The 60948-nt window shown below is 47.3% G+C and overlaps 1 protein-coding gene and 1 pseudogene across 1 annotated transcript; both read left to right on the top strand.

Annotated features, from left to right (window-relative positions):
• Positions 1 to 33470: 33470 nt before the first annotated feature.
• Gm23219 lies at positions 33471 to 33557 on the top strand (annotated as a pseudogene).
• Positions 33558 to 35678: 2121 nt separating this feature from the next.
• Lyrm9 (LYR motif containing 9) lies at positions 35679 to 52983 on the top strand. The gene is made up of 4 exons (NM_001076681.2): positions 35679 to 35720; positions 45102 to 45242; positions 47174 to 47266; positions 48207 to 52983. Exons 2-4 carry the CDS (start codon positions 45117 to 45119, stop codon positions 48222 to 48224), a joined length of 237 nt encoding a protein of 78 aa, NP_001070149.1. The 5' UTR covers positions 35679 to 35720; positions 45102 to 45116; the 3' UTR covers positions 48225 to 52983.
• The last annotated feature ends 7965 nt before the right edge of the window (positions 52984 to 60948 follow it).

Genomic DNA, 60948 nt, shown 5'->3' on the forward strand with positions numbered 1-60948 from the left:
ATACCTTTCTCCTGCATACTCTTTGCCACATCAGCCTGGGACTAAATCTGTGTGTAACTTGCTTTCACCCCCTGAAAAGATATAAAAGTCAGATATATTCCTTTGTGAGATTTCTCAGAGATCTCCTCTGGGCCTCCCCTGACTATCCGAATCATGGTGGTCCATCCAGATCATGGCGGCTCTGTATCTTTCTTGTTGTTACTTTTAGTTATCCCTCTTAAAGATGCTTCTCTTCAGGTTTGAAAGGTTGGTCCCTCACTCCCTTCAAGACTCCAGGCATGCTGTCTCGGGTACAAGGCCCTGTCTGTTTCTAAGGCTATCCCAGCTCAAAGCTTGATCATGGCCTCAGGGCTCTGTCTCCTAAATAAAGTTCATTCCTGAAGGTAATTATACATCAGCTCCTTCGAAACCAACCTGCCACGACTCTCCTTATCTATATAACAGGCCGTAACCGCCCCCCCCCCCCCCCCCCCCCAGTTTATGCTATGTTGAAGATGGACCCTAGAGCCTGGTTCACACTTGACAGACATTCCACCAACTGAACTACTTCCCTATCCCCAAAGTTATGCAAAAACAAAAAAAAAACCCAAAACAAACAAACAAACAAAACCCAACAGCAACAACAACAAACAAAAAACCCTAGATATCACAAAGAACAGGAAGCTGATGGGGGAGGGAAGAAGGAGAAAATAACAAAAACTCCAGGCCTTGCTCTGGACTGCCTCAGAACAATTCAGAAAGTACATCACCAGTCTGGTTTAGACTGGTTGTGAGTCTGTTGCAATGACCTCCCATGCTTGGCAAGCCTCCAGTGGCTGAGAAAGTAATATGCCACGGGCCAAGTTCCATAATTTATCGAGGGGAAGGCTGGCTCTGCAGTTGGCACCCCTTCAGCTAGCCAGCTTTCATGGATACAACACATCCGATGGATCTGGCTCAATAAATTCAGGTCCATAAAGTCTGAAGTCTGTGCCTTTTCCAGTAACACAGAGTCTCTGTCCCCACAAATGCAGACGCTGTTCCCTCTCACAGATCCTTTCCCTGGATTCCCTGTTCCCAAGATTTCCAATCACTGCCCAGAAAGGTTCCTGGGAACCTTCACCTGCCTCACAACCCTCTGGGGCCCCCAGAGTAGTTCAAAAAGACTCTGGGGGAGGTCCCTGAGGAGACCCAACCAGATCTTTCCTGAATCTTCCTTTTCTCTGGCGGTTGGAGATGCCCTGCCAGTTGGAGATGCTGAGCGGCAGGGGCTGGAGGGGAAGGTGGAGGTTCCCTTTTAGACACCTGGTCCTTTCACCTATTGTTCGGCTTGGGCTGGCAGCTCCCTGCCGCCTAATCACCCTCTGCTCATTAACAAGCTGTACTCATTTGCATGTCTAAATATCCCTGTACTTAGAGCACAGCCCATTAGTCGCCTCCTTATATCTAACAATACAGGGAAAGGGCATTGAGGGGGCAGATAGGAAAGGTGGCTCCCACATGCCAGTCTCTGGTCCTGGAAGCCCACCTGAAGGCCAGGTATCCTGTCCTGTTTCATCTCTCTTAAAACCTGCCCATTCTTACAGACTGAGCGTTGCTATTTTGGAGTGACTGCCTCCTCCTCCTCCTCCATTTGGAAAATCTGTGGCTCTTTCCCAGTTTATCTCACTTATTCTTATTTTCTTGTCTTTCCTAGCTCTACTGGGAGGACACAGTAGCCCCTCAAACCACAAGCAAACAAGCTCCCCCCCCCCTCCAGAGCCCACAGCCTTCCGCATCCACCAGCTTTATGCAAATGTCCCAGCACGCCCACCCTCTTTGCACAAGCACGGAAACGGGAACTTTCTATGTATAGATCGCCAGTGACGGTTCATTTTTATACAGTTGGAGAAGCGTGAAAAGTCACCGGCTTGGATAGTGCCGTCCTAAATCAGCACAGACCACGGTGGCACCTGCAGTTAATGAATCCACTCACTGACCCCACGACCCTCGGCTGAGCATTTACAGGAAAGAATACTGCTCTTACGATCCCTCCGGCTTTGGAGGAATTGGGCACCAGCTTCCTGGAAAAATACCCAGGAAAAATACCCATAAAACAACAGACTCAAGAGAGGACCAACCCTGAAAGATGGAACACCTGGACTGAAAGCTTGTGCCTGGCTTGATGGCAACACTTGCCGTACCAACAAACAAGAGCACCATAGCACAGAGAGGTTAAACGAGTTTATAAAGTCACACAGCTTATCAAATCTTGGTATGTGCAGAATTCAGACGTGGCCAGGCTGGTTCCACCTATGGTCACTTTGGAGGTTCCCGCGTGGCAGAGGCTCCCGAACAGTGGAGGCTCCCGCATGGTAGCTGAAATAACAGGATGCTAACTTTGTTCCTTGCTTGTTCACAGTTGCTCACACACACACACACCCCTCCCGCGCCTGCCCGGCATCCTGTTCTTCTTTAAAGAATTCACTTCTGTAGGTGGCTGGGGTGGTTCGCCTTCCACGCTTAGCTTCTGCAACTGGTCTTTATTGGTTTAGACCAATTGGAATACCTGCTCACTGTCAGCCACCATGATTGGCTGCAGACAGGCAAGTGGCCACAAAATGTGACTTTAGTCTTCCCGAAGGAGTTCCTGAGAGAGAAACTCCCTCTTCAATGGACCAGTGAGGCTGTAAAAAGATGCCTGCTGGGCAGACCAAGTGAGAGCACTGTACAGAGTTTCAAAAGGAATCACTGGGACGCAAAACAGGCAGACAGAAATACAGCAAGTCCTTAGTGAAACTATGAGTTGCTGGATCAAGCTTTGCCTGAAACTAACAGTAATTCTAAACTTGCCAGTAGCCTGACACACAGTAGGGTCTCAATAAATATTTGTTGAATATACAAGTTTATGAAAATCCCTTTTTGATTTGTCCGCTTTGAGTTTCTATCACTGACTTATGAAATGAAAGATTCCTACTGGATATACGTCTACACACACATCAGAAACAAACTTGAGCCATGGTAGACACAGTGCATGCTGACAGAGGTTGGTCTTGTTAAAGCAACTCTCTGAAGGTGGGCTTCTGTCTTTACACGTGAGTGTATGCATGCCCACACCCACTCACACACAAGCATATATGATGTAGGTGTGTGCATATTTCTGTATGTATACCTGTGTGGGGGTGAGTGAGTGCACATGTGTATGAATGTGGAGGCCAGAGGTTGATGCCGGCTGCCTTCCTTTATCTCTCTCCACTGAAACTGGAGCTCACCCCTTTAGCAAACCCAGTGCCATCAAGCTCCAAGGAGTCTCCTGTCCCCACAGTAGAATTACAGGCTTTCACTGCTCACCTGGGTTTCACATGGGTCTGGGAATTCAAACTCAGGCCTCCATGCTTATTCAGCAGGCACTTCCACACCCAGCCATCTCCTGATCACCCTGTATCTTGTCTCTGACAAGCATGAGGCCCTGGTCCAGCATCTGTGTGAAACAGCAGAAGGCTTCTTTACGCTGCAGACTTGTTGAAAGTAATGTAAGATCTGTGAAGGGTGAGGGAGCCCACACTCTTATCCAGTGAGGGGTGCCGAGTGTGACGCGTATTCTTAGGCCCCATGGTGCTCAGCAGGAGGTCTTCACACCTCAGACACGTGTGGGGTCCTCCCAGCATGGCTGGTGAGAGGGTGTTCATGGCCTGCCAGAACTTGTTTTCTGGTTCCCTGCCTAAAGGTTTCCCAGGTCTCAAGACAATGCCACCATCTTGGCTTCAAGTGTTCAAACACATGACCCTACGGAGTACATTGCACATGCAAACAGTAGCACCCCTGATTCATCTGAGCTCTCAGAGCTGGGGCTCAGCTGCTGGCCTTCCTTTGGGACATTATTAAAGCCAGGCACTGGGCTCTGTGCTAGCTTGGAACTCAGCCTTTGGGAACTAAGCAACACCAGGTCTGTGCCTATAACCCTAACACTTAAGAGGTGGAGGCAGGAGGATCAAGTGTTCATCCTCCACTACACAGGGAAATAGAGGCCAGCCAGGGCTACCTGAGACCCTGCCTCAAACAAAACAAACCAAAGAAGCCAAGGGGTTTTGCATGTAAAGGGCTCTTTCTCTTTCCTCAGCACAGCCCCTCACTGACGGCTGCAGTCAGCAGTCATTAGCAGGTCCGCAGTGGTGGGAGACTCAATTCACACCTGCTTCAGGCAGAAATCACTCAGCCAATGAGGAACAGACAACCTTCCCCTTCCCTTTAGGGATAAAAGATGAAGGCCATTGTAGCCACTTCTGCCTGCTCTCCAGCTTTTTGAGCTACGCGTTGTTCCTCAAAGAAGTACATTTTTGTCTTGCTGAGACACCTGTTTTTAAGGCAGTTGGTTTGCAGCCTCAATCTTGTCTAACGCTCTACCACTTCCTCCATGTTTGTTTGTTTGTTTTCAAGACAGGATCTCTCTGTGTAGTCCTGGCTGGCCTAAAACTCACGATGTAGACCACGCTGGCCTCCAACTCACAGAGCTGTACCTGCCTCTGCCTCCTGAGTGCTGGGGTTAAAGGTGTGCACTACTAGACCCAGCTCTCACCTTATTTTTTGAAACAGGATCTCTCACTGAACCTGAGGTTTGTTAATCTGGCTAGATTATCCAGCCAGCAAGTCCACAGGCTCTGCCTGTCTCCTCCCCTCAGTACGCACCATGCACCAGGCTTTCATGGATTCTGGGGATTTGAACTCAGTTTCTCGTACTTGCACTGCAAGCACATTTTGCGTTGAGCCATCGCCTCAACTGTCAAGGCCGTCTTCAGTACTGTCGTACAAACATCCTTGGGGATAGCCTTCACTCTCGTGGTTCAAGGAAACTTCTAATGTCCAGAATGTAAGATAGAGGAAAGATGACTTTAGAAGGTAAATAGAAGGTTTGAGGTATCTTAGACAGGAATTGTCCAGAATCTAACATCTGTCATTCTTTTTAGCCTAAACATGGTTACACTGAAGTGCAAGGAAGCCTGGGAAATGTAGTCTTTATTCTTAAAGGCTTTATTCCTAAGATAAAAGCTCTATTACTATGGAGGAACAGAAAGAAAGGCTATAAGAGCACACTGGAATATTGAAATCCTCGCGGAACCTTCTCTCCAACTTCAATAATAAGTAAATTTAAATTATAAATAAAAACCCTGAGACTTCTGGCTTTTACTTGTACATGCACATACATTTGCACATAAACACGGACATGGACATACAAGAATAACCTAGAATGTTTCTTCTAGCTAGACTACACACTTGTAGACACAGCCTGGAGCAAGGCAGTGTTACTCACTTGTAAGCCTGTCTTCTGAGAACTCGGAGTCTCTGCAGATGGATGATGGAAAGAGAGATACGAGTTGTCCTGCCTACCCTGGCCACATGCTGCAAATAAGGAACTGAGCATTTGGACTTACTTATGGGGTTATAAAGCATCATTCCTCACCGCTCCCCTGCTTCTTGAGCCGTCGTGACCGATACAATCATTTTTTTTTTCCAAATCTTGAAGGAAACTTCTAATGTCCAGAGTGTAAGATAGAGGAAAGATGACTTTAGAAGGTAAATAGAAGGTTTGAGGTATCTTGGACAGGAATTGTCCAGAATCTAACATCTGTCATTCTTTTTAGCCTAAACGTGGTTACACTGAAGTGCAAGGAAGCCTGGGAAATGTAGTCTTTATTCTTAAAGAACAGGGACTTGCAGAGATCTCCTGGTAGGAGTTTTTAACAGAAGACCGGGATGGCAGAAAGTCAGGAAGCTGTGTGAAGTTAAATAGATTCTTAGGCTTCTGGAATGGCTGACGTAGATGCATAGATCTCAAATTTCAGACCCAGGTTGGGCCTCCTCACAGACTCTGGTTCTTTTCTTTACTTTTCTTTTAGATTTATTTGTGTGTGTGTGTGTGTGTATCTGTGTGTGTGTGTCTGTGTGTCTGTGTGTGTGTGTTGTTTATGTATGGATTCTCACAGAAGCCAGAAAAGTGCATTGAATTACTTAGAGCTGAAGTTACAAGCAGTTGTAAGCTGCTCAATATGGATTCTGGGATTCTACCCCCAGAATCATCATGGGAAGGGAATTGCTCTTAATGTCTGAACCATTATCTCTTTCCCTAGACCCCTTTATTTTTGTGGATAAGTAAATAAAAGCCCATAAGAATAAATATACCAAGGTTTTGGGGGATGCTTAGATCTGTACCTCATTCCTGGCTAATAATACTCCTTATTCATATTACTGTTTCACAACAACCCAACCTGTAAATTTCACTTTTATTCCTTCAAATGGAGGGTTGAAATAAGAGCTGTACCCAAGGTGTACAAATACACAGCTTGGGCTGAGCCCAGAACATTTCTTCTCTGATCTAACTATCCCTAGGCCTCAGCCTGGAAGCTTCTAACCGCTGCACAATCTAATCTTCCAAGCTGACTGACTCAATCCTGGCTTCTTTTGGCTTCTCACTGAATTGCTCTGCTTGGGCTCATACTAGCGTTGGCAATATGTTCTAATCTCTCTCCTCATCTTCACCCATGAATAGCTTGTTCTCTCTGGCACTCACCTGTCTTTGTAAAACTGTTCTGCTAAACTGCTACACACACACACACACACACACACACACACACACACACACACACACACGCGCGCGCGCGCGCACACACACACACGCACGCACACGCACACGCACGCACGCACGCACGCACACACGCACACGCACACGCACATGCACACACACACGCACATGCACACACACACACACACGCACACACACACACACACGCACACGCACGCACGCACACACACATACACACACACACACACACCTCTCTGTGATGCTCTAAAGCAGCCTCTCCTTCCTGTGTTGTTCTTGTGAGAGCTGAGCAGATCATGTCCTATCTCTGACTCATCTTGTCAAATCTTTTTCTTTGTGTCCCTCAATTAGAAGTCACTTTCAAACATGGCTGCGTCCTTCTTACCTTCATCGTTAGGGATTAAAGGTGTGTATTAAGGATGTGTCGGTATTCCAGCCTGGTCATACTGTAATCTAGAACATATCTGTATTCAGCTGGATCACATAAACCTAAAAGGTCTTTGGCTGTCATCCCTTGCCAGGCCAGCCATGTTGCTGGATTAAAATTCCTCTACACAACCAATAAAACTTACCAGCGCTAGGGATGTGGCTCAGTTGATAGAGTGCCTCCCTAGCATGTGTAAAACCTTGGCTTCAACCTAAAGCACTGTTGGACATTGGGCATGGGGGAATAAAGGGAGTGGGAGAAAACCCACATCCTGCCAGACTTTTGGTACTCTGGGTGGGCAGACTCGGGAGGACTGCCCATATGCTTTCCAAGCAGCTTTCCACATGGCCCAGGGTGGGTGTCTGGCTGTGGGAAGCCATGGAGAGTGAACAAGGGGCAGTCTGAGGTCTCTGGGCCTCACTGAGGCCAGAGATAACAGGTTTTCACTCCCAGGCATCTCAGACGCCGCTAGACACCACAGAAGAGCTGAGAACAAAGTGGGGGCCCCCAGGGCCAAAGAGAAGAGAGGGCAGGGAGAGAGAGGGCACTGGGTGGTTCCCACGTGGGCAAGAGTCCTTGGCCTGGTCTGTGGCTGGAGCACAGGGAGGCCTTCTGGCGGGAGGTTAGATGTGGCTCTTTAGGGGAAAGCTTATCCCATTGTTCAAGCACGGCCAGCCTTGATGAGCAGAGACAGTTTATAGTTTTAGAGCTTTATTGTAGAAAGGCAGGGAGAAAGAGAGAAGGTAGAAAGAGGGAGACCGGCCATGGCCAGAAAAGAGAAGGGGGATAGGAGGGATACAGGGAGAGCAAGTGATGAGAGTAAGAAAGGTGAGAGCTTAAAAGAGAGCAAGGAGGTGCCAGCTCCTTTTATAGAGGGCTGGGCTACCTTGTTGTTGCCAGGTAACTGTGGGGAGGAGCATACCCGGCTATTGACAGGTAACTGTGAGGGTAGAGTCTAGCCAGACTGATAGTCACAGAATTTATGGAGTTGGGGGCTCTGTGGTGTCAGGCACCTGTCTCTGGGAACGTGGCTTACTGTTCTGTCTCTTGCAGAGTTTTCTACTGGGTCTCCGGAGCAAGCCTTGCTCAACCAAACCAGGCTGCCTTTCACGGCCCCACAAAGCACCATGTGAGCCCAGAAGTGCTTGATTTACAATCCTAGCGCTTGACTGAGGCAGGAAGAGAAGAAGTTCATGGTTGTCATCTACATGGCAAGTTCTAGACTGGACAGTGCTCCATAGCCTACCCAGTCCCAAACAAACAAAGAAACAGAAAACAGAACATACCTACCAGCAGAGGCTTTTGTTTGTTTGTTTGTTTAATCTGAGGGCGTGGCAGAGGCAAGTGCAACTGAAGGTCACTGCTTGAGTCTTACTGTGACACCTGATCTGTTTCTTAATGCATAGGGACATTCCTCACAAAAGGCCATCTGCAAAGACCTAACTGAAGACTGCTCTGAAATAAACACAACCACGACCTCTCTTAGCATAAGAGCTATAGGAGAAGGTGCCTGGGTCTGGTCTACTGTCCAGCTCATGTCTCATATGCATCATATCTTTGAGTATCCTTCCAGTCTCTTTAGCTATTGAGTCAAATGCAAGGACCCTATCAAACACTAGTTTCCTTTGTACCCTGGGAGGTCCAGCCTCTGGCTCTTCCCTCTAATGTCATAATGGCAAATTCTGGTAATGATTTGTTGTTGTTGTTGTTGTTTTGTTTGTTTGTTTGTTTGAGATATGGGTTTCTTTGTGTAGCCCTGGCTGTCCTGGAACTCACTTTGTAGATCAGGCTGGCCTCAAACTCAGAAATCCACCTGCCTCTGCTTCCCAAGTGCTGGGATTAAAGGCATGCGCCACCACCGCCTGGCTTCTGGTGATAATTCTTAAATCTGATTCTCGTGTCTGGATCTCACCCCCCCCCCTCACTTCTGTACTCCTGCTCTAGACTCCACGTGTCACTATTGTTTCCTACTTACAGGAATGGAAAACAAATGACCACTAGTACCCATCCCATTAACATGATGGCTTCCAGGGCTCGCGGTTAAGAGATGTTGCTTCTGGGTCAGGGACATTTCTTCCTGAAACCTCCAGGCCCATCTGGGAGTCAGTGCTAATTGTGATCTCAGCTTGTGCCCCAGGCTGGAGTACGTTAGCCAATACCTTTGTTGTCAACCATTCAGAGTAACTGCAGTCTCTTTGACCTTGGGATTCACTTGGTTCTGCCAAATAGACTCTCATTGCAAAGGAGGTGAGAAATAGTTGATTCTGGAGCCAAGTATGAGTGCTCACAGGCCAGTACCACAGATTTATGTTGTCCCAAGTGCCATGTTCCAAAGTAGCAACAGTTTGATGGAGTTTTTATAGTAACGGAACAAGAAAAGCCACCATTCAAAGCCCTTTACCAATACAACTGATGGAAACATTAGGTAGTCAGTCACAGCAAATGGTGAGATCTCTGCTTAGGCCTCAGATGTTATTTGCTGCCAATCTTTTGGTGGTAGGGAGCTAGGTGTCTGCACATTCCAAAGGGTTTACATAATGACAACAAAGATGTTAGCTCATATGCAGAGGAGGACAATGCATGGCTGTTAAGAGGACTAAAGAAGGCCCAAGATAATTTGGCTCTGGATTTGTACCATTCCAAACTCTCCACCATCCTTGAAGCTCTAACCAGTTAGGCTGTAGAAGGCTTGGTAGAAGGTAGAACTTTGGGCAACTTTTGGTCACAGTCCCCATCTGGATCCAGTAAGGGACAACAACAGAGAAGGACACTTGGCTATACCCTCAGGACTGCTCAGACTCTTTCTGTCTATAAGCCAAACTCAGTGGTCTTAACTGCAGAACAGAGTCAAGCCCTGTTAGCTGGGCGGCAGTCACCAGCATCTGGGCCGTTTTGACCTTTCTTGCTTGGGTTTTGGCAGTGCTGGTAGAGAAGTAGCCTCATGCATGCTAAGCAAGCACACTTGCAGTGGGTTACATCCCCAGCCTCTCCATGTTAGAACTTAACTGTAGTTTATATACCTTCATACAGAGCTTACACACACAACTCTGTGTGTGTGTGTGTGTGTGTGTGTGTGTGTGTGTGTGTGTGTGTGTGATGTGGTGCTGGGAATTAAGCCCAGGGCCTTGAACACGATATGTATGTAAGCTATTACCAAGTTACAAACCCGCCTACCTTTAAATTTTTCGAATATGTCTAAGTCCACAGAGCCACCACCCAACGCCAAAGTTGTAACTACAGAGGAATCTTGCCTTTCTTGAACTTCGTGAAGCCAAAGAATCTAATGTACAGTCTTTCCTGTCTGGCTTCTTTTCTCATCACCTCTTGTCTGTATGAGCACAGGTTTGCTCTTCTTATATCTGTGTGTGACTGATATGCAGCTGGCTTATCTAGCCCACTGCTATTGACTACCCATGGTAGCTTTTGGTTCTCAGCTACTGTGGATAATTTCTGATAAAAACCAGTTTTCTGTACTTGTCATGCACAGCACAAAAACATTCATCGACACTCATTTCTTTTGGGTGCCCAGGTGGAAAATTGCTCAGTATCTCCTGTCCTTCATGCCTGAGCTTCCTGGGCGGAAAGTCACCTCATACTGTTGCCACATCCTCCCCACTCTTTCCTCGTTCATCTTCCCTTGCTTTCATTCATCTCCCACCTTACTTCCTGTTGAAATGGCTCTACTCAGGCCGTCAGTGATGAGCCCCGCACTGGGCCCTTTGGAGTCCCAGCACTTAACCTCCAGCGACAGTGACCTTTGATGGTGGCTGCTTTTCCGTGCTCTTCCTCATCCTGATTTCTTTTGGTTTTCTTCTCCCCTGACCCCCCAAGCTCCTGTGCAGAGCCTGCTGTTGTCCCTTTGATGGTAATGTTCCTAGGGGTGGGCGCACAGGAAATTCTTTGTTCTTTATTAGCTGCCTCCAATTAGCAACCCATCCAAGACTAGCTTAGCTCAGTGCCATAAAGAGTTTAGATAGTGTTTGATATAAATATCTTTAGATAGGTGATACCTTTCTAATTACTGTTACTTCTTTATACAGATGTGTGTGTGTGTGTTTGTGTGAGATATTTGTTGTGATCAGAGGACAACTTGTTGAAGTCACTTCTCTCTACCATGTGGGTTCAGAGGATTAAACTCAGACCATCAGTTTTATGGCAAGTGCCTTTGCTTGCGGAGCCATATTGCTGGCCCAAGATAGGGGACATCTTGTCTCCATTTCTCAATGTGATCACAGTGAGGCTTTGACTTTGTTGTTTTTCCCCCTCCCCCTCCCCCCCTTTTTTTGGCTTTGACTTTCACTTGAGCTACTTCACACACCTGAATTCATTCCCTCTCTTCCCTTTTCTTTTTCCTTTCCTTTCCCTTCCTTTTCCCTCTCTTCACTCCACACATAACTATCAAGCGCCTACAATGCACTGAGCTCAGTGCACCTCAGGTGACTGCAGGGCTCCTGGAGAGTGGATGATCAAGGGAAACATCTTTCAGAAGGTGATTTTGGAGGTGAAGCCTGAATAACAGTGACAATGAATAAGTCACTCCAGGGTGGGGTGGGGGTGACACACAGGAAGCAGGTGTAGAACACTAAGGTGGGCAAGAATTCTGGGCATTTGGAGACAGCCAGGTGGCCTCTGTGGCTGGAGCAGAGCGATTGGAGAGGAAGCACCAGGGGCAGGGCACTTTGTGCCCATCATGTGGGCATTGTCTATAACAAGATGTTATGGGAAGCCACTGACCTATCCTGAACAATGTTAGCAAGTTTCTAAGAAGGGTATCAGGGAGATAGGTTGTGTGGTGGCTTAAATAAGAATGCCCACCCTCCACCATCCCTCCATACAAACAAGGACTCCTATGTTTTAATGCTTGGTCCATTTGGTGGAACTCTTTGGGAAAGATTAGGAAGTGTGGTCTCATTGGAGGTGTGTCAATTCCAGGCTTAGTCTCTCTCTCTCTCTCTCTCTCTCTCTCTCTCTCTCTGTGTGTGTGTGTGTGTGTGTATGTGTGTGTATGTGTGTGTCTATATTTTTCTGTCTTTTTTTCTCTGTCTCTCTTGCTTTCTGTATCTCTGTCTCTGTTTCTGTAGTGTGTCTGTCTCTGTCTCTCTCTATCTCTCTCTGTCTCTCTGGTCTCTGTCTCTCTCTGCCTGTCTCTCTGTCTATATAGCTCTTTAGGTCTCTGTTTCTGTCTCTGTTTTTCTCTGAATCTCTTTCTGTGTCTCTGTGTTTCTCTGTTTCTCTGTCTCTCTCTCTGTCTCTCTCTGTCTCTCTCTCTCTCTCTCTCTCTCTCTCTCTTGCTCTCGCTCTCGCTCTCACGCTCTCTCTCTGCCTCCAGATTAGACTGTAAGCTCGCTGCTGCTGCTGCTGCAGTTCCATTCGGGACGTCCAGTTGTAATGCTCCCCATCATGTTGGTCACAGACTCTAACCCTCCAAAACCGTAAGCTCCAAGAAAACACTTTCTAAGTCGCTTTGGCCATAGTACCTTATCACAGCAATAGAAAAGTAACTAAGGCAGGACAGGACAGGACGTATGTATCCTCACTTGTCACTCAAAGCACAGCCACAGGGAAGCATGAGGAGGCAGGGGTCCCTGAAGGAGCTACCAGGGATGAAGAACAGAGAAGTTTGGTAACTATTCCCACCCTCTCTCCCAGGAGCAGGAGGCCAGCAGAGCTGCAGGCTGGTTCTGCTTCTCTCTGTGACCAGCCTGCCTCTGCTGCTCCCACACCTCTCTCCTGACTCTGACTTATCTCAACTCTGACCTCCACCTTTAACCGACCTCTGTCCTTGGACTCAAAGCGTCATCTCTGCACTGCCCACCCTCTCTATCGCTTGTCCCGATCATGACCTCCTGCCAGCATGTGGCACTGGCTGCTGCATCTCTCCAGCCTGGCACTGCTCCCGGAAAGCCGCCCTTGGCTTGTCCTCTTTTGTTTCTCTTCCTAATTTGATGCTGACATTGACAGATAATGACGGGAGAGGCAGCCAAGCCCTGGGGCGGGGCCAGAAGGTGCCATTCAAATCCCAGCAAGCAAGTCCTCTAAACCTGGGCTCCTGCCTGCCTTGAATAAGAACCCCCACCCCCTGATCTGGAAGTGGACACTGGCTTTAGCCATCCCCATGTAGAGGAACAGTTTGTCCATCTAGAAGATCCTAAACACCAGGTCTGAGGCTTCCAGAGTCCAGTGTCAGAGGAAAAGAGGATATAAACTAGTATCATGGAGGAAGTAAGAGAAGTGACGAAGCTAGAGAGATGGCTCGGTAGTTAAGAGAACTTGTTACTCTTGCAGACGACCTGGGTTCAGTTCTCAGCACACACAGAGAATCTGACGTCCTCTTCTGACATGCGAGGGCAGCAGTCACACAAATGTTACACATATATGCGTGTTGGCAAAACCACTCATACACATAACATTAAGATAAATCTTTAGAAACCGAATTTTTAACAAGTTAGGAAAATGTGATGAAGTTTCATGGAGTTCTGCATAGTTTCCCCTCGAATGGCCTCTGGCTTCAGGCCTGGGGGGGGGGGGTGCTTCTTAGTCCCAGGGAGACGTGCCTAGCAGCCCTTGCTGCCTCCAGCCTTGTCTTTGACCTAAATGAGAGCAATCACAATTAAAACTCTTTAGCCTTTGATTTTTCATCGGTTTTCCCACTGTGGTCTCCCTTCCTCCTTTTTCAGTTAGGGCTCAACCTAGGGCCTGAGGCATGCGTGTTAAGCAAGTGTTCTACTGTGGACGAGCTACACCTCCCGCTCCTGATTTCCAACACATTCCTGAAAAAGAATAAAAATACCCACTATGAAAGAGAACTCCAGCACACTGCAAATAGGTCTGGAGGCTGCCTGGATGTCCTGAGTTCACAGTGGAAGCAGAATTTCTCACCTGCCCACCCATCACGTCTCCATACTCCCTACCAACTCACCCTCACCCCCAACACACACACACCTAGAGAACTGACTTTAGGAGTCTTCTCTAGAGCCTAAACGGACCCAAAAATGGCCACTGTGACATGCTGGATGCTAGTTCTTGTCTGAGTAAACGGGCCTGGGGAGACACACCCAGAAGGAAGGAACCTTGAGACATTAGCACCCAGGGCCTCAGAGCCTCCTTTGAAGGATCTCATGTAACTGAGGGTAACCTCAGCCATTCAGCCTACCTCTCAAATGCTGGAGATTACAGCTTTATGCCACATGACAGGCTATGCTTTGCTGGAGATCAAACTCAGAGCTTCGTGCCCACAGGTCAAACACTCGGCCAGCCGAGCCACATCCCGGGACCTCTATCCTCTTCTCTAATACATTTTTATTTAAATAGAAATTGGGTTCTACCTTTTTTGATTAAGATATCATCACATAATCATCCAACGCAGGAAAGCCACAACTGATGACCAGTGACTTCATTCCCTTGTTTGGAAAGTTCCCCGTGGCAGTGGGCAGAAGGAGCTGTAGGGAGGGAACCTCTGCCAAGTTTTCTTAGATGGAAAGGTGTTAGCTTTTTGTTATCCTAGGGAGACAGTGGTAGAGGAGGGTGGAGTGTGGAGGGGGTGTGATATTCTACCCTAAAATATTTTTTTTTCTGAAATATGCCGGCAGCTATATCTGGCGGTGTTTGTGCAATTGGGTGGAATTTTCCTTAAAGTGACAAAACGGGTAACATTGTATCTAAGGCTTTAGCTGCCGAGGGCACTGGGCAGGTGTCCTGTGGAGATCTTTAGGGGGCCATCTGATTAAGAAGGGGAGGCCTGGCATGTCCTAGCTCACTGTGTGCTTGCTGTGTGACCCTGGTTGTATTGCTCTTCCCTAAGACAAAACAACCTAAAAGGAGGAAGGGCTATCCTCCTCATGTTTCCAGTCCGCACCAGTGTGAGTGGGTGAAGAGGCTGTTTGCTGCAAAAGCAGCCTAGAGGCAGAAAGCAAGAGACCCAGGAATCCAGGTAGCGTTCAAAGGCCCACCCACTAGGACCTACTTCCTCCAGCTTGGCCTCACCTCACAGCCCTCAAAATAGCTCCACCAGCTGGAGACCGGGAGTTCAGCACGGGAGTCTGAGGGGGTTGGGGGCGGGTGAGGTGTGGGCATTTTATATTCAAACCATAATAATGTGCAATTATGTAATCTCTCTGGCTCTCTAGTTCCTCATGTAAATCGTATTACCTCACTCTTAGGCCGGCTGGAGGATTAAATGACACCGTTTAGCATTTACAAAGTGTCTAGAAGAGAGTCCAGGGCTCAGCGTTGCACCACTGAGTTCCCTCCTCTGCCTTCCCAACAGAGCTTACCATCTACCCAGCTCCTACTCAGCGCCAGACGTGTACCCAGGTTGGACACACTGACATCATTTAACCCCGGGGATGTACAGTTGTGCTGTGTTTCCTCCAATGGCAGAATTCACTTGTTACTCAGGTTGTGGTATCCAGTAATGTGATCACACACTAATCCAGGGGTGACCGTTCAAATAGTTCGTGGTTGTGTTAAGTTTTCAGACTTACTAGTCCTATAAACTGATTTCTTAAATATCTTTAAGTATGTACACACACACACTCACACACACACACACACACAAAAGAGTATATTGATGCACATCTATAGTCCTACTACTTAGAAGCCTGAAGCAGGAGGACTGTGAGTCTTTTAGGTTGTCCTGGTCTACAAAGGGAGGCTCTGACTTAAAAAATTATATATGTATGCGCATATATGCATGTATGCATTTGTGTACACACACACACACACACACACACACGTATATTAAGGAACAAAAGACCGGGGAAATTGGGAAATTGTGCAGGTCATTGGACCCAGGCCTCTTGCCCTGTAGGACACGCTCTCCGATCCTAGCACCAGCTGCAGCTGAAGAGACCACAATTGAACCGTTCATGAACCATGATTTGCTTTTTAAATTTATTCATCTTTCTTGAGACAGGGTCTCATTATATAGAGTGCTTGGTCTCACAGAGATCCTCCTGCCTCTGCCTCCAAGTGCCGGAATTAAAGGCCACCACGCCCGCCCAGTTTGCTTTCTTATTTTCAAGGACTGAGGGATCTCAGTTGTGAGGTGTGCTCTGTCCACTAACAGTGTTTGGAAGAAAGATGGGAGCCGGGCACAGTGGAGAAGGAGAGAGAGGGGCGAGGATTCTATTCATGGGGCTTTTGATTTCACCAGCCACAGAGGTTATACACCAAGGTAAGGACTAGGGAAAGGTTACCAAGGCTAGGCAGCCTACTGGGAACAGTGCTCCCAGGACTGCCACGGTGGATAGGTTTTAAATCAGAGAGGGGTAGGAACTACTTCCCATGGAAGGTGAGGGTGGCTTTATTTCCCAAAAGGAGATGGGGTATTAAGGAGAGAAGCAGATGCTTGATAGCCACCATAACAAATGACCATCGTAGGTAGCAGGAAAGGATTCTTAGATTGGCTCTCATTTAGAAAGTGTTTTAGAATGTTCCCATAGCTAATACCCACAAATGGCCCTTAGGATTTGTGGGACGTTATGAAGTGCATCTCTCGGCTTAAGATTTCTTGGCTGTGGGAAAAGGCTCTTTTTATACAAATGTTCCTGCATGAAATATAAATAGCAATTGGTGATAACCACAAATCTCCATCCAACACTGAGTGCTGGGCACTGTCTAAGCTGATTTCCCCTTTGCAGCAGCCTGGTGCGGGTAGGAACAGTTATTACCTTCCCCTTACATATGAGGAAGCTGAGGAACACGGAGCTTAACTGATCTGCCCTTGTGGCCAATCAATGGTAAGCTGCCCACAATAATGTCCATTTACCATCTTTCCTGGAGCAGGGAAGGTGATGGGAGTCTATCACAGCCCCACAGCCAGTGCAGGTCCACCAGGCAAGACTTTCTCTAGCAGGAAAGCTCCTGGGGCCTGATGCTCAACTGATAGAGATTCAGCCTGGATTGTCTGATCTGTGGCACTCAGTTCCATTTTCTTAATGGCTGTCAATCAGTTCCCCACTGTTTCCCCTGAGGCTGGACCAGCAGGGGAGTCATCTGCACTTAGGAATAGCATTAAGAACAAAGCCAGATCTGGGCTGTTTGTTTTTCCCCAGCGAGATTGCCCAACCCTCAACACAGCTAGGAATGAGCCCAGATGTCACTCATTTCCCAGATCACTGGGCTTCCCAGAGCAAACAGAAATGAGTTCAAGGAATGCTAGCTAGCTCCTCCTTCAGCTTCTGGGCAGTTTCCGATAGAAGCAGAACTTGGGGGCTGAGACTACGGCTCGGGGGGATAGAGTGTCTAGCATGTGCAAAGCCCTGGGTTCAATCCCAGCACTGCATAAACTAGGTGTAATGGTGAATGCCTACATCCCAGCACTTGGGAGGTGGAGGTGGCAAGATCAGAAGTTCAAAGTCACCCTCAGCTGAGTCCCAGACCAGCCTGGGATACGTGGGACCCTGTTTCAAAACAGAAAAGCAAAACCAAACGTGAGCCACTGGGGATGTTTAAAAACTCCCTGGCAGTCATATTTATGGAAAGGTAAAGTTAAATTTTAAGTGTGGTCTTGACGTGATAGTATAAGGTGCTACCATTTCAATATGTAAATGGCTAAATAAGCATTTGTTAATGAGACACTGTAATGCTTAAATTTAGAATCATCATAAACACAAGTCTCTGGGCTTGTCTGTGAGGGACTATCTAGTTTGGGTTAATTGAGGTAGAAAGACAGACACATTCTAAATGTGGGCAGTACCACTTTGTGGTATACAAAGGAGAAGCCAGACAAGCAATACCACCAGCTCTCTGCTTCCTGACTGGAGATGAAGTGAGACCTTCTGACTTTGCCATGATGGACACTTGGACCCTCAAACTTTGAGCCAGAATAAACACCGCCTTTCATAAGTGGCGTCTATTAGATATTTTAATGCAGAAATATGACAGTAAATAATATGGACATTTTATATTTTTTCATTTTTCATACTTAAGTCCTTGAAATCCAGTGTGCATTTTCCACTGAGCTGGAAGCTGAGTTTGAACAAGTCACACTTTGCGAGCTCATGAAGCCTAGCTGGCCAGTGGCTGCCTCCCCTGGACAATGTGGTGATAGGTGTCACTCACTCAGTGACGCCATTACTCAAACAAAAGGACTCATGAAGTTCCAGGGTCTGTGCTATAATAAATACATTTGAGGGAAGTCTGGCATGATGGTGTGTACCTTTAGTCCCAGCACTGGGGAGGCAGAGGCAGGCAGATCGCTGAATTCAAGACCAGCCTGGTTTTTTTTAGAGAGAGTTACAGGACAACCAGGGCTACACAGACAAAAACCAAATAAATAAGTATGTTTGGGGTCACAAAGAGAGCACCGCCGGGTGTGGTGGCGCACGCCTTTAATCCCAGCACTTGGGAGGCAGAGGCAGGAGGATTTCTGAATTTGAGGCCAGCCTGGTCTACAAAGTGAGTTCCAGGACAGCCAGGGCTATACAGAGAAACCCTGTCTCGAAAACCCAAAAAAAACCAAAAAACAAAACAAAACAAAACAAAACAAAAAACAAAAAAAAAAAAACAAAACAAAAAGAAAGAGAGAGAGAGAGAGAGAGAGAGAGAGAGAAAGAAAAAAAGAAAGAGACCACCATTTCAAGTGAAGTGCCTGGACAAGGCAAACTTCACTATTGACCAATAATGTCTGCTCTGAAGAGTGTACCCACTGAAACAGGAAGTGCATTTGGTTTTATTGTAACCTACAGGATGGCTCTGTCTTTTTCCCCATTGGCTAGGCTCCAACCCCATAGTCTTATTTGATTGGCTAGTCTGGAAAGAATTGGAGCCTAGGAAATGAGGCAGGCAGGGAAAAGGAACCCAGCTCAGGCTACTAAATGCCTAGACTACTAGAGCTATGAGCCTTTGTATAAACAAAGGGTTTACTGGGTGTGGAGGATTAAAACTTAAAAGATTTTAATCCCTTGTCCTAAACACAAGATTTATAGTAAGTGATTTAAAAAAAGATTCATTTGATATTTATTACACTATCAAGGAGTACATGTGTTCAAGGAGGGGAACACAATATGAGCAGTAAACGTGACCATTCTAGGTGGAATAAATCATAAAAATAAGCCAGGTGGCAGGGTGGCTTGAGGGAACTTGGGAAGGAGGTGGGTGTGAGGAGGAGACACTTGAGCCAGACCGTGAAGGATCAAAGGACTAAGCCTGTGGAGAAAGGGGCCTAGCCTTCCAGACGGAGGCCATAGATGATGTCAGATGGAGCTATAGGGCTGGGAGCTAAGTAGTCAGGGGCCATAGAGAGTCTCTGGGCTTGGGAGTTTGTCCCAAATGTGAGGAGGGAGGGAATAAGATCTAATTTTAGGGCCTTTGTTCAGTTTTGCTGTGCTGGGGATCCAACCTAAGGCCCTGAGCTTGTTAGACACGCCCTCTCTCGCTGAACTACGCTTCAGCCCTACTTTTAGTTTTCAAAGATGCCTAGAAACAAGGTAAGTTGGTCCAGTGGGACGCCTTTGCTTTCTTATACCCTTGCCCCACCATAAATATAAAGAAATGACTTTCACATTAAAATTAAAAAGTTCAACAAAACAAAATTGAACTGAACTATATGTCTGAGTTTGATAGGAAAGTAATTAAGGCTGAGCACCAAGTCTTCCTGGTTTCTGTTGCTGTTCCAACTCAAGAGGGAAACTGGGAGATGTTTCCAGAATACAGTCATGGCCTAGGCAGGCGTTTTTATGTCTGTGGGGTCACAGGGCTTGGGCCCACTTGAAAAGAAGGCTTGGAATGGAGGTCCTTTTCCAAATGCAGGACGCTGGAAGGGTCCCTCATGCCCGGTGAAGTCGCCCAGAATATTCATTCTCCTTTACCTACGTGGGGAGGGAACAAGTGGTCACTTTGACTTGTGGGAAAAATTAATATCTAAGTAAGTGGACTGTACTGTGGGGGGAGAATAGAGTTTAAGGGGGAAAAATCACACTTTTCAAGAATATGGATTTCTCAAGCCAGACCAAACTAACAGGAGCAGAGGGAGTTGGTTAGTTTGGGGGTTTTGCTGTATTCTAGAATTCTCATGTATCTCAGACTGGCCTCAGGCTCACTATGTAGCCTTGAGCCTCTGATCTCTAAACCCACCTCTGCAGTGCTGGGTTACAGGTAGCTACAGCACCTATAGTTTTCCATGCTACCGCAAATCTTCCCCTTACTCCCACCCTGAGCTGAACCGGTGGGCTCACCCTCCAGCTCCTGTGCCGGTGCATCAGCATGCACAAAGGGCCCTTGTTGATCTTGCTTAAAGGTATCTTCTCACTGCCCATTTCAGGTCTGGAGCACAGCCTAACAGTTTGCATCTTCAGCCAGTTCCTAGTGGTGCTGATGGGGCTGGAGGCCCCAGACAGCTCTGAGCAGCAAGCAAGGGGAAGGCAAGGGTGGCTTGGAATAGTTCGGTGGTGGGATGGAGAGAAGACACTGGATTTAAAGATAGGCTGGGGGGAAAGTGGATAGGAATGCCTGAAACGCACACATAGTGTAAAGGGAATGAGAGGATGGAGGCTATTCCATGAGTCTTTGGTTTTGGTAACTTAATGATGCTGTTTTCCAGCACAGGGAGACCAAGGATAAGAACATGCTTTGATCAAAAGGAACTCACTTGTGAGCATGTGTGTATGACAAGAAAGCAGAAGGCAGACTGTTTAGAGGGGGGGCAGTAAGGGACACAGAAGGGACTGGAGAGGGGAGTAGAGGACAGATCTGAGCAAACTACAGTAACATATGTATAAAAATATCCTGATGATACACATTGCTCTGTACACTTAACTAAAACAATAAGTGGAAGCGAGAGAAGCAGGGGCAGGCTATGCAAACAGGACACTCCGCTCCTTGCAAACGTGGGACTGGGAGGTACTCAGGAATCTGTAAATGTCCCAGGAGCAATCAATAGGCAGTTGTGTAAATGAGGTCCAGAAATGAGCAGCCCATTCTCTCCTCCGGCTCCTCACACACCCGGCTCACATCTCCTGCTCAACATCAGCAGCCTTCTTAACACTGGAAGTAGTTGAGTTTCAGCTCGATCTGTGAGGCTCTCAACTCCTCAGCAGGGCTGAGGGAGCCGAGCGCCTGAGGGTCATTCTTTATAATAAACGACAGAGTGGGTCATGGAAGTTCTGTGTGGTTTTGGTTTGGTATGGTTTGGGGGTAGGTGAGAGTTGTTGGTCTTTGTTTTACAACTATTTGTTTCAAAGAGAATAAGAAGTTGTATCTGAACTGTACACCTTTAATCCCAACACTCAGGAGGCAGAGGCAGGCTCTGACCTAGAGACCAACCTGGTCTATAGAGTGAGTTCCAGGACAGCCAGGGCTACACAGAGAAATCCTGTCTTAAGAAGAAGAAGAAGGAGGAGGAGGAGGAGGAGAAGGAGGAGGAGGAGGAGAAGGAAGAAGAAGAAGAAGAAGAAGAAGAAGAAGAAGAAGAAGAAGAAGAAGAAAGAAAGAAAGTAAGTAGATAAATAAATGACTGTATAGGTGCATGCACCTGCAAGCGTAGATAGATGATAGATAGATAGATAGATAGATAGATAGATAGATAGATAGATAGACAAGAATGGCTAAGACTTGAGCTCCAGTCAAGTAAAAGCTCAGCCTCTGCTCACCTCCACCCACACCATTAAAATATGAACTGGATTTCCAGCCCACATTCACAGCCTGAGCCCTCTCCCACCCCTCATCTTCTAGGCTACCTTCTGTTACTTGCTTTTGCCCTCCATATTGGTTGACACTAAAGTTTGACACACCAAAGGTCACCGTTTGAGCGATTTAACCAAATAAGTGTTTTGCTGCTACCAAACTGAGTAGAAACAGCAGGACATAATACCACTCTCCTGTAACCCCAGCACCAGGGGAGGGGAGGAGGAGGGTCTGCCGTTCAGAGTTATCCTTGGCTATGTAGTGTAACAAAGTCGGAGGACAGACTGGGCTACATGAAGCCCTGTCTCGAAATGGGGGGAGAGGGGAAGCACACTGGTAGGATGGCTCAGTAGGTAAAGGTGCTTGCTGCCACCCTGATGAACTGTGCTGTGACACACATACACATAACAAATAAATAATAAATAACACACAAATATGTGTAATTAAAGTTTTTTTTTTTTCAGTAGTGATTCCAACTGAGTCCCTGCTGTGACCTGTCCAGGCAGGGTCTTGTGGGCTGGTGGCTCATCACTCCTCCTGTCTTTTATGTAGCTGAAGTGGGATCAAGGCGGAAGAAAAGGAAGACGAGTTGTTGCCTTTAGTTAAAATGTAAGTTGGGAGTTGCCCCCACAACGTCTAAGACAATCCACTGCCAATCTCTAGGTGTGCCGGCTCATAAGCTGGATGTGAGAACAGGAAGGAGCCTTCATATCTCGGCCATCATCCAAGGCTTGATTTTCTGTTACCAGAGAAAAAGGGTGAAGATAGTGGGGGCACAGGAAGGGCAGAGACCAAAATAAAGTGTCTGGCACACTTTTATGTGCCATTTATTAGGGACATTTTGGTTTTATCTTGCACATATATATATATATATATATATATGCATAATAATGTTCCTTTTATGGGGTAATTGTGAGTATTGACCAAGATAATGTCTGTGCGCTATGCCTGGCATTTAGAAAGGTTGTTAATAAATGTTAGTGTCCTTTTGCTATAGCGCCACATGGTAAGTGTCTAGACAGTTCCTCATGATACGCTTGACCTATTTTTTCTTTCCGAGGTACATTTATTATTGAATTATAGTTGGCCCTCTATATCTGCAGGCCTCACATCCTCAGGTTCAACCAACCGCAGATTGAAAATATTCAGAACAAAAATGACATCTGTGCTGAACAGGCGCATTTTTCTTGACGCTATTGCCTAGTAGTAATAAGTATTTACATAGCATTTACATTGCATTGGGTATTACTAGTAATCTAGAGTTGATTTAAGACACTCTAGAGGGTATGTACAGGTTATATGGAGATGCCACGGCATTTTATAGCAAGGACTGGGGCCTCCACAGATTTTTGGCACCTGCAATCATGAGGAAAAGCTGTGTGTGAAATGAGAAAGTTGCACACAGTCATTTTTATCTTTCCCTTGCCACTCTGAGTTCTTTTGTGGCCCAGGCTGTAACTCACACAACCTTGCTCTCCGGGCATGCCTCCTACCTAGCCCTCAACCAGCGGCTGCTGAGTAAACAAGTGGGTGGGGAAGAGGGAAGCCTTTTCTTTTTACACTCTGACCCTCCCTCTACAGAGTGGGTTGCATTAATGACTTTGAAGCAATAGAAATATCAATCTGCAGTCTCGTGTTATCATGTTGAGATCCCAGAAGGTAGAGCAGTGTGGGACACAGGCATCCTCAACCCTGGGCTTTGAAGCCTGGAAAGAGTGGGACCTGAGGCTAGAGAACCTGCCCAGGTCACAGGTCATAGTGTTGGGTTCCCTGCCACCGCTCTGCTCTTCCCCTAGCTGTGAGGGCAACGCTTCCCTGTATGATTCTAGAAGAACTGTATTCTAGAGAGTCTAGAGAGACAGATAGCCTGCAGAGGGAGAAGAAAGCATGTTCAAAGATCAACAGTGTTTGGATTCTGGGCATTGCCCTCCTGTCATTCTGGTCATTTCGTTTAAACGTGGAGATGAAAATCCTGCATTCTGCCTCGTGAAACTGGGTTACATTTTGTTGGTGACAGGCCAGCTGGCCTGAGAGATACGTTGCCATGGCAAATGGTAAGTAAGGTCACCTTGTGGTTGCTCACTTGACCCAAGCTTGTTATGTCTAGACTTCCATGCCGAGGGTGACCGTGCCCTGGAAATCAGAGACTCCCCGACCTTCTGGGGGGTGGCTGGTTTGTTCCATTTTCTCCAGCATCCTGGACCTGGACAGGGTTTCCAACTCCTCTCATTTCCTATTCATGCCTGGCATTTCTTCCCTCTCTATCCTCCTGGGGCTTTGTGGCTCTCAACAGATGCTACCCCCACCCCCATCCAAGAGGGGCCCTGGCCTCTGTGACAGCAAATCCATTGCACCACTTAGGTTTAATTAGAGCACAATGAAGGATGATTAGTTTACACATCAAAGCACTGAAACAACTCAACAAATTGGCCCCCATCCCAAAGCCCCTCCAGCCCCTCAGGAGCTGGCCTTGAACTCACAGGCTCTGCCTGCTATGGCTGGGCAGCCGGTGGTGAAGGTTCAGAGCTCCTTGAAGCAGCACTGAAGGCTGCCCAGAAACGGAGCCCAGCGGCTTTCTGCGTTAACTGTGCCCCCACGACCACGGTGGCTTTTGACTCCAAGCCTGCCCTTAGCCACGAGTTAACCTTTGCCTGTAGGCAGCTCTCTGTTACTTGTTGACTTGATTCTACAGTCTTCCAGGCAGCCAGGTCCTTTCTTTTTCAAAAACCCTTCTACCTTCCAAGTGAGAGCTTTGCTGTTTGAGGACACTATCAAAAATCAAAAGATCTTCAGCTCAGGCCACGGGGCCATCAGCAGATGATTTCTTTGTTATTTGATGAGGAAGGAGATAGGAATTATAGGTTGTGCCAGGTGTGGTGCTGCACACCTGTTATCCTGGACCTTGGAAGGCTGAGGCAGGAGGATTGTGAATTTTTAAAAAGATTTGATTATTATTGTTATTGTTATTATTATTTTAAGACTTATTTATTTATGTAAATGAATGTTCTACTTTCATATATGCCTACATGACAGGAGAGGGCATCAGAGCCCATTACAGATAGCTATGAGCCACCATGTGGTTGTTGGGAATTGAACTCAGGACCTCTGGAAGAGCAGTCAATGCTCTTAACCACTGAGCCATCTCTCCAGCCTCAAGGATTGAAAACTTGAGGTCAGCCGGGGGCTATGTAGTGAGATTCTCTCAAAACAAAGCACCCCAGCCCCCTCAAAAGAAATTATAAGGTAGATGAACTATGGCTGAGTCTCTCCTACTTATGCTTTCTTGTGACTGACCAAGAGGCAGCGGAAGACTCTCTATTAGACTGTCTTTATGATTTCGTACATCACACCCCTTACTGTCAGAGAGCATGTGCCTTTCTCTAAGTCAATGAATGGCAGAGATGTGTATGTAGGTCTCCCTTGTGGTCCCTGGTCCTCAGGATTTGATTATGTTTTCCGTCAGAAGCAAGAGGCCTGTGCCTGCAGTAGAATCCCGGGCAACGGAAAAGCCTGGGCCTTTTTCTTGAACAATTGAGGAGACTGAAGCCTTGCTCCCTGGCTGGAGGAGACGGAAACCTAGCTCCCCGGCTGTGGGCCTTGAGGGTGAGCGGGCATCAGCTTTACGGTTGTGATGTGGGCAGACAGATGAATGCTGCACGGCCGGTGGGTGGGGGCTGGACTGGGCTTCTCAAGGAAGATGACACTGCATTGTTAGCATAAAACCCGGAGCCTATTGATCTGGCTGATTAGAAAGCCTTCCAAGGCACTGGGGTAATTAGCACAATTTACAGAGTAGCAGTTATCAGCTTCATTGCCTAATTAACAATGTAAATATCTTTCTAAATGACATTTTATAATCACCATCAGACCCTCTAGCACTGGCCCTGCTCATTGCTGATTCTTTTCCAGATGCAGAGTTGGTTTTTTTTTTTTTTTTCCTTCTGCCTAACGTGGTGTTTCTGCATCACATGCGATAAAGCAATTGCATACGCCCCACATCTCCTCATTTGTATCTTACTAGGGGTCTACTTTGCCTTCATCTCTCCAGCCCCAAATATGCAGTCTGCCAATTGAATTGCCAATTAAAAGTACTTAATTAGACGTGAAAGGGGACTTCTGTCATGTTCTGGATTCTGAACTGTTTTTTATTTATGTGCTTAGCAGGATAAGTCATCTTAAATTAGTGTCACATTTTTCCCTCTGAAGAGCATGTGAGAAACTCGGCTATTAAGAGAAGGGCTTTAGCACAATATTTGTGTGCACTAGTCATGGGTGCAAAGGCTCATCCCAAACGCATATGCTGCTTTGGCAAGCCAGGTTCTTCTTCATATTTATTTGACTTCCTTACCATTTTTTTGTGCAATTAATGTTGGCGGCCATAGACTCTTGGAGTGCGGAAAAATGAAAGAAAAATTATTTTAAATTCACCTATCGGTCAGAATATCAGGGACATATTAAAGATTTATTGTCTTATGTCTAAGTTCCAAATGCAGGCAGGGGACTGGGAGTGTCACTTAGTGATAGAGGCCTGGCAGGTCTAAGGCCCTGGGTTCCAATCAGAAACTAGATAGCGTGCCCATCCATCTTTCCTGGGGATGGAGATTTCAGCTTCCTTGGGAAGAGCGCTCCAAAGGTCTTCTGTCGCTAGCATGAGTGGCTCCAGCCGGAGGCTTGTTCTCTCCTGGCCTTTGGTTCGGGTGAACTGTACAATGGTCATGGCAGTTACACATATACAATGCAAGTTAAAAGAAAAAAGAAAGGAAAAAGGATTTAATGTAGCCCAGTATTATATATTGTATTGGTGGAAAGAGAAGGGGATTCAAAGATGAATTTTTGAAGAATCCACTGTGGTTTTTAATTAGCCATCTCGCCCTGCTTCCCCATTATCACTGATTTGTGTGATAAGTGACAATTATACGTGTCATAAGTATACTCCTTTTTGCTGAAGACAAGAGATCTTATGTGTGATGCAAATAAGGGCTCACAGAATGCTAATTTTGTAATGAGCCGATGCATTTTTCAAGGAGTTTATCGTCTAGAGGGGGAATAAAACATGTGCATAAATAATTAGAATGCAAAGCAGAAAACTGGTGTGTCCTGAGACAGTACAGAAAGAATTATGGAGAGAGAGAGGGAGAGAGAGAGAGGGAGGGAGAGAGAGGGAGGGAGGGAGAGAGAGAGAGAGAGAGAGAGGAAGGTTGGGGAAATCGTCATAAAAGTACATGAAGACCATCCATGTGGTTTACAGACGAGGAGAGAATCGGAGGGAAACACGGAGGTGGGACAAGCAAGAAATGCAAATGAGGGAACACGATGTTTACTGGGGTGTTAGGTGAGTGGGCTGGAGGCAGCACAGTCACTGGGCCTGTAAGGGTGGGGCAGGCCTCCATCTTGGTCTTTGCTGAGCCTTGACTGTGAGTCTAACATATTGAAGCATTTTCTCTAGACTAACGATTGATGGCGTTTTAAAATAAAGGGCCAGAAAATAAGTAGATGGCTCTGAAGGCTATGTTGTCTCTGTCACAGTGACTCACCTTTGCCACTGTAGCACAAAGGCAGCCACAGATAACACGAAAGTGAGCGGGCACAGCTGAGTCCAATAGAACGTTCTGACCCCTGAGCTGTGAATGGCACGTGATTTTCACACCTCTTGCGATGTTTCTTTTGTCTTTTGCTGTGGAAATCTGCAAGGGCTGTCGTATGCAGGGTGCAGCCTGGGTGTGGACAAAGGGGAACACACGGCACATGTGTGGCCCCTGAGTCAAGTGGTTATGATAGTGCTTACGGGTACTGGTGGTCATGACTCCACTACTGCTGTGCGCCTGGGATCAAGCTTCAGGGTATAGCCAGGAGGCATCAGTGGGTAAGTGGGCGGGGTACATGCTCTTGATGAACACTAATAGTATTTAATAATGAAAAACAAACAACAGAGAGAGAATTTAGACACTTCCCATAGACAAAAGGGGTGTACAGTTTTCTGCACTGAGGAAGCCTTAAAGCCCACTCTGAGGTAGGATGTATGTGGACATCCTGAAACCACCTGCCTGGCCTGAATTGGAAATTTCTGAGCAGTAGCCAGCTAATAATAACCTCCATCCATCCATCTCCCTGAGAAGGTTCCGAGGTTTCCAGCAAGTGTGATTTTTGTCCTTCCCACAGCCCGCGGCCCTCTCTGCACTGTCTGCCCTTCAGGGAAAGGGTAGGTGTGAGCAAGTTCAGACTGCTGAGCTGTGGGAGGCCTGTTAACCCTCTCTGGCTTTCTTTCCTGCTCAGCTACTCTGAAGACCACACTGACCGGTGGTGGAAAGGTGGGGCCAGCTTTGCCCTCTGTGGCTGGATCAGGGCAGTTGTTGGATCAGAGAAGTATCCCCTACTTTCAGATACATAAGACACAATAAAGGATTTAAAACACAACAAACAAACAAACAAACAAACACACGTGGTGGTATCGGCTATCTCCTTCAATTACTCTTCACCCTGCTTTTGAATCAGGCTCTGTCACCAGAGCTAGAGCTCACCAGTTTGGCTAGGCTGGTTAACCAGCTGCCCCTGCAAACGTTCTGTCTCCATCTCCCCTGTGCTGGCACAGGCTGCCCCTTCCAACTTTAATGCTTAAGATGGAGCTCAGATCCGCATGCACAGGACACACGGAGCCAGCTTCACATCTCTGGGTGGTGTGGCTGCTTGACATTTAGATCTCAGTCTAAATGTCATATACTTGTAGTGATTTACAGTAGTCATCTGGTTTTTTAATGGTGTGTGTGTGTGTGAGAGAGAGAGAGAGAGAGCACATGCATGTCTGTGCCACACATGTACAGGGATGGAGGTTAAAGACAGTTTGCAGGAGTTGGTTCTTTTGCACCATGTGAGCCCCCAAGGGCTTGAACTCAGCTCAGTAACAAGGGGCCTTTGCCTCTGAGCCATCTCTCCAACCCAAAGGTCACTTTTTATTTGACTGCAGATGAGTTGTTTATGATTCATTTTCTCTCTTGTTCTCTCATTTTTCTCAGCCCCTGGAACACACATAGGCATGATGGTCTATATGTTTTATTTATCCAGTTTTTTAAAAAAATATTTATTTTATTATTTTATTTTTGAGTGTTTTGCCTGTAGACATGCATATGTATCAATGTGCATACCTGGGGCCTGTGGAGGTCAGAAGAGGGTATCAGGTTCCTGGAACTGGAGATAAAGATGGTTATGAGCTGCCATGTGGATGCTGGGAATGGAGTCCAGGTCCTCTACAAAAGCAACGCGTGTGCCTGACTGAGGATCAGTTCTTGAGCCCCTACTTACTTATTTTTTTCAAAGATTTTACTTTTATTTTTAATTTTATGTTTGCATATATATCTGTGTTGGTGTGTGTGCTTTTGAGTTGCTCTTGAAGGCCAGAAGAGGATATTTGGGTCCCCCGGAGCAAGACTTACAGGCTGCCCAAAGTGGGTTGCTGGTCCTCTGTAAGAGCAGCAAGTGCTCTTAATCACGGAGCCATCTCTCCAGCCCCCATATAGGCTTTATTTATTCTGTCTCCTCAGAACATAGAAGCAGGTTGGTATCTTTCAGGGCCTCTAGATGCATGTGTTGAATTAAACGTTTGCCTCCAGTGGAGAATAAAGAAAGGAATCTGTGTCGTGGGGAACAGAGGACAACGAGAGCCGCATGACATTTGGTTCACTTGGCTTGGTGCTTAGCAAACCTTCACATAGCTGGGAGCCATCCTGGGATCTTGTTAAAATGTGGATTCTGATTCTGCCGTCTGGATGAAGATTCCAAATTTTTAACAGGCTCCTGGGCGAGAGGCTCAGACTGAGGGTCCACAAATCACCTTTTGAGAGGCAAAGCTCTAGACCCCTTCAGTGTGGTGCTTAGAATGAGCAAGTGGAGAGGTGCAGATTAATTAGGGATTAAGCAGAAGTAACTGGCAGCAGAGACTTTTAACAACTCTCAAGGGAGACAGCCAGGAGACCCACGGGGCCAGTGAGTTGTCAAAGGCACACGGCAGCTGTGCCTCATTGTAACAGGAAAGGAGAGAGGCTGAGAACTCCGAGGGGGGTGTTCTCATCTGGTGGCCTTGACCTTTCTCACGGGCAGTTAGCTGAGAGTCAGGGTGGAGGTGGCGTGTGGGAGCTCTGAAGAGCAGTCATTTTCTTCCCAGGAAGTATCCAGGATGCATTTAAAGTCAGACCCATCAGCTCTGTTGTGTAATTTTCTCAACATTAATCTGCTTGGGGGCAGATTGGAGGAGGATGATAGATTCAGTCGCAGTGAGACAGAGGGCTGGGGGTGTGGGGAGGGCGCTTTGAGTGTCTCACGACACTGGCTGGGACCCTGCTGCTCGGCTCTGTTCTCCTGGAGCTGCAGTCGGGAGATGGCTATGACTCCGTACCCTCACACAAACACACATTTGTATATACTTGCATGCACTAAATGTACAGATGTAAATCTGTACATTTATGACTATTTATGACGAGCAGACTTGTCAGTGGCTTGCCCCTAACTCCTGAGCCTTACCTTCTGCCGTACTTGACTGACTTCCCACTGCTCCAAACATCATGGCAGGCTAGCCCTACCAGGGAGTCAGTGCCCTGAGAGCAACATTTAACCAATAACTGAAAGGAATGGCTCTCTAAGTACCCCAGGGCACTAACTACATTGGCTCCCAGAGGGAGTCTTCCAGGGAAGTCTGATGCGGTGCTAGCTTGCTTAGCAGGGTCTGTATAGACTGCCTCTTAGCCCCAACCCCTTACTGGGTGTTTTCTAGATTCCTGTCCAGAGAAACTATGTGCTCTCAAATTCTTGCTTCAGTGTCTTCTGGGGACTTTAAACTGATGCCTGCTATGGAGACAGGGCAGGCTACTTACCGTCTGGTAGCAGGTCGCTTCCCCAGTGTAGGAGTGTGGGTGTCAGGGAGGTGGAGGAGGATATATTTGGGATCTAAAGGAGAATGTCGGAAGGGAACAGGAAGTGAAACTTTGGAATCCAAACCCTACCGGGCTTTGTAGGATGCAGTCAGGAGTTTGACCTCTGTGCTCAGAGAACTCCGAGGAGCCAGTGAGGGGGTCTATTGCAGGACAAAGACAAGATTTGACCTGTCTCAAACAACATGTGAGGGAGGGAGGCTAGGGCAGGAGGAGGTAGGAGAGAACCTACAGAAAAGGGGTGCTCGCCTCTTTGATGACTTGGGGCTTTAATGATGGCTTGCCTGGGAAGGGTATCAGCATGTGCTTGCCGAAATGGACAGTTAACTATTAACCACACACCTGATTGACCAGAACATTGTTTCCTGTCTATACCAAAGAATGGTTTCCCTCACTGGTGTCCACTGCTCCCTTTTCCCTGGGCAGCTTCACTTGTCCAGCCCTTTCTCTTCGTGACAGTATCCATAAGGTTAAGTCCCTCCTCCTCTCCTCTAGTTTCTTCTCATCCCTCCTCCTTCCTGCCACTCTTCTCCGTTTTCTCCAACTAATTCTAGTTAATAATTATCTCCTCCATTTCGGTGGCATTGGATTCTTTTGTTTCCCTCTTTAATGATTCCTTTATTTTATTTTTTATGTGCATTGGTGTTTGCCTGCATGTACGTCTGCGTGAAGGTGTCCGTTCCCCTAGAAGTGGAGTTACAGACAGTTTCGAGTTGCTATGTGGGTGCTAGGAATTGAAACTCGGTCCTTTGGAAGAACAGCTGCTGAGCTATCGCTCTAAGCTTTTGCATTGAATTCTTATCTGTGGCCATTTTCGTCGTCTTCATCATCATCATCATCATCATTTTAGTTTTTTGAGATAGAGTTTCTCTATATAGCTCTGACTATCCTGGAACCCTGTAGACCAAGGGCTCTGCTGCCCTCAAACTCAGACATCTGACTGCCTTTGCCTACTGAGTGCTGAGAATCTGTGACCATCTTAAGATTCTGCATATGGGCTGGAGAGATGGCTCAGTGGGTAAGAGCACCTGACTGCTCTTCCAAAGGTCCTGAGTTCAAATCCCAGCAACCACATGGTGGCTCACAACCATCTGTAATAAGATCTGACTCCCTCTTCTGGTGTGTCTGAAGACAGCTACAGTGTACTTACATATAATACATAAACAAATAAATAAAAAAATAAATAAAGATTCTGCATATGCCACCAGTAGAAACAGACAGTTTGAACCTGGTAAAGTAGAGCTTGCATTAAACAGGATCAAAAGACAAAAAAAAATTAAAAAGAAAGAAAGAAAAGAAACACATTCATAGGCGCACCAACTCCTTTGTAAGATGGGTCCGAATGTGCCTGCGGCAAGCGTTTGCTTTCCTCTCTTTCTCTCCCCCATGTCCCCCCTCCTCTTCTCCCACCTCTTCCTCCTCCTCCTCTTTCTCTTTTTCCTCCTCTGCCCTTCCTCTTCCTCCTCTTCTTCAGTAGTTGTTATAGGTTCATGGTTCATGCTGTGGAGTTCAGGCTTGTCTCAAACGCAGGATTCTGTTCTAGCGCCCCCTAGCTCTGGCATTACACTCATGAATCACCATGCCTGGCTACACTTAACTCTTTTTCATGGGGAAAAAAAAAATCCATTCCAAAGGTAATTTACATAAAAATTGTGGCTATTGGTATAAATGTTATTTACAGTCTTAAGTCACGAGATGTATCCTAAAAACAAACAAACAAACAAAAAAAACAGACGGAAAAGCAGAGACCAAAGCCTAGAGGTGGTACGTACTGATTTCCTGTGTGGCTTCACATGCAGCCACTGTCAATAAATAACTACAGAACACATCAGAAGGGTAGAATGATGTGTGCCGGCCCGGTGGGTTAGCGTCACTGTGCTGCAGAAAGCAACACAAGACCAAAGTCCTGGAACACCAGACTCGATCCTGTAGCTCGCGTGCTGTGACTACTCCTGGTTTGCCTTTCCCCTCATACTCCTTTTTATAAAAACCTCGAGTCCCTGTTCATCCCCTTCTCCCACCCAGCAATTACAGAAGAAAAGACACTAGATGCCTGAGATCTCACATAACCTTTTACACCCGATATTTTCACTGTCTTACTAACAACCCTCTCTAGTAGTCAGCAAGGGCTATGTTTTGCAACACCCCAGGGTGGCAAAGATCTGTATGCGGGATTTTTTTCCCCCCATTTTTGCCTTGGTGATCTCTTTTGGCACATCCACCTGTCACTTTGTGCCCCTCTCCCTGTGTTCTGGCAGAATTTGAGTCATGCAAATTGCAAACTGGTAAATAGCAACTTTGCATATTTTGAATAGGAGGGAACATCAAGGTAGAACGCATCCTGTATGCCCAGAGAAATGGGAGCCGGGGAGGCCTGAGAGCCAGGGCAGGTCCAAGGGCCTAAGTATATTCTTCAAAGTATTTTATCATACTCATTACAGCCATTGTATATTTATGAATTAATTTGAATTATTTACATGGTCAACATTTGAGACAATAACCCGAAATAATCAAAGCATGCAAATGCATCGTTTCTCTTTGAAATGTGGAAATGGGGCTAGGGAGCTGGCTCAGTGGGTGGAACAGGCACTCCCGGTCAAGCCTGCCAGCCTGAGTTCATTTTCCTGGACCTACACACACACACACGCACACACACACACACCACAGCACATACACATAACAATAAGCAAATACATGTAATTTTTAAAATCTGGAGGTTGAGGTAAACTGAAAAGCATCAGAATGTCTTGCCTCTTTCTCTACAGAGCAGTTCCAAAGCTGCCACTACACGTCATTACAGGTCAGGCTTCATGACACGAGTTCAGAACATGGCCATTTGGTTCTGAGGGGGAGCCGATAAATTCCCCAGGGAGGAGGGATCTCCTGCACGGCCAACCCTTGAGTGATAAATTTCTTAAGCAAAAGGTCTTTAAAATTCCACTGACCTGTGCTCGCTTCAGCAGCACATATACTAAGATTATCACAGCCCCTGTGCAAGGATGACACGCAAATTCGTGAAGTGTTCCATATTTAATAAAAAAAAGAAATTCCACTGACCTGTAAATATCATGCAGCCTGACACCAGGGCGCCCAGCTGCCAATCTCAGTGTGGAAGAAAATGACAAGATGAGAATGGGTGGGTTTCCATTAGGTTACAGACTTGGTGCTATTTCAGTGAATGCTTGGACTGGTAAGAATTCTTTAGTTTTACTACTGAAATGAAAAGAAATTTAAAGTTTCTGTCAAGTTAAAAAGAATCACTATTTCCTTATTCTTTTTTTGTTTTTTATTTTCTTCCTTCCTTTCTTCTTTCTTTTGTTTTGTTTTGTTTTATTTGTGTTTTTTTTTTTTTTTTTTTTTTTGCTTTTACAAGACAAAACAGCCCTGTTTCTCTGTGTAACAGCCCTGGGTGTCCTGGAACTCGATTTGTAGAGCAGCCTGGCCTCGAACTCACAGAGCTCCACCTGCCTCTGCCTCTGGAGTGTTTGGATTAAAGGTGTGCACCTCCTTGCCTGGCTTGGATTATTCTTAAATCCAAGTTCTCACTGTGACTCGGTAAAAGAAAGGGAGCTGCTATCCACATCTCTCCCTCAAGCTAAAAAATAAAAAAATTTCTTTTCTGTTCTTTCTCTTTTGTGCTGCCTAGCTGTCGACAAAGAGTTTTCGAGAAAGATAAATGTTGTGTCTCTGTAAAGACAGAAGTAACACAAGAGGCAGGAAGGTGGAGCCTTTCGGAGGTAGAGCTAACAGCTTGCTTCTTGAATATTTTATGACCTAGGTATTAGAATGAGGCTTCTGAAGCAGGAACACGGAGATCTAGGAACAAAAGAGGGGGACTGAGAGAACAGATTGAAATTTCTTAAAAATATGAAAGGATCTTAATGTTGTACGAGAGAGTGGATTGGTGTCCCAGCAGGTTGCTCCTAGTAAGGGCTCTAAAAGCGTAATGATTTATTGATTGGATCTGCACTAATGACATGCCGTGATTATGCATGGGTAAATAAAAAGGCTGATTTATGAGGGTGCATTCGGATCTTTCAGATACAGTTGGTCCAAGTCTACAGTTTGAAAATAAATGAAGGAAATTATCTGGGTATTCCAGGGGAAGAATCCTCCCACACAGATTTGAAGACGGGGTAGAGTGTTAGCTGAAGAGGAGGAAGGGGGTGCTTTGTGTGTGGGGGGGGTGCGGGAGGGAGACGGTGGCATTCTAGAGAGTTGAAGATGAATCAGAGAAAGGAAGTAGTTCTGTTAAGAAATAGCCCCTGCTTCCTAAGAGGAAGAAAAATAGACTTCCGAGTGCTGCTAAACAGCGATGTTTACTTTTAAAAAATGAAGAAAAAAGGCATTATAAGCAATTGTCTTGTTAAAGCAGCTACATGAGGAGCGTGTGTAAGGAAATCGGGCTTTTCATTATAGGTAGATTTTTTTTAAAGCCCCGAAGAGGAAAGATGAAGAGAAGCAATGTTATCCACCGGCGCCCTTGCTGCCTTTCAGACAGCGGCCCAGAGAAGCTAGAAGCCTCATTGAACAGGGCGTTTGTCTCATGAAAAAGACCTGTCTTTATTTCTTTCAGGATATAAAACTTGTGTTTAAATCAATTCAGAGAAGCATTCTGACTTTAAACATGCGCGAGTGGGGAGAACCCGTTTAATGAAACAGCATTATTTCATTTTCAAAAAATGATCCCGGCAGTAGCTGCAAGTTAAGATTCTTCATTCTCTCCCTCGATTATAATTATAGCAGAGTTGAAAGGAAGCGTGCCTATTACTGTCATATGTATTCTTCTGACAGGTGTTGTGGGACTGTAATTTGATCAAGTGACTCGAAATGAAGACTCCCTTCCAAACATAATTCCTGTCATCAACATAACAACAGGAAGGACACGTCCTTCAAGAAGACGTTTCACAGATCTTGAGCACCCCTAATATTCTCCATTCGTGGGAATATGAAGAAGAGCTTGCCATCAGAGTTTGTATCCAAGGTTGTAAGGGAGACAAGGAAAAGCGGGCCGTGGTTCCAGCCAACTGGGCGGGGTCGGATCAGGAAGCCCGCACCCAGTAGGACCCCGAGTCCCGCGGATGGCCGGCAGAGGGCGCTAGGGTACCAGGCGGGGGCGGGGCTGCGCTTGCTTCTGCCGCGCAGGCGCAATCGTGTCGCTCGCGGTGTCTCCAGTTGGCGTCCGCCGGGAAGGCGGGTGAGCCGCGCTGCGCGGGCCCTTGGGCGGGGACTCGGGGGGCGGCAGGGGCGGGCTGGGGATTACCGAGGCTGCCTGCAGGGCCGGGATATGTGGAAGCCCTGGGGGCGATCTGCGGGCTCTCCAGGCTTTCCCCTAGTGCCAGCGACACCTGTCGCAGCCATAGTTGCCGCGCCGCGGAGGAGCGTGGGAGGCCGGGATGCGGTGTCGGAGGACACGGGGAGCCAGGTCTCTGCCATGTGCTGCTGGCATCTGCACTCGGCTGGAGCAGCCTCCGTTCTATGGTTTTCAAAGAGGAGACGTGCTACTCTCACTCGGTCTGCAGGAACACCCTGTTACCAGGAGTATCTGGAATAATTTTGGTCTTTGCAATATGTAACCCTATCTGGCCTTGAACTCGTAATCCCCCTGCCCCAACTTCCCAGTAGTACTGTGATTCCCGGCCAGTGCTAAAGTGCACACGTTTAATAACATTTAGAATGTGCGCAGATGTGCATCTATGGCCACTGTTGATTTTAGAACATTTACCTTGAAAGAAAACCATCTACATTTGCTGGCAAAACCCCTCTCCAGTCTCGTCCTTTCTCTTTGCGCTAGGCAACCACTTAGCTGATTTCCATAGATTTTGTTAGTTCTGAACATTTCACAGAAATGGAATCAATCATATGCAGCCCCGGTTATTGGTTTCCTGCGTCTTTTATGCCTCATTCAAAGCACGCACGTGGTAGCATATGTAAGTGCTTCATTCGCTTTATTACAGAATAATTTTCCAATGTTTGCCTGGATCAGATTTTATCTCCCCATGTGCCCAGTGATGGCCCTTGGGACTCATTTGAAGTCCTTACTCTTACATACCTGTCTTCTGGGTATAAGGTGGGGGTGGGGGTGGGGGTGGGCCAAAGAAAGGGAAGGATAAAGTGTATATCCTTGGGTGGCACGTGGGATTTGGCCAGGAAGAAAGAGACTGATTAGCTTAGCTGCTAACTAGGAGCTAGGAACAGCTCCGTGGTAAAAAGGTTGCCAGGCATCGTCAAGCCCCAGGATTCATTTCCAGCATCCCCACCTCCCACAGGGATGGACCAAAAACTGGTTCTGAAGGGTGTGCCGGTGGGAATGTAGGGAGGCTGGCCTGACCTTGGCTGTGTGGGAGAGGGACGAGGGGAGGCAGGATTGCTGGAAGAACATAAATATGCCAGATGGAGCCCTAGGGTGGGCGGGGGCAGGGAGCTAACCATTCCTATTTTCAACTTTCTCCATCATGAAGATTAATTGCGTATTTAAAAAAAATGGCTGGTGCAGGCTTAATTTAGCTTTTATCAGTACTCAATTGGGCATAATTTCGGGTTATTTTCTGCAGTTCCATTATCTTTTTAAATGTATGACTCTTTTTCCAATTATTTTTAGGTGACCCGTGTTAGGACACAGGTTAGTGATAACGACAGTGAGCTTACCTGTGATTGGGTCTTTTCTTCTTAGCACCTGTGCCAGCATTGTCACCTGGCACCCAGGAAGTTCCCTTTATGCCCCCCGCCCCCACCAATAGGTCATGTTCTTTAAGCTTTATAAACTGGTTTTGTTTCAGTTTTTTTTTTAAAGATTTATTTATTATGTGTAAGTACACTGTAGTTGTCTTCAGACACACCAGAAGAGGGCATCCAGTCTTGGGACAGATGGTTGTGAGCCACCATGTGGTTGCTGGGATTTGAACTCAGGACCTCTGGAAGATCAGTCAGCGCTCTTAACTGCTGAGCCATCTCTCCAGCCCCTTGTTTAAGTTTTGAGACAGGCAGGATCTTGGATAGCCCAGGCTGACCTCGAGCTTATTATGTAGCCTAGACTGGACCTTGAACCCAGGCTTCCTGCTTCTACCTCCTGAGTGCTATTACGGGGATATGCCACTAGACCCATTCAGTTCTGTATGTGAGTGTAATGAGTGTGTGTGTGGTCACAAGTGGAGGTCAGAGGACAGCTTTTGGGAATTGGTTCTCTCCTGCCACCTTGTGGGATCCAAGAGTTTGAACTCAGATTGTAAGGCTGGAGTCTAAGGCATCCTATCTCTCTAAGATTTTGTTTTTTAAAGCATTCCTTTGTGTGTGTGTGTAATTGACATTAGCCTGATTTTCTTTTCCATCTGTATTTGAGAGGGTGCTACAGTGCCCTTGTATTTCTGAAAGGAGCAGAGACTTGTGGCTAAGTTGTGAATGAATAGTCTAGTTTAGTAAGCATATCATGACTGAATCTGGTCTTGCACAGGCCCAGGAGAGTTCTTTGTGGATGGAATCCCTACTTGTGCATTTTGTTTTAGTTCTGGGGATTTAATTCAGGGACTCACACGTGCTCTGGAGGTGCTCTTAACACTGGCTTACTTCCCTGTCCCAGCCTTAGCATTCTTAGGTATACCCATTTAGCAGATGTCAGGGATGCAAGTAAGATTGTGAGCTTCAGAATCAAATAGGCCTATGGTTAGTTCCCTGCCTGACTGTGCACAGCTATGTGGCCACTGACAAATCACAGCTTCTCTGAGCCTTGGTTTCCTTATCTATAAAATGGGGCTAACGATACCTTCTCCAGTATTGTGTTTAAAGCTGTCATAATGAACTAATTAGCCTCATTGTGAAAGGTTGATCAGATATGAATGACATCAGCTTTGCAGAAGATTCTGGATAAACAAGGTGTTGGTCTTCTTAGTGGTCCTGTACACTCAGATGCCAGGGGAGATGTTTCGTGGATGAGCTATGCTGAGGACAGTTCTCTCTGTCCTGGGGTGTGATTGTCTCTGGGCTTTCATTACATAGAGATGACTTGAATAACACTCAGGCATCCCAGAGATTGTGCGGCCGGCTGGGGCTCTTATTAGACAGTACGAGATGGGGACACGGACTTAATAATAGTCCATGCAGAAAGGTACTTTGAAGTGGATGCCAGGGTCAGCAGGGTCTGAACAGAGAATGCAGTCTGAGCTGCATTCCTTGAATTCTCAGGTCACAGGAGTTGACAGGGTCATTGTTCATGGCACTGGTCCGAGCACAATCAGTCTGCTGTCTCTCACACTCTTGGTGTGCTTGAGAGTCGGGGGAGGAAGCTCAGGGATGAGGGAGAGTAGGGAGGATGAGAAGCACAGAGTAGGGCAGGGTGGGGTGGGGAAGATGGTAATCACTCCTATGCTGGAAAGGGGATGACAGAGGGTCTGAGGGAGTCAGTCGGCTTTGTGCGATGGACTTGCTGGTGATCAGGACAGAACTCAGACTCTTCACATTTCTTGTGCTTTTTAGTTTGTCTCCCGCCCCCTCAGTTTCTTGAGACAGGGTTTCTCTGTGTAGCCCTGGCTGTTCTGGAACTGCTCTGTAGACCAGGCTGGTCTTGAACTCAGAAATCTGCCTGCCCCTGCCTCCCGAGTGCTGGGATTAAAGGCATGTACAACCACCACCCAGCACATATCTCCTCTTAATACTTGTACCCGCATCATATAAGGATAAGAGCAAACACTACATAGCTACAATATCATCGTGATTCCCGACACCATTAGAAGGTTCAGACCATCTGGACAGTGTCAGCTGCTGTGAAGCTATGGAAAGGTTTTGGTTGAGGGGTTGATAAAGCACTACAACACCTCCCTCAGAGAAGGCTGCCGGGCCTTCCCTTAGTCCAGCTGAGAGCCTGATCAGGCTAGAGTGAGACGGGGTGACATGGCCTTTCTGAGGTCACCACAGTTCCTCCTGTGCGTTTGAGCTACTTCCTGTCTACCTGCTCTGCCTGTGCCTGTGTCAGTCTTACACTTAGCGAGCACCAGGAAACGTAGGTCTGGCGATGTGGAGAGATTTAATCAGTCCTGGGGGCAGGCAGGAGTGGTACGTGGCCTCAGTTCCCGCTACTGTCTCTACTGTTTGGAGGATGTTAGATGTTTACAAGTGACTGTTTTGGGGCTAGAATGAACAGGCTGAGCCTTTCCTACACAGGAGTTCTCTCGAAGCCCTTTGAACTGGGACCGTGACTCTTTCCTGGCAACTTTCTGTCTTAGGGTTAGAGTCAGGACATTTTTGGCTTTGTAGGGTTTGGACTTGCCAGCTCACAGAATTACAGGACAAATTCCTTGTCACATACACACACACACACACACACACACCAGACACACACATTTATCCCCTTCACACACACACTCATATACCCCACATGTACACCCATGCATACACTCACATACCCCACACTGACAGACACACACACTCTACACATACACACATACCTCACACCGACACACACACTGAGGCTCCTGACTAATATATCTGTCCCATGTCAAGCCTTCTGTCACCTGTCACAGGCTAGAGACCATCCCTAGACACAGCTGCCACAGACTGTCCCACTCAGCTAGAGGGGTAGGTGATGTAGACACAGGACTCCCTGGGCCATGGAGAGGGACCTGGGTGTTTTGTAGGCCGTCACCTTTCCTGCTCAGTGCCACGGGCACCGTTTCTGCCAGTCCCTCATTTTGATTGCAACTCTATTTGCTCGGTACATTTCTGTGCTCGTTCCTTAAAAACAACACACCCAAAATGGTTTTAAACATAACATTTTGAGAAAAGTTGCCAAGGTGACAAGGTGGGGGAGGATTCGGAGGTGACAAGGACAAGGGGGATTAGGAGGAGACTGGGTGCCCTGAAATTTGTTGTTTCAGGACCACTTAGGCTGTTGGGTGGAGAGCAGGTAGGGAAATGGATGGAAGGCGGAGAGGCCGGTTCTAGACTGTGGCAGGTGAGGCAGGAAGAGTCTGCACTGGAAGGAGCTGTAAATCTAAGAGGCACAGAGAGGTGGATTTTGAGAGGAGTTCAAGTGGCTTAGGGTTAGAAGGAGGAGGACTGGTTGGGCTTTGAGGGGCGATCTGAGCATCGGTTCCTGGAAGAGCTTTCATAGGGCACAGCTGGGGTTGGAGTCTGAGGTCAAGTCCGAAGGGCAGAACAAGAGAGCAAGCATTTTCCAGGGTCGGGGCTTCCACTATAGTCTTGGTGACGGTTCGTGGCCCCTAAATAATAGTAAACCCACACTTTAAATTAAATTAAAACAGTTTTTAGTTCAGCTCCTCTCAGTGGACCCACACATGTATTCTCTGCTGGTTATTACTAAGAATGACTAAGTAATATAATTGAGCTGAAAATAATCTTCCGCCCATACTTGCTGGGTTGGTTACTAAGTATTGCCTGGGTTTTAAAGCAGTGAAGCAAACTTGTGCTTTTTCCAAATGTTAAGTTTGAGGGCCGCAGATGGTAACCATCTGTTCCGGACTAGCATTTTACAATATTTGATTAGCACTTTATATAGTCTGGGGAAGCCTGCCAGGGGAGCTGCCTGTCGAGTTGGGACTGTAGTGTGTCCTCTGTGGTTGTCCTTGAGGGTCCTGCCCATCACAGCTTTTTTTTTTTTAAATTTTTATTTTTTAGATTTATTTTATGTATATGAGTATACTGTAGCTGTACAGATGGTTGTGAGACTTCATGTGGTTGTTGGGAATTGAATTTAGGACTCCTATTCGCTCTGGTCAACCCCACTTGCTCCGATTGACCCCGCTCGCTCCAGTCACCCCCCATCACAGCTTATGAGGTCACCCTCTGTGGGCTAGGCTAAAGCAGGGCCAGTCACTCTGCTGAAATCAGGGGGTTGAAGAGCCCTGTCCTGTTTAGACTTCCTTACAGCTGCAACCATTGAAATGGGTCATAAAAGTGGTTTGGTTTTGGTTTGGTCTGGTCTTTGAAACATATAGCCCAGGCTGTCCTTAAACTCATTACATACATAGCCAAGGGTGACCCTGTGATCTTGCTGCCTCCACCTCCCTAGTGCTGGCATATCAGGCCTGCACCGGCATGCTTTCTGTTTGCAGTGTTAGAGATTGTGCCCAGAACTTCCTAAACGCTAGGCAGGCGTTTTACCAACTTAAACACACCCCAGCCCCTGGAAGTAGAAGTGGGGTGTTGAGATCTATCAGAGTCTTTCAGGTTGAAGATGACAGAATCGCCGTTCCAAGCAGCTTTGCAGGTAATCGGAGTAATTTGTCAGGGTATTAGTTCTGGGGCCTGGGCTTCCTATGGATTTAACATTTTAAGACTTTGTTCTAGCAAGTTCCAGCTCTGCCTTCTGCTTGGAACCAAGAGGAGGCAAGATGGTATCCCTTGTAGAATTACTGAGTCTAGTTGGGAAGGGAGTCTTCCAGTACCAGTTGCTTATCTGCGAGCCAGGAGACGAGTGTGTATTGTTCCGAAAAGATATCCTTGAAATAGAATGTTGGTGCCTCTGACCCCAGCCTATCATGGTTCCCATGTTAGTGCAGGGATGTCTGGCAGTTCTAGTGGGTGGTTCTCCTGGCAGCGTTCTCTGCAGCCTTTGCAACTTTAAAACTAACACCAGTCACTCGGTCCCTTCTCTGAGCTTTTTCGTCTGGCAGGAGCCTCTCCCTCCTAGACAGGAAGCCTGCAATGAGGAGATAACAGGGTCCACGGCTGGTTCAGTTCATCCAGTGTGAAGCTTGCTGGGGGCCAGGCCCAGTGCTGAGGCTTGGGCCCAGCTCAACCACCAGAGCCTCCCGCATGACATCAAAGTGATTCACTCCCACGGAGGGTGGGGCGCGGGCAGTGAGAAAGGGCTTCCACTGAGAGGCTGGGAAGGGAGCCACGGCCATGCGGAGCTGTAGAGAACTGACATTCTTGATAGTTGGAGATTCTGGGGCACATTCCTGGGGCTGACATGGGTGCATCCAGGATAGCGGGTCAGAGCTCATTTGGTATCAAGTGTGGAATAGAATGGACTGACATTGGGTGCCAGGCATGGTCCCTTGGAGCAGTGGGCACACAGGCAAGATCAGGGCTGGAGGCACCTAATGGAAGGGTAACAGATCTTCGAATTTTAGAGCCCACCATTTAGAAACACCTGTACTCTCTTCAAAACACAAATCTGGGCCAATAACATGGCTCCGTCAGGGGAAGGGAGGTCCCTGCCTCTAAGCCTAATGACACCAGTTCAAAACTCAAGCCTACCTCATGGAAAGAGAGCACTGACTCCTGCAAGCTGTCCTCTAACCTTCACATGTGTGCTGTGACACACACACTCTTGAGTGTAAACACACACACACACACACACACACACACACACACACACACAAGTTCATCTTAGTTTGTACAGTAGGACCTGAGTTCAGTTCCCAGAATCCTCCTTGGGTAGCTGATCAGGAACTCCAGCTCCTGGGAATCCGATGCTTCTGGCCTCTTTGGGCACCAGTACTCACATGTGCATACCCTCCACAGACATTCATACTATAATTAGAAAAAATAAGCCTTTAAAAATCACAAGTTTTGAAGTATCCTGTGGTACTCCATAATTCTTATGATTTATGTAATAGCTGAAAAACAGATTCAAATTTTAAAAATATGGAAGCTGGAGGGGGCATGGAGGAGTGGTGCATGCCTTTAGTCTCAGCACTTAGGAAACAGACTGAGGCAGATCTCTGAGTTTGAGGCCCACCTAATCTACCAAGTAAGTTCCAGGACAGCCAGGCCTACAAAGAATCCCTATCTTGAAAAGCCAAAATAAATGGATGGATAGATAGACAGACAGACGGACATAGACACAGAAGATGGATAAATGGATTCCTTAGATACAGAAGGAAGCATGGCAGACCGACCATTCCGTTGACACAGACCTTGGGAACATGTGAAGGAGCCTGGGTGGGGGAAGCCAGTCAGCAGCTGCTGGAGCTGGGAAGGGAGGAGCTGGAGGGAGGCAGAGGTAATTGTGGTAATGGTGGTTGGATAAGCTTGCTCTTCATTGCTCTTCATTGTGGCAATGGTGGTTCCTGCAGAGACGGACTTGTGAGAATTGCCAAGTGTCTCTGTGAAGTTTTGTATGGTAATAGCGTCTTTCTTCTCTAATATTTAAAAAGATTTTAAATTATGTTTTATGTTACGGGCATGACTGTTTACTTTCATGTGTGTGTGTGTGCATGCCTGTGTATGTGCAATAACATATGTGTACATAAACTCGTGTGTGCAGGAATGCGTATGTGTGTGTGTGTGAATGCTCACATGTGCGTGCATGAGTGTGTGCACACCATGTGTATGTTTGGTGTCTCTGGAGGCCAGAAGAGGTATTGGATCCTGGATGTAACGGAAGAATCAGACAGTTGTGAGCAGCCATGTGGGTGCTGGGAACTGCAAGTGCTCTTAACTGTAGAACCATCTCTCTAGGCCTTAGACAAACAAACAAACAAACAAACATGGCTTTTGAGGCAGTGTCTCACTATATTGTCTGTCTGGTCTGGAATTCATGGAAGGTGTCAGGTCCCCTTTCTTTTATTACTGGATGCTGGAGCCAGAAATTAAATTTCAGACAGACCTTTTGTCAGCTGTGTGAGCTTAGGCAAGATACCTTACCTTTCTGTGCTTAGTTTTCATATGTTTGCATCAGTTTTTATGTTAAATAAATATTGTGCTCATTGTAACTAATGACTCAGTAACATGAAGTCACATACCTAGTCCCAGCTTCTCTTTGGTCACTCCATCTATAGCTTCTTCGTGGGATCCACACTGTGCATTCTGACCTGCTTAGCATCTCATTAACATGCAGCTATCTGTCTAGGGCCCAAGATTGTATTTCCTTTTTTTAAAAAAAGATTTATTTATTTTATGTATATGAGTACAGTGTAGCTGTGCAGATAGATGGTTGTGAGCCGTCATGTGGTTGCTGGGAATTGAATTCAGAACCTCGCTCGCTCAGCCTTGCTCACTCTGGTCAGCCGGCTTGGCCCCGCTTGCTCCGGCCCAAAGATTTATTATTATATGTAAGTACACTGTAGCTGTCTCCAGGCACACCAGAAGAGGTGTGTCAGATCTCATTATGGATGGTTGTGAGCCACCATGTGGTTGCTGGGATTTGAACTCAAGAGCAGTCAGTGCTCTTAAGAACTGAGCCGTCTCTCCAGCCCAAGATTTTATTTCATACCAGTGTTAGTGCTTTGGGAACAACACTTTTTGACTAGCCAGGTTTAGACCTTCAGGCTTCCCACCCTCTTGCCCGATGCCCTCACTAGCATGTCGGTAGCCTTGACGGCTCTGTGACTGTCACCTGGGGTTTTCTGTTCATTTTCCCTGTTTCACCTGCCACCTGAAGCTAAGCTTTTGCAAGACTCTGGGCTGAGGTGGCACATCTCCTTCTACACTTGCATTAGGTTCTCATGGGCCTGCTGTATGCTAAGGCTAGCCCCAGCTCAGGGTGTAGGCTTCTGGAGTTGGGCCACAAGGGGGACCAAGCCTCTGTGCAGATGGCTCACAGAGGGCTGGGACTGGAGACCGGTGCCACCATGGAACTGGCCCAATGGCTAAGAACGGGATGTTCTGTGTTTTTCAGGGCTGAGGCTCGCACATGGCCCCTCTGCCAGGGGCAGAGCTGGTCCAGACGCCATTGCAGCTGTACCGTTACTTGTTACGTTGTTGCCGGCAGCTGCCAACCAAGGGCATCCAGGAGCACTACAAGCATGCTGTCAGGCAGGTGGGAACAGGTCTGGGGGAGGTGTGCGCTGGCGGGGGGGGGGGGGGGGGGGGCAGAGCCACAGGTACCTGGGAGCAGGCCTAGGAGTTTCATAAGAAGCACTGCAAACATGGGCAGCTGGCCTCTGGCTTCTGTCAGTGGCACAGCGGCTATATCCGTTGGCATCTCAGCACTGTGCTGGGGCCTGAATGAGACAGCTCCAAGGCTATCAAAACAGACTGGGTAGAGGCAGGAGAGAGGAATCAGTTGATAAAGTGCTTGCCGTACAAGCACGAGAACCAGAGTTCAACATCCAGAAAGACTGGCATGGTGGCCTGCACTCAGCATTGGGGAGGCAGAGACAAGAGGATTGGGTACCCCTGGTCCCAGAAAGAGGACCTGTCTAGATAGATAGATAGATAGATAGATAGATAGATAGAATCAGAACAAAGTTTTATGGGCCACCAGGAAGGGCAAGCAGCAGCTCCCGATTAGCAGCGACTGCAGTGATGTCACAGTGGAAGGCTTGACCCAGATCCTCAGCCAGAGAGGAAGGCAGCAGTGGGAATTAGGACACTCGCTGTAGATTAGGGATCAGCTGCATTGATGCTGATTTGTCTGAGTTTGATTGCTGAGGTTACATCAGAGGGTCCCTTTGTCAGGAAACACACAGTGAGGATTTTAGGGGACAAGGCGTAGTGCCTGTCACTTACTTTAGAAGATTCTGAAGAGAGAATGACACAACCAGCAAGGTAAAGGGTCCCGTGCACCCTGTACTACCTTCCTATAAGAAATCACTTCTGGGGCTGGGGAGACGGCTCAGAGGTTGAGAGCACTGCAGCTCTTCCAGAGGATTCCGGTTCTGTTCTTTAGCCACCCGTGTACTGCATGCACATGGTCACAGACATAGACACAGGCAAAACACCATGCAACAAACAAAATAATAAAAATTTAACGGTGGGACTGCAGAGATGGCTTAGAAATTAAGAGCACCGTCTGCTCTTCCAGAGGTCCTGAGTTCAATTCCCAGCAACCCCGTGGTGCCTCATAACCAACGATAATGAAATCTGGTGCCTTCTTCTGGCCTACAGGCATACATGCAGGCAGAATGCTAGATACATAATAAATCTTTTTAAAAAAGAAAATGATTTCCAAATAAAGAGCTAAAAATTAAATTTCATACAGATACATTGTGATGATACACATCTTTAATCCCAGCACTCAAGGGGCAGAGGTAGGTGGATCTCTCTGAGTTCAAGGCCAGCCAGGTCTACAGAGTAAGTTCCAGGCTAGCCAGGGCTACAGAGTGAGATCCTGTCTCACAGAGTAAAAGAGAAACAGTGGTAGCAATAGGAGGCTGAGGGAAACAGAGGGTGATGGTTAGCTTTGGGGCAGTGAGGGGAGACTTCCTGGACAGGCACCGAGTGGGCTCCTGGGATGAGTAGGAAAGTGAATGTGGGTTTGGGAGCACAATCAAGGGAGGGAGGACTCCATTCTTTTGGAAGAAACCTGAGGTTCACAGGTCTTAGGTCACTGGTCAGAAGCCCCCCGGATTTCCCAGGGTCCTTTGTCCCTGTGCCTTCTCTCCCTTCCCCGTTGCTCTCCCAGCACCAGCACCTAGTGGCATCGAGGCCAATCCCTCCCCAGCACACTTCCATCGATGTAGATTCCTGTGCTGAGCAAATCAACCCCAGAGATTGTGGCTCCCCTTGGCCCTGCCAAATAACCTAGCTGCCCAGTGGCTGGGTCTCCTTTTCGCCTCCCTGCGGGCTGCACTGACAGTTCCGCTGCCAAATAAACTAGGGCTCCAAAGCTGTGGTCTAAGAGCAGGGTGGGCCGGATGAGCACACCTCAGCAGAGCTAGGTGACCAGTGCCTCACGGTCTCTTGGGACTGGGCTCTCTAAAGCTCTGGATTTCACATGGCCATGTCCGTTTGTGCTGAAACCTACAGAGTTTCCAAGTTCATTCAGATGAAGACAACTCCGAGAGAATCCAGCAGATTATTAAAAGAGCCATTGAAGATGCCGACTGGATCATGAACAAAGTAAGTGCTTGCTTGGCCCTGGCACTGGAATGGGAATGCTGTAACCTCCTCGGCCATCAGGGGGCGCTCGCGCATCACAGTTGAAAACAGAGGCACCTGCACTCCTCCTAGGTAGGAAGATAATCTCTTATGGTTGTCCCCCCCACCCCCCCTTCCGGTCCCCAAAGCCGACCTTAAAGGAAGCCGGCTAACTGGCTTGGTTCCCATGGCTCCCTCAGCTGCCCTATTCACCCCAGGACCTGGTGGTGGTACCACCCACAGTAGTCTGGGCCCTCCATATCAACCATTTATTAAGAAAATACCTCACAGACACCTATAGGCCAATCCGGTAGAAGCTGAGGGTGCCTCTTCCCAGGTGGCTCGAGTTTGTGTGAAGTTGATCAAGACTAGGCTGCTGTCTAGGACCAACACCTAGACTGTAGGTGGGATAAAGGCACCAGGAATGTGGAGAACTGGAGTGTGCCCCCAGATCCTTGTTGTCCTAGCGCAGACGCTCCAGATGTGGGGTTTAAAATCCACTTTGTAAAAACAGATTTTGATAGGGCATTGACCTCAGTGGTCGACTGCTTGCCTAGTGCAGAAGCCGCTGGGGCTTATCCCTGACAGAAAAATCAAAACAAAGGCAGGAAAGCCTCGATGATTGGCTGGGGACCCTGGGTGTCTGAGGGTCTCCTCTGCCTGGGACTTTTCTCCCACAAACAAGATTCAGAATAAGGCCGAGCCCTGGTGAGTTCCATGCTTAGTCCCAGTGCCCTCGGCCTCCCAGCCTTTTCATTAAAGAAGGAGGGCCTAGGCACCAACTCGATGTGAAGGTGAAGGGTCTCCCGATGGAGTCTCACCACCTCCCAGAAACCCCTGCAGTCGTGGAGAGGCCCGTGTGACACAACAGAGCCCTCCCCCATGGCTTCCCTCACCCGTCTCTCATCTCTCTGTCTTGCAGTATAGGAAACAAAACTGAGTGTCTGGAGCTTACGGCGAGCGCTTAGCTGCCCTGGAGTCACTTGGAACTGAGAAGCCTTCTGCTCTTGGAACAGCATCAGTTCTGGAATATTCTTTGATCTTGTTGGCTGAAAGCAAGAAATCGTAACTGACATTTGGTGAGGTGGTTCTCGTCATTGCAGCCATGTCTCCAGCGTCTTTTATGTCTGCTTTTCCAGACAGAAACGATATGCAATTTGGGGAGAATTTGGAGTTTTTTTGCTTCTTCTCTGTGTTTCTCATTTTTGCCTATCTGTTCTTTTACTTTGCCCTGAAGGCAGTTAATTTATTCTGGAGGTCCCGTCACCGATCTCCCAGCCCCATGAGAGATGTCCCCTCAGATGACCACCTGTATAGAAAGAAACGAACGGGCTTGAGAACCAGGCAGCTGTGGATCTGAATCCCAGCCGGCATACACGCCATCTGTCAGGTGCCCGAGTGAGCCTGGGGGGGTGAGGCGGCAGTCACGTGCCAGCTCACACCAGCTCCCTGCACAGGGACCTTGCTGCACAGGGACCTTGCTGCACAGGGACCTTGCGAGGAAGCCGCTGTGCTCCTCGTCCTGTTCAGTGACTCAGCTGTGAGTGCGTCTTGTCTCCTCTCAGAGTCCACACGCCCTCTTATCTGTGCCATGCTGTGTCCGTCAGTCTGTTAAGCAGCGGCTTCCTCCCAATATGCTCCAGGCAGAAACCCTGACCCTTGAAGTGGGAAAACATCTACTACACTAGACCAGCAATAAGGTGCAAGTAGGCAGGGTAGACACCAGCAGGTCCAGGCTTCCGTGCTCCACAGTGTGTCCTCTCTGGAGAGGAGATTGGGTCCAAGGGGAAGTGGCCCAGGTGGGCGAAGTAGCCAGAAGATGCAGAGAGGCCACACTGGGGGTTGAATGTTCGTGGGGCACTCAGGTGAGCTAGTGCCTGTCTGTGCCCTTGCAGTTCTGCGGGATGATGTGACCTCTGTCTAAGCAGAAGGGGCGGACAGTCCCGAAGCACGTGTGTCCACTTGTGAAAGCTCACAGTTTTCTTCCTCCTCTTTTGATTTATTTCAGACAGGATCTCAGTGTATACACTGGCAGGCCTTGAACTTTTGAACTTTCAGCAGTCTTTCTGTCTCTGCCTCCCAAGCACTTAGATACAGGTGTGCCACAACACATTGCTGCTGCTGCTGCTGCTGATAAATGCTCGTCAGGACAGTTTGCAGGATGCAGCTCACTTCTTCCTCTATGTGGGTCCCAGAGACTGAACTCGGGCTATCAGGCTTGGTGGCAAATGCCTCTATCTGTTGAGTCATCTGTTGGCTCTTATTATTTCTTCTTTAAAAAAAGAAGATCTTTATTTTATTTGTGTGTACCACGTGTGTGCAGGTGCCCTCAGAGGCCTGAGGACATTGGGCTCCCTGGAACTGAAGTTATAGGCAGTATGAGCTGTCTGATGTAAGTGTTAGGAACCAAACCTGAGTCTTCTGCAAGCAGTTAGCGCTCACACTCACGCACACACTCACGCTCACGCTGAGCCATCTCTCTAGCCCTCTATTGTTTCTCCCTGACTGCTGTTCTCTGAATAGGATTGTTCCCTCGACACGTGTGTCAAACAACGCTAAGGACTTGGGTAAGTCAGACACCCACTTGCCTGGAAGGATCATTCCTCAGAGACAAGCAGAGCCACAGGTTTGGGCTCCCAGATGACTGCCAGGCAAAGGGCAAGAGCAAAGCCGCAGTCCCTCCATCCCCACTGCTGCTGTCCAGTCCATCTGAGCCCAGGGACCAATCCTTACCTGGTGGTGTTCGTGGCAGTAGAGTAGCCATGTGTGCCACCATGCCTGGCCTTAGGCAGAGTTGTTCATTAGAATGGGGCTGAGGAGAAAGGACTAACACTGATTTGAGGAGCTGGGGCTGCCACTCACAGGGAGTGTGAGAGGGGTGTGGGGTCCCGTTGTTATGAGGGTGGTTTCAGAGAACACAATACAGATCAGTGGCCAGGTTATCCCTATGACATAGGACATTGACCTGTATCTGGTGGGGTCTCCCTATTGATAAAATAAGGGTGGAAGACGGGCTTATTTCATTTGTTGAAAGTGAGGGAGAGGGCTGAAGAGCAGTTAAGAGCACTGACTGCTCTTCCAGAGGTCCTGAGTTTAATTCCCAGCAACCACATGGTGGCTCACAACCATCTATAATGGGATTTGGTGCCCTCTTCTGGTATCTGAAGAGAGCAATAGTGTACTCACATTTATAAAATAAATAAGGCCGGAGCAAGCAGGGCCAGAAAATATATAAACAAAAAGAAAAAGGAAAACATAAAGAAAAAGGCTACTTTAAAAAAAAAAGAAAGAAAGAAAGTGAGGGAGAAAAACTGAATCTCCATGAATGTGTCCTTAATATTTGATCCCTCTCCAAGATGTCTTCTCCAGTCATGTGTGTGTGTAAGTGTCCACATGTATGTGTGTGAGTGTCCACACACACATGTGCCAGTACCTGTGTATACCTGTGTGTGCACAGGGAGAGCAGGGGTTGATGATGGGTTGTCCCCTCTGTTGCTCAGTACCTGGCATTCTGAGGCAGGGTCTCTCCCCACAGGTCACTGATTGATGAGACTGCTAGCCTGCAGATTCTGGGGGTCTAACTCATGCTCTCTCCTGCCACACACACACACACATCACCCGGGCCTCAGGTGTGTGCCAGTGAGCCCAGCTTTTCTGTGGGCATTAGGGGTCTGAATGCAGATCTTACTCATTGTGCTGAGCTGTCTTCACAGGCCTTTCCTTCTTGTTCTTAAGGACCTGGTGGCAGGTGGAAGTCTGACTTCAGAGTTGCTTTGCAGTTGCTGGCCCTACTTGATGGGATGGGGACAAGAACGGTGGCACGGGCTCTGTCTGCAGTGGGTAGACCATGGAGTGGCATCAGTTTGATATGGAAATGGCAGTGTGGAGAAGATCCCCTCCCCAAGCATGTTAAGTTAGCATAGGACCGAAGTCAGTGGAATAGCGGCCAGTGATGGCTCCCAAGTGCCAGAAGCCAGGCACAGATGGAACAGTATCCAGTGCCAACCTCCATAGGTGCCTCATCTCACAGGCTGAGGCCATTCTGCTCCTTGAATATGATTGGCTACAGGTCCTGGCTATTGACCTAAGTGCAACAGGTAGAATCCAGGCGTATGCACACCCTTCTTTGTTCTATTAATAAGAAACCGAATTCTCTCTGGTTTTGTTCGAGTATCGGTCAAGGAATTTAGTGAGAGTGGGGTGTAGGGGAGCCAGCTAGTGCATCTCCTGTGTTTTTGAGGGCTTTAGTTAAGGATTGTAATGTGACCTCATTGTAAACAAAGCTACCCTATCAACCAAGAGAGGTAATTGGCTCCTGCAAGATTTAGCTCCTAGGGGCTGGCAAGATGGTTCCAACAGGCACTGCTGTGCAAACCTGACGACTGGAGTTTGATCCCCTGATTCTGTGTTAAGGAGCAAAGAGAACACCAATGCCTCTCACCTCCACATGAGACACGTGGCATACACACACCTGCGTTCACACATCATGCACACACACAGTGATAACCATAAAAACAACAGTAATCTAAAGCATACATTATTTTGGGGCTGGAGCCATAGCTCAGTAGCTAAGAGCACCTACGGCTCTGGCATTAGTCAGAGTTAGAACCACATCTGGTAGCTTACAACTGACTGTAACTCCAGCTCCAGAGGGATCCAATACCTCTGACCCTGCAGGCACCTCCACTCAGGTGCACACACCCACATGCATACAAATAGTTTAGAAAATTATCATAAAATAAAGAAATTATATAGCATGCTTATACCAGTATGTACCAACGCTCCTAATTTTATAAATGACTAGCCCAGGTACTGTGTTCCCTGCAAAGTAGTCTCCTACAATGTAGAAGAAATGTAATTAAGAATTAGAAATGTAATTAAGACTTAGACAATCTTTAGTTTTGGAGGAACTCAACAAGAGATGCTGCCCTGGGAGCTGGAGAGATGGCTCAGAGGTCAAGCGCACTGGCTGCTCTTCCAGAGGTCCTGAGTTAAATTCCCAGCAACCACATGGTGGCTCACAACCAACTATAATGATATCTGGTGCCCTTTGGCCTGCAAGCATACATGGAGGCAGAATGCTGTATACATAATAAATAAAATCTTTAAAAAGAGATGGTGGAGGTAGCCCTAGGAAGGACACTCAGCAAGAGCCTGGACAGGGTATTTATTTATTTATTTATTTATTATCTGTTTGTTTATTTTTACCGAGTGTTTGTTTTATGCACCAAAGTGCTCAGGCCATCCGGCTTGGTGGCAAGTGCCTTTACCCACTCAGTCATCTCGCTGGCCCAAGCTTTGTAATCTCCCATATCATCAACTTGCCTGACTTAGAAGCCATCCCGTTGATGTCCCTTGAAGTGAGTTACTGCCACCTATTTAGGGTCTTACTTGTACCCGAGGGTGCAGTAAAATTAGATCTTAATACTTTACTGGGGAAACTTTAGCCATCAACATTTCCCTTTTCGCCCAGACAGCAGTGTGGACTGAGTGCTAGGAGCCCACTCTCGGAGCCTGTGAATTTGAAGATCATCCTAATTGTGGGGCTCAGATAAATGAGGACAATGAGCTCACCTTGGGGGCAGAGCTGTAAGGAGGGTGGGCATTGCCTCTGTGGCACAGTAGCAGCACTAAGCGCTTACTGTATACCTGGACTTTCCAATGCCTTTCAAAATAAAGCTACCACTCTCTAAACCATTTAGCCTTGGGTAATGAAAATGGACATCTTTAAGTCTGGTCATCTGGAGTGGGTCTGTTCAGTGATCTCTACACTCTGGTGTCTACAGGGGTCTGGAGAGGTTGGGACCACGACATCTGGATTACAGTGTAATGTTGGGAATGGCCAACAGAAGGGTTGGCACTTTGTCGGCCTTTCCCCAATAAGCCAGATGTCTAAATTGTTTGGATTCGGGGGCGTCTCTGAGTTTCTGTACATGTTGTTGTCCCAATGTTAGTCTGGAAGCCTTGATAACTAGCTATGGTATGTCTTTTCTTGGGGAGACACAAAGAAACATCTTTTTATCCCAGAGAAAGAGAATGCAGACAGATGGAAGAAAGGATGCAGCTTGGAGAGCCAATGAACTCATCTGGGTTACGTAGAGGAGCGCTACCAGAGGGGAGCTTCAAGGCATCCCATGCATGATGTGATGTCCCTTTATAGTTCAACCAAAGAATGGAGTAAGATACATGTTTCTGGGGAGTTAGGCTTCCCTTTTGCTGGTTCTTCGTCATGTTGATAAAAGAATTTTTAAATGGAGGCAGAAGGAAGCTTAAGAGAATGGCAGAGCAAATGTAGTTGCTGGCAGATACCTGGAGCGCAGAAACGCAGAAGAAAGCCATTACTTCCAAGTTAGGGTCAGCGAACAGCTGTGGGAAAAGAGGAGTCTTCAGAGACGCATGAGCAAGCATCCTTACCCAGCTGTCTTATCAGGAGCATGTGCAGTGAGCCAGCACTGGGAGGTCCCACTCTCAGCAACTGTGACTGGAATCTCAGGGGTCTCATTTGGGACTTTCCCCTCCCTCCCTCCCTCCCTCCCTCCCTCCCTCCCTTCCTTCCTTCCTTGATGAAATATTGATAAGTCCCCTCTTGTGATGGTCTAGTGGGATTATCACCAATACTCTGCTTCAGAATGATGACGGACACGTTCGATCTGGAGGAGACACCGTTACACCAGCAGCCTCTGCTCTTGAACCATGCCGCCTTTCTCATCCCCCTTCCCCATGCACCCTGGGTCGTTGTGTATACTGTCTGGAAAATGAGCCATTTATCTGGATGGGCCCCAGTTTGGGGAAGTTAAGATCCCCAAAGCTAAACCTAGTTTTTTGTTTGATTTGTTTTAAATGTACATAAGAGTGTGAAAGGCTTTCCTGAAGCTGGGGCACTGACTTGCTCATTTGCTATTGAAGTTTTTCAGGTAAAAGACTGGACTCTTGTAGCGCCAACAAGCAAGTCATAGTCACCTAATCCCAATAAACTAGTTCAAGAGGCAAGTCATAGTGAAAGGCAGAGGGAGATTTAGCCAGAGTGGCCGTGTTGGGAGGGAGAGTAAAGTTGTCATCCGCAAAAGAGACACATCTCCAAGTCACACTTTGGATTCATTTTGGAGAACATCACCCAGGCCAACCCATGGCTTTGACAAAGAAATGAATGTCAGGGTGAGCCAAATATGAGGCAATTGGATTTATTAAGAGCAGGAGAAAAGAGGAGAGAGAGAGCAGGAAAGCCTGAAAGGGGAGTAGGTTCTCTGGGAGAGTCCGGGAGATTTCTTTACAGTGGAGATAGATGGAGGTTTGGTGGCTCTGAGGTTATATCTTTAAAAGTTAAGAACCCCCCTTTCTCTCTTTTTTTTTTTTTTTGTTTGTTTGTTTTTCGAGACAGGGTTTCTCTGTATAGCCCTGGCTGTCCTGGAACTCACTTTGTAGACCAGGCTGGCCTCGAACTCAGAAATCTGCCTATCTCTGCCTCCCAAGTGCTGGGATTAAAGGAGTGCGCCACCACGCCTGGCCCCCTTTCTCCTTTTAACACTGCTCAAAGAGTGTACCTTGCAACATGGCTAAAATGTAAAGAATTTCAGCTGACTGTAGTGGTGCACTTGGGAGGCAGAGGCAGGTGGATCTCTGAGCCTGAGGCCAGCCTGGTCTACAGATCAAGTTCTAGGACAACAAAGTGAAAAGAAAAAAAGAAAAGAAAAGAAAACGAATTCTCTCTGTCAACAAAGTTGTGAGGTGCGTGTAAAGGCTCAGGACAGAAGGACAGGCTTTTTCCTTGGGTAAGGAAAAAGGACAGGTTGAAACCTTGAGTAAGCACCACCTGTTTACCGCCCTTGACAAGATGTCTTCAGGGAAATGCAGGTGGCCTCTGAGAGCAACTTTGCCTTTACTCTGCTTTACTTTGCTGAAAAATTTTAATCCTATGAGCAGGAAGGGCAAACCAGGTTCTGGTCTCATGCTTTCCCTCCCAGTCTTCCCCGAAGCTTTCCCTGTCTTCCCGTCCTGCCTCACAATGACCTCAAGTTCATCTTCAGGATGCTGATATGAGGGCTACCTTCCAATGACCAGAGGCGTACATGACTGAGTAGTCCCACCCCTACTGAGTAGTGGGTGGTCCAGCCCATCACTGACTTTGCTCCGTTCTGCAAGATGATCCAATAGGCTATTGTTAATCTGTCAATCATCTGTTCATTGGTGAGAGTGCAGACACTTTGGCGGTGGAGGGGTGGAGGGTGGAGTCTGTCTTTTAAAAAAAATTGTTCTTCCTGGAATTCAAGATGATTCAAGAGGAAAAGTTAAGGACATTGATTTATCTCTCTGCCTCCAAAATCCAGACACCAAATGAAACAGAGATGCCAGGCTTTTATTAGTAAATGAACCTAGCCTGGGGTCATAGGCTCTTTCCCGAGAAGCTGGGTTTGACCATCTGTCTTCCAGAAGCAAACAGCCAAATTCATAGCAAAAATCAGAAAAAGATGGGAACTAGAGAGATGTCGCAGTGGTTAACAGTGCTTGCGGCTCTTTCCAGAAGACCTGGCTTTGGTTACAACACTGACACCAGATGACTCACAACCACCCGCAACTCCAGTTCTGATGCCCTCTTCTGGCCCCTGTGACTGCGTGTGCATATGTGCATACTGTAGAGAATTAAAAACAATAAAAATTAATCTTTGAAAAGGAGAGTACAGCTGGGTTGTCTCTTTCCTGAGGGATCACTTGGATACTGTCTCTCATGATATACTGGTTTAATTATGTTCTTCTTTCTACCCAGTTACACAGCAATGAAAAGCTTCATGTCTTCCCTACAGACCTGAATGTGGTCCAATTTAGGGTATTTGGATGGCCTTACAAAAGAATCAAATTAGGTGTGGTGGCCCAGGCCTATAACCTCAGCCTTTGGGATATTAAAGCAGGAAGATCAAGGAGTTCAAGGCTAGCCTGGGCTACACAAGACCCTACTAAACTAACAGCAAAAAGAAACAACCAAACTAGGGAGTACAAGGTGTTTTGAGGACTTGTTTTTTGTGTGTGTGTGTGTGTTATGTATGTGGATGTTTGCCTGTGTGTATGCCTATGCACCACTAGCACGCCTGGTGCCCATAGAAGCCAGAAGAGGACATCAGAGTCACTGGAAATGGAGTTACAGACCATCATGATCCACCACATGGGTGCTGGGACCTGAACCGTGGTCAGAGCAGCCAGGCCCAGCACTTGGGAGGCAGAGGCAGGAAGATTTCTGAGTTTGAGGCCAGCCTGGTCTACAAAGTGAGTTCCAGGACAGCCTTACACAGAGAAACCCTGTCTCAAAAACAACAACAAAAAAAACCAAAACACCAACCAACCAAACAAAAGAGCATCCAGTATTCTTAATCTCTAAGCTGTCTCTCCAGTCCTAGTATAAGGTGTTTTACAAGGAAAAGCACTGAGTGTAGAGCCCTGGCTTACAGAGACTAGACTCTAGCTCCTGTACAAGGTGACAGTACAAGGCTCTGGATCTCATGGTGACAGGTCTCAGCTGGATTGTCCAAGGATTATAAGGGAGGGCACAGTGAAACCACCAAACTAGACCTCTCATGGCTAAAAAGAAAAATTTGCTGGGGACCAAACTGCCCAAACTAATCTCTGGGCAGGGGGCAGAGCAAGATGGAGAAAGGCAAGCAGATTTCCTACGGCAGTCAGCAAACATAGGGGGCTTCGAGAGATTCAGGCATTATTGACCAGGAACTAGATGCTCTTGCCTGACGTAGCTGACCTTTGTGGTAGATGAAGAGAGATCCTGGCAGATAATGGATCAAGGGAGGTTTCTGGTAAACAGAAACCTACCTTCTGGCTTGTGTTTTTCTGGCCAAAGTTCTTCTATTTAGAACGTTTGTTGCCAGGACTGCCATTGGGGTAGTGGTGTGTGTGTGTATGAAACTTTGGACCTGATAGCAATCAAGAAATTATTTTCCGCAAAGGCTGTTTAGAGGTTATGAAAGCAGACTGGTTTGTGGGAAATGGGAGCCAGTATGGAAAGGAAGACAGGAAAGAGAAAGAAAAAACATACACACACACACACACACACACACACACACACACACACACACACACACACACACACACACACACACAGCAAGAGACTTTCACATGCTACCTTAGTCCCCTGCCAGTGATTTTTTTAACCCAGGATGGCCAGTCTTAAGAGAAGTCTGCCTCCTGCCACTCTTGGCTTGAACACAGCAGGACTATGGCATCCTAACCTGTAGGACATTTGATAGCAAGATCCAAAAAGGACAAAGTCCGGTGCCCCAACTCAAACACCACAGGTCAGCATCTCATGACCTAACTTGAATGGGAATTAAGAGAGAAGAGGAAAGGATTCCAGGGAAAAAGTGGGTGTGTTCTTCCTACTCTGCCAGAGTCTAGAAACTCTGGGGCTCCAGGTCCACAAGCTATGGAGTCTGCCACTCAGGTCTCCAGTGCTCTGGGAATTCCCCAGCTACCAAGAAAGGCAAGAAAAGGGTGTGGTTTATGCACTTTGGTTTTTGGAAAGAGGAAAAGGGGCCGGTGGGGTAGAGGGAGGAAGGAAGGGGGAGAAAGATTGATTACCTGCCTCTGACTCTCCCAGCACGGGATTTCTGAGGGAATTTCCTTGGGGCCCATAGTCCAAATATTCTAACTGATGAAGGACATTAATGTCTCTAGGATGTCTCCTCTCCTGCTGGGGCCATTACAGCCCTACTCTGGGGAAGAATACAAGCACACCGGGGAGGTTGCCTAGCTGCTGGAGGAGATGGTGTCTGGAGGCCTGAGGTCCAGTGCATTGCACCTGCCCTGGCATTATCTCGCACACCCACCAGAGTCACCAGGCAGTTCCCGATCCCAGTGATCACAGAAACAAAAACGGAGGCTATGGTACAACGGAGCTGCCAAGCAACGGCTTAATTAGAAATGGGACTAAGGAAGAAGACCCAGCATGGGGCTGCAGCTGACAGCAAGCCATTTACCAGGTGGCCAGAGGCGGGCTGGGGCTTTGGGGACTGGGTAGTGCTTTACGGACTTTCTTCCTCATGGTGGGACTTTCCTGTGTATGACAGGTCAATGGCCAGCTTGTTCCTGCAGACATCATAGCACTGTCCTCTACCTGGTCGGGTTTTCCCTTGTGATAAGATATAAGGAAATAGGGGCAGATGTGCATCATACATTGTTTACTAAGGAGGAGAAAGACTCAATGGTTAGCGCTCTTGGTGGACTCAGGGCGTGAGAACTTTGCCTCTTGTTCCTGTAAGTGTCTCTGTTACTATTTTATCAGTGCTTACAGTTTTGATGTAGTATCAAGAAGACTATGTGGAAACTGAGGCAGGAGGCTGCAATGAGCTCAAAACCAGCCTAGATTATAGTTACTTTCTATAGAATAAGCTAATATGTAGCAAGCTTATTTCCATTATACTTAATTAGTTAGATTTTTTTAAAAAAACTGTTGCTTTGTGTATACCCCTGGCTGTCCTGGAACTTGCTCTGAAGACCAGGCTGGCCTCTAACTCAGAGATCCACCTGCCTCTGCCTCCTGAATTCTACCACCACCTGGCAAGACTTATTCATTTTATTTTATTTAATTAATTTATTTTTATATTTATTTATTATTATATATAAGTACACTGTAGATGTCTTTAGACATACCAGAAGAGGGTGTCAGATCTCATTACAGATGGTTGTGAGCCACCATGTGGTTGCTGGGATTTGAACTCAGGACCTTTGGAAGAGCAGTCAGTGCTTAACCACTGAGCCATCTCACCAGCCCTATTCTTTATTTTAAATGTTTGAGTGCTTGGCTCACATGCATGCTAAGTGTGCCATGTGTGTGAATGCCTGACTACAGCTACAGATGGTTGGGAGCCACCGTGTGGATCCTGGGAACGGTAGCTGAGCCCTCTGCCAAGAGCACCAAGTGCCCATCACTGCTGAGTCAATTCTCCAACTCCTATTTATTGTTTTAAAGTTACATTTTATTTATAATAATAACAATAAAATCATTGTTACTGTTATTGTTGTTGTGTTCCTATAATCCCAGCCAGCGATTGGAAGAATAGGCAGGAGGATCAAGGATTATCTTCAATTACATAGTATCACTGGGCTGTCTCAACTGGCCAGCTTCCAATAATGACACAGACACTTATTATTTATTTATGAATGCTTAGGCCTTATAGTTTTGCTCTTTCCCAACTAGCTTGTATAACTCAATTAATCTGTTTATTCTAACTTCTGCCCTGCCACATGGCCATTACCTCTCTCCTTCAGTCCCTCCTTGTCTGACTGGCAAATTCCCTGATTTTTTTCCCAGAGTTCCTCTCTGCCCAGATGTCCTGCCTTTCCTCTCCTGCCCTGCTATAGGCCGTCAGCTCTTTATTAAACCAGTCAGAAGTGATAGAGAAGACTGTTTATGAACCACAGAGACAGGTGAGGCTTCATAAAACTAACAATACCAAAGTCACAGCAGTACTCAGCACTGTGCTGGTACAGAAATACATGTTTGAACGATACAAAGACAACTCAGAGCACAAGGCGATTATCCCAGCAACATAGTGAGTTTAAGGCTAGCCTGGGCTACACGAATCACACCTGGCCACCTTTTACTGGTGGCTGTCTGGGGTCAGTGTGCTTATAGGGTGACCGACCACACCTTGAACATCTCCAAGTAGAGAGAACAAATTCATTTTAATGTCTCCCTAAAGCCTGCTGTTGTAACTGAGGAAAAATGGCTGAAAGGAGGGCTAGCGAGGTGGCCCAGCCTGTGGAGGCGATTGCTGCCAAGCCGGGTGACTGATTTCAATCTTGAGATCCCGTGGTGGAAGGAAAGAACCGATTCCCAAGAGATGTCCTCTGACACCATGCATGCACTGTGGCATGCTCCCGTCACACAGGAGACCCCAAATAAAAGTTATGGAAAAGGCATGTGAAGAAAGAAGTGATGTCCTTGTGTCACATGTCACGTGTCAGGGTGTGGGGAGGGAGGCTGTCAGGATTTCTGTTTGTATGAAGAGCCTGGAGGAATTCTGGGTTGAAAGAGAGGGCCAGCCCTTGCCTGAGACAATGGAGAAGAAACAGGGTAAGAACTGCCTCTTTGAAATATAAAGCCTTGTTTCCCGGGGTTCCCATTGTTTATTTCTGAGTCCAGGCTGAGGTGGCTAAGGAGGCTCTGCCACCCTGTCTGCTGTGCTTTGTAGTTGTAAGCCGCCTGCGGCCTACATGAACCAGGGACTCCTGAAAGGCAGGCTGGGGCTGAAAGAGAGACTAGACGGTGAGAAAAGAATGAAGCCAAGACAAATTTTCTCTGATCAAGGCCCTCGAGTTTAGGCCTATCTCCCCCCACCAGTCCATCCTTGGTGCCTGTCGCCAGCCCATAGACACCTTGCCACATGGATTGTCTCAAAGGTGTCTCAGCCAGCAGCAGGATCTCAGAGAAGAGCAGGGCAGTTGACACTTCAAAAGAAGCCGCCCAAGTCTGAAAGCTGCACTGCAGGTGGCCCCACCTCAGTGGTGACAAAGTCTGCCCCAGCCCACTTCAGGCTGGGGAGGCTACAGTGCTTACATGGCGGCTGGCCTGGACAAGCAGAACTGTGTGGCTTCTGATGTTTGCCTTGTGCTTTCCAGGCTGCAGAAGAAAGAAAGTGGTCTGCATAGGGCTTCGCCACATG

Source organism: Mus musculus, chromosome 11, assembly GCF_000001635.26.
Source record: "Mus musculus strain C57BL/6J chromosome 11, GRCm38.p6 C57BL/6J".
Lineage (NCBI taxonomy): Eukaryota > Metazoa > Chordata > Mammalia > Rodentia > Muridae > Mus > Mus musculus.

Excerpts from the sequence above, each read along its gene's own strand:
- Lyrm9 (NM_001076681.2), top strand. The coding sequence starts at position 45,117 with ATGGCCCCTCTGCCAGGGGCAGAGCTGGTCCAGACGCCATTGCAGCTG. Across the intron at positions 45,243-47,173 it reads ACAAGCATGCTGTCAGGCAG|AGTTTCCAAGTTCATTCAGA; the intron begins GTGGGAACAGGT and ends TGAAACCTACAG.